At 41.8% G+C, this 71,813-nt stretch overlaps 2 protein-coding genes across 4 annotated transcripts in view; one reads left to right on the top strand and one right to left on the bottom strand.

Moving 5' to 3' along the window:
• The window catches only part of LRP6 (LDL receptor related protein 6), a 155,766-nt gene extending 149,205 nt beyond the window's left edge, over positions 1 to 6,561 (top strand). Inside the window, exons 21-23 of the mRNA XM_029953317.1 lie at positions 1 to 39; positions 716 to 813; positions 3,570 to 6,561. The exon at positions 1 to 39 is cut by the window's left edge and continues 98 nt beyond it. Coding sequence (XP_029809177.1) covers positions 1 to 39; positions 716 to 813; positions 3,570 to 3,864 — 432 coding nt within the window. The 3' untranslated portion in view covers positions 3,865 to 6,561. The remainder of the gene's footprint in view (positions 40 to 715; positions 814 to 3,569) is intronic.
• A 16,015-nt stretch (positions 6,562 to 22,576) lies between these two features.
• BCL2L14 (BCL2 like 14) lies at positions 22,577 to 58,054 on the bottom strand. 3 transcript variants are annotated; one of them, XM_029954339.1, is made up of 7 exons: positions 57,969 to 58,054; positions 56,010 to 56,068; positions 36,846 to 37,279; positions 31,987 to 32,166; positions 29,715 to 29,785; positions 27,313 to 27,579; positions 22,577 to 23,009 (listed from the first exon to the last, which is right to left on the bottom strand). In XM_029954339.1, exons 2-7 carry the CDS (start codon positions 56,039 to 56,041, stop codon positions 22,971 to 22,973), a joined length of 1,023 nt encoding a protein of 340 aa, XP_029810199.1. In that variant the 5' UTR covers positions 56,042 to 56,068; positions 57,969 to 58,054; the 3' UTR covers positions 22,577 to 22,970. The 3 variants fall into 3 exon arrangements, with proteins under 3 accessions (XP_029810199.1, XP_029810201.1, XP_029810200.1); XM_029954341.1 differs by lacking the exon at positions 57,969 to 58,054 and adding an exon at positions 37,413 to 37,544; XM_029954340.1 differs by lacking the exons at positions 56,010 to 56,068; positions 57,969 to 58,054 and adding an exon at positions 44,949 to 45,160.
• Between the last annotated feature and the right edge of the window lie 13,759 nt (positions 58,055 to 71,813).

Genomic DNA, 71,813 nt, shown 5'->3' on the forward strand with positions numbered 1-71,813 from the left:
AGTAGTTCTTCAAGCACCAAAGGCACTTACTTCCCTGCAGTAAGCAGTCTGTTTTCCTTTGTTTCACTTTGAATGCTAAGAAAAATAGGATCCTAGATTTTTAATAACCTCTTTAAATGCGGGTGCTCAGTGATGGTAACGTAAAATGTTTTTTTAGCATACAGTTTAGGCATATAAAGCTTGAAGGAGGAAGGATTCGCCACCACCATGCAAGCACTTTTGAGTCTTTAAGTTGACGGTGTAGGAGCCAGTGTATTTGAAAGCAATAGACAGTAATTTCATATTTTGGGTAAAAGTAGAACTACTGAATAGTATCTCCTGAGAGACTTGGGATGACCTTCACTCTGTGGCCTCCCAAATAAGGAATCACGCCTCTTATTTCTCATAAGTCAGTAATTTTTTCCTAAACATTTATAAATTTAAAAAATCAGAGCCCTGTTGTGCTAAACTTAAACCAGTGACTTACAGATTATAGATTTTCTGCTTATCACCTTGTACCATTTAGCCATGATGAAATTGTGTCTTAGGGAGTGGAGAGCCCCACTCCTGAAACACTATTTGAGGTCAATTCTTTGAAAGAAAGATTGTGCTAACTGTGTAATAAAAGAATACAGATGGAAAGCAAAACAGATGAAGGAAGAGAGTGTAAAGAAAGTCTAATGGTCTTTATCTGGCATAGACTATTGTTATTTTAATAAATTATTTTTCCATTTAGATTTTGAACCCTCCGCCATCTCCAGCCACAGAGCGATCACATTACACTATGGAATTTGGTTATTCTTCAAATAGTCCTTCCACTCATAGGTCCTACAGGTAAGACTTATAACTGGAAGTACTTATGAGAAGAAAGAAGTAGTGGGTTTGACATAGCCCTGCATAAACAGATGATGCTCACTGAGAGAGATCAGGCATCTTGTCTTGATAACGCTGATGTTGCTCATACCACACATCCTCTTCTTTTGGGGCATTATACTTTTTTTTTTAAAGAGAGTCAAAATGCTGACTTCTAGAGAAATAAAGTAGAGTCAGCCCCCAATGCTCTGGCAGTATTCTCAGGAAAAGTTATCCACCAAAATAACTGATTTCAAAATAGGTTACTGCTCAGGTTAGGTTTGATTGTGGTCTGGGGATGGAATATTAACATAGGACTAGAGTTCAGAGAGTTGTGAGAGCTGTAAAATAATCGGCATGCCAAGAGCACAGAAGTTGAGAGAAGTTGAGAAAAGCTTCCATTCAGCCCTTGCTTCACATACTTTATTGCCATCTGGAATGAAAAATTCCTCATAAAGTTGCCTGGAATAAATCACAACTCACTAAAATAAATGCAATATATTTGCAAGACAAAAGGGGGGAAATATTGCCCTTGTGCTGATTTGTGTCCGTAGAGCATGTTGAGCTGGAGAAGGACTAGTGTATTGTACCCTTACTCTGTCTTCTTTTAGAGGCCAGCAGAGAGGCAGCAGCTTGAAATTCTGTGTAAACTCAAGGGCTGTATTTATCCGTGTCCCTCCAGACTTCCAGTCAAACTGGCCTGATAAAACCATACAGATAGAAGTCAGGTGAAACTGTTTATAGTAGTGTACCTAGAATTCCCATTTCAGTTTATAATAAGGCTGAAATGGGTTCGATTCCCAACTGATATTTTTTTTTTGTTTTATTGTAAATTACTTTCCTTGCCACTAGTTTGTTCTAAAAAGCCAAAAGAGAAAGCAGAAACCTCAAAGCTGAAAAAACAAAGTGGAAGACCCCAAATTTTTATTTTTAAAAAGGTAATTTCTTTAAATTGAATAAAACGTTGTTTCATTAAAATGAACATAATTGCATCAAAAACATTTACTTGACCATTTCCCATGTCTCAAGTTCAGTTTCTTCAGAGTCACACTTTTCATCATTTGTTGAGATTCTTGTCTAAACTGGAATGTAAAAGAATTTTGTTGATTTTATTTCCTTTTTCCCCCTAGCTTTATTTATTTATTTTACATGAAAATGGAAGTATTGGGCGTTATAAATGTTGAGCCTAGAAATTTCATCAAGGCTCAAACCTGGTTGGACAGAAAAATAAAAACTAAAAAGTGCTGTGGCCTTATGTCAATATTGGTAGTAAAACCACTCAAGAACCTGCTCAGCAGGTCATGTAACTTTTGGTCTTTCGGCAGCCATTTGTTTTGAGGCAGGGCGCCGACAGATGGTGTCTGTGTCAGGATGGGATCTTGTAGCACCCTCTACCACTAGGTGTTTTGTGGGTTGTTACCTCAGCTTTACACATGCTCTTGCCCCTCTTTTGTCACTTTGGTGACAAAGTATATGAAGAAACCTTGATTGGGATAAATATGAAATAAGATCAGCTTTACTGTATCTAGAATATAAATGCTATATGAAGTTACAGATAGAAGTGGAAATGATAGGAAAGCTAGCACTTATGAAGTTAGCTCTTCCTTTCACTAGTGTGTTCTTCTCTTTTCAATGCCTTTTTACATGCTGCAACCTTGATGAAGTTGAAAAGGTAGAACAACAAATAAATTAGGTCTCTGAAATACATATTAGAAATTACACTGGTCCTACATGCATATTCAGAATTTACCATTTTGTTGTTTAGACACTGTGCTTATCTGTACATATTGGATGGAAACTCTTCCCCCAAACCACAGCACTTCCTGTTTGCAAATAGTAATAGTAATGGGATAGGTACGCCTCTTAGACAGTCTACCAGAATTCAGCCTGCCTTGCATAATATTTGAGTTTTACACTTGATCTTAGCCAAAAGGCCGAGAAGCAAAAATAATATTTGAGTTTTAAAGAGAGAATGAAGTCTTCAGACATCATTAGATTATTCAACAGGCAAATTATATAGAGCAATTAAAGAATGTTGAAGGACTTGCAGACGTGTTGGAGTAGTATAAAATATGTTGAGACCCATTCTTCTCACAGACTGTGGAATAGCATGAATTTGTGAGGTCTGTTCATTGTGGGGACTAAATGCAAAATATAGAACAGATTATCCAGAGATGATCATTAAGTACAGCTTTGAGTAGTTCTTTTTTATTCTGTCATACAGTTTAATTTAAAGATGTAAGAACACATTCAGAGGCTGATTGAGTTTACCTCTACATTCCCATCCTGTCCATTTTTAAATGGCCCTACTCCCATTTTATTTGCAGATAGGAAATATATACTATCCTCTTCCTTTAATTTGCCATTGAAAATTACCTCCTGGTCTGTACAAATTTAAATTGTAGTAGCATATTAGGGCATGTGGGTGGCTCAGTCGGTTAAACGTCCAACTTCAGTTTGGATCATGGTCTCTCACAATTCATGGGTTCAAGCCCCACATCAGGCTCTGTGCTGACAGCCTGCTATGAGTTCTGTGTCTCCCTCTCCCACTCCCACCCAACCCCCATCACTCATGCTCTGTCCCTGTCTCTCAAAAATAAATAAAACATTAAAAAAAATTTTTTAATTGCATATTCAAAGTGAAGTTCACATCTAATCCTTCTATATTCTAATAGAGAAGAAACTGTTTTTCTATAAAACTAAGTGTCTGCTTCTCTTGATTTTTCTCCCTCTACCAGCTACAGGCCATATAGCTACCGGCACTTTGCACCCCCCACCACACCCTGCAGCACAGATGTCTGTGACAGTGACTATGCTCCCAGCCGGAGAATGACCTCAGTGGCAACGGCCAAGGGCTACACTAGTGACTTGAACTATGACTCAGAGCCTGTGCCCCCGCCTCCCACGCCCCGAAGCCAATACTTGTCAGCAGAAGAGAACTATGAAAGCTGCCCACCTTCTCCATACACAGAGAGGAGCTACTCTCATCACCTCTACCCTCCACCACCCTCTCCCTGCACAGACTCCTCCTGAGGAGGGGCCCTCCTCCTCTGACTGCCTCCAATGCAGAAATGTAAATACAAATCTGGTTGAGATCTGGAGGGGGGGAGGGAGCTATTAGAGAAAGGTGAGGCAGACCATGTACAGTTAAAAATTATAAATGGGGTAGGGAATACTGGAGATATTTGTACAGAAGAAAAGGATATTTATATATTTTCTTAAAACAGCAGATTTGCTGCTTGTGCCATAAAAATTTGTATAAAAAAATAAATTTGTACTAAAAGTTTTATTTTTGCAAACTAAATACACAAAGCATGCCTTAAACCCAGTGAAGTGACTGAGTACAAAGGAAACAGGAATAATAAAGGCATCACTGACCAGGAATGTCTGGGCTTTATTAATACCAAAAAAAGAGAGAAAGAGAAGAAGAAGAAAATTTTAAGTCCATCTCAGAGCAGCAAACCATAGATACTTGGAAGTAGCCAAATAGCCTTCATGTTAACTAACATTTGAGGGCCAGTAAGTTTAGGAAGTCTTGAAAGGAAAAAAAGTATTAAAACTAAGTTTGGACAAAGGGCTTTATTTTCTCTAGGAATCCAATTATTTTAGTGAGGAAAATAGGTCTTTATAAAAATCCCTTGTGGGTGTTGCTGTTGTAGGAGATGAGCTGTCTGTAAGACTGTGGGGCTCTGTGTGTGTGCAAGTCTTCCGTCCCTACCTTAGAACCCACAGCCTCTGTCAGTCAGAAGAATTCATTTTTTCTCTAGGTGTTTTTACCTTGCTTCCTCCCCAAGCAGCTCTATAGGCCATTTTGCCAAGATACCACGATTTATTCGAAGCTTTTTATCTGAGGATTGATAAAGTGGAATTTTCTAAATTAAGGTTTTATTTTAATATTTCTTACTAGTTCCATTCTCTGTAGGCTTAGCTCTTCAGTTTGACTGTTTTTGCATAATGATCAAAGGTTAGACATATTACTGCTCCTCTTCCAAGATTCTTTTAATGCTCATTAAAATGTCTTTTTACAACACGTATAGGCAGTGTTTAAGAATTACAAATTTAACCATTATGTTTTGTTGTAAATTAATCATATATCCTTGCAGTACTTTCAGCATATAATAAATACCACAATATGAAATCATTTATATATATTTTTTTTTTCCTAGTAGCACATTTAAATATGTTTCTAGTAACACATTTAAATACGTTTTTAAATAGACAATCTATTTCAAAAGAGAATTTTTTTGTTATCATTAGGTTTTCCCTTTATTAACTGTTTGTGACATTTTCATGTTCTTTAGGCCAATTTTTCTGAGTGATGTCTACATACATACCTCTTTTAATGTGTGACGTGACTTTAATATCTTCCTGTTACCCAATGTGAATGTTAGATTGTTTTCAAATTATCCACAAATTATTCTTATAATCACCTCTTATATATTTTTGTGTGTTTTCTCTTATCCTATGATGGATTAAGATGATTTAACACATTTAACAATATGGATTGAATGAGAAGGCCAACCATTCACTTCTCAGCTCTCAGAACTCGGGTGAAGGGGAATAATGGAAGGCTCTCAGTCATCGGCTGACCTGCGTGGTACCGGGCTGCTGCGCCATCAGCTCGTAGGGCTGATGTGTGGAATGATTCTAGCACTGCTCTGCCACCTTGCCAGAAGTTAGTTTCCTGCTTTTTACATGTTACCAGCACTTCTCTGCTAAAATTGAATGTGTTTTTAAACTAATGTATTTTTACCTTAACACATGTTGGTCAGTCATTTGAATGATTTTTTTTTTCTTTCCTTCTTCTTCTTCTTTTTTTTTTTTTTTTTTTTAACTCTGCCTTGCTGAGTGAGGCCTCTTTGGATTTCAGGGCCCAGGAGAAAACCATGGAAGAAAAGATTCAGAATTTTGGCAGGGGCAAAGTAACTTTTTAAGCAATTAAAAATACCTAAGGACACTTTTTTAAAGAGAAAAAAATAGTGGTTTCAGAATAATGCTTACTGTGGAGGGCACTTTCTGTGAATCAGGTGGCCTCGATTTTGCATATAAATAAATGGCAATCCATCAGTGTCCTGCATTAACTCTTCCTGTCTGTCAGTGGAAAAAAATGCTCACAGTCTAACAGAATGGACCTTGGAGTTGCATTCTGTGACACGGGGGCCTCTGATGCTTAAATGAAGATGGAAAGGTTAGCAATAACTGGGTATCAATTAGAATTTGAGAATTCTATATGTTTACATTTTTTAATGTGCATCTTTATCCGGTGGGCTTCCCATGTGGAAACTTGCACTATAACGAATTAAGAAGAATATTGCCTTGTTATATCTCAGTCCAAGTGCTTGTACTGCGATGGCAATGGCCTCTTCTTGCAAAATACTGATTTGTGTGCCAATTTGTTTGAAATTATTTGAAGGCAGTTCTGCTTAATCTCAGAGTCCTCTTTCTTGGGTAGTTGAGATGGATTCTTCATATTTCGGGGAGGGGAGTTACCGTTAAATGAGAGAACTGTCAAAAATCAGGAAAGATTGGCCCTTGGGCTACATGGACAGTTAAGCTTAAATAATAAACTATCTTGATTGTTAAACACAAGAAGTTTAATTGGAAAACAAGATAAACATGAGCATAAGTGGGGGAGGGTGGAGTGGAAAAAGGTTTTGAATTTGATGTATTGCTGTATTCATTATCCATGAGGGGGAAATGAATAAAATGCTATTTTCCTTAAATACTTAATTATTTAATTTTGAAAGTACGCGTTAGTGATGTGGTTAAAATTATCTGAGACATGAACTCTAGCATAGTATCCTTTGTGCTTCTGCGCTATAGTAGGCTCATCTTCATTGAGGTGGTCCTTTATAACTCTGAACTTTTATAACCTTGAACTTGGCTCCTGCGGAGCCCTGGTCTTCTGAACAGTGGCCCAAGGGTTTTTGCTGCTTAAATCAGATAATGGCCTATTCACAAGGGGGAAAAAAAGAGTTAAGGGATAGAACTTCTCAGTATTAATTTTTCTTTCATAAAATTTTGTTATGCGTATGACATTTGCTGCTACCCTTCTACAGCAGCATACACGAGATGCCTGCCTAGCAGAAAATTCGTCGTTTTAATTATCTTAATTTTAATATAACAATACTTTGAGATAAACCATCAAGAAGTATCTGATGCTTGAGAACATCTATTCTAAAAGGATGATACATACTTAGAAATGAAGACTTTACAGTACATTTTCATCTAATAGGCCAATAATTTGGGGGCAGAGCTTTTGAGGTGTAAAATTTTAGCCTGATAAAGGGTTATACATTTGTTCATCGTTTTAAAACACTCTAAGGTCAATAATTTGTATAAGGCCAACTCCAACTTTGATACGATATAAAAATACTACCGTCTGTGTTAGTTAGCAACTGTTAGTTTGGGTGTAAAATCTTTTTGTTTTGCCATAAAGGCCTATTAATGAAGACTATTTTAAGTAGAGTTAGTAGCTATGGCTTACCTAGCCTGTGGTTTGTGCATGTTTGTGTAACCTGACACCAGTAATCATAGCAGACTACTCTGGTACCAGAGAGGCTTACCTTGGGCAGGTTGACTCCTCTGGGATAGTTGTACTAGTCTGGTCAGTCATGTGCCTAGGTTGGATTCCTAGAAATGGAGTTTTTACAGTTGTTTTTTCTCTTGTGGTGGGGGAAGCTTGCCACTTCACTGATTTGCATGTTGTAAGAACTTCATGTTGGTTACCATTACACATCTGACAAAATTCAGAAGCAAAAATCTTGGGCCTTTCATACCCGAAATATGCCATGCTTTTAATCAGCTTTAAGTCTGTATAATGACATACATAGTATGTTTGGAGTGTGGATTTGTGTATGTGACTATCAGTTGGCCAGCAAATGTTTGGGCATCCCCAAATGAGACTATACACTAAGTGTAGACAGGGACTGAGTCATACGTTTATAATCAAGTGTTGTTTAAAACATGTTCTCAGAATTCTTAAACTTAATTTTATTTGGTATTCCTTTCTCTATCCCAAGCCTAAAATGAGCCAAGAGAAATAACTGATGATTTTAGAAAGTACTGAGAGCATGTGTGGTTTCTGACTTCTGGGATGGCATCATTTCATACTAGTCCCAAAATTTGGCTTTTGAAATTTTCAGTTTTAAGGGGGATAACATTTTACATTTACAGTTTTTAAATTATAAGTGTTATGAATCCATATACTCAGGATATTTCTGTTGGACTTGATCCTGCATCTCATGAAGCAAGCCTGCACCTGAGTAGAAAGATCTTCGATCTTACAGACAACCCTCACCCTCCTTCAATCCGCGTAATTTTACTCAGTTTTTCTTTTTCATAAGGCATCCTTAAACTATTGTTAAGTTTATTGCTGTAAACAGTTCTCATGACTTTACAGATAGAACTGTAAACAATGTGATTTCTTGTACTCAGAGTATAGACCTAACAAAAACTAACTTTTAGATTTCCACCATTACCTAGGGTTTACCCAAAAGTTTACACCAAAGATGTAGAGACAATGTGCATTTTGCTTATGCTTAACTGTCCATTTTTTAAAACAAATATAGGCAGGTCAGGGATATATATATACACATATCATCCACGTATGATATGTATATATATCAGTGCATAAATATGAATATTAAAAGGAAAAGAAAGCAAACAAATCTAATTTTACATGAAATTAAATATCTGGGGTTAGTAGGAAAATGTAAAAAGAATAAGAGGATACCAGAGCTTAAGCTGGACCAGCCTTATTTGCAAGTGAAGGATCTGGTGCTGCTTTCAGATGTTTATTCTTTGTGTTTTTAAATTTTTTTCTTAAGCTTTAATCTTTGTTATTGTCTTAAAGTCAGCTGGTGTTTCTTGTTCATGGACTTTGGTACTTTGGTACGATGGTGCTTTGCAAGGATGTATTTATATTTAAATGGCCAACATTTGGTCAGCCCTTGTCCACTATTCACTTCCCCCTTTTTGTAAAATAAGTGCTTTAATTGTAAACTGTATAAAAATACCTTGTATAAATCCCTTTTGATTATTACAATAAGCTGAGTTGTAACAAATGAAATGTTGATTTTTATAATAAAACAGTGGAAAATAAAAGTGTCATTTCTTTTCAACAAGAAATTAAAATAGCTGATTGTTCATTGCTGTGACTTGAGTCTCAGAGGCAACAAAACCACTTTCATTGTTTGTACTTCAAATAAAATACAACCTTGGAAGAGAGGTTTGCGCATGGTTCAGTGCTGACCATACCTGTGATTGGGAACAGAGAATACGGGAAGCATTTTGTGCTTCCTGCTCTTGTTTTCAGTATACTCCTGGAAGGAGCCCCGCTGGAGACTGAACCTCCCCCTCTCGAAATTAGCTTTAAAAATGAATGTTGCATGTCCTGACACAGAGCCCACTATGACACGACGATACTGAAGGAGCAACAGAATATACCCCCTCAAAGTACACCACAGTGTGTTCTTTAAAAACAGCAAACACAGGAGGTTTTCTCTGATTTCCCGTTACCTGTCTGAAGACCAATCCTCCAAAAGGAACACAGTTTTATAAATCTTAAATCCCCTCCCTGGGAGCTTGATTAACCAGGGAAAATCGATTTGTATCACTAGAGAGATGACTAGAAAAAGTAGACACACTTCGTCCCAACTATCACACCTCCCACCTGTTCTTCTAAGGACTCACTCATCCCTCCTAAAATCACTTCCTGCTTTTCCCTAGAGCCAACATCTTCCTCTCCTTTTCTTATATAGTATTTAAGCCTGAATTCTAAGCCATCTAGGGGAGTTTCTCACTTTCCCCTGGGTATCTGCCACGTATGTTACACATGTTAATTTCTGTCGTTTTGTTCATCTTTTTTATTACAAGGGTCTCAGCTAAGAACAGAAAGGTAGACAAAGTTATTTTTCTCTCCTACAACACTTAACATGAGAGTGGATAGAAAAACCAATGAGAACTCAAAGCTACTAGACCCCTGCTTGTGTCTAAGTTTGCTGGTTTGATGGGAAGAGAGGAACGTTTTATTATCTGGCATTAGTAATGTAAGATTTAATAGATGGAGGCAGAGATGGGAGGAAAGAAAGAGACCAAGTTATGGAGCCAAGAAAGCCTTTATTGGGATCTGCGATTCCCCAGGCGAGGTCCCATGACCCCGGGAGTGGGGAGTCAGGGAAGTCCCCCCTGATAGGTGATGGGTGGAGGGTTTTATGGATGAAGGGGTTCTGGGTTTGATCTTGGGAGGGCAGATTATCAAATGTGAGGGCATTTCAGGGACGAGGCAGGATGGAATAGGTTGCCTCCTCTGTCAGGGTGATGGGAAGCTGGAGCTTCATGATTGGCTGTTTTCAAACTGGCGCGGGCACCTTCCAGGTCTGCAGGTAAGGGGCAGGGGTCATTTGTGCACGTGTTCTCCTCCAGCCCCCAGAGAAATGGCCGCTTGGTCGCCACCCTAAGGTGACTCTTACAAGTAAAGCTCAAACATCAGTGCATTAAGTGGAACAAATGTTGGTGTAAAGTCTTCTCTCAGCTTACCTTGACTTCTTTGCTGACCCCTCCCATTCTTTTCTTGGGAAAATAAAAATTGCAAATCACCCTGTTTCCAGTGGAGTCCAAGAAAGAAAACGCAGAACCACAGTTGCTTTGCCTGATTTAAAGGTAGACTCAAGAGTGGGAAGGACAGTGCAGGTTGTTTTGGACTCTACTCTGGTAGGTTCTCTGCTAAGTAATACATACAGTCTTTTATTTTGCTTTGTGTACATACAGTTGCAGTATTTGCAAATTTAAATGAAAGGATGACTTGCTCTATCAGGACATGATACCCCAAATTATGACACCTTAGCATAGTAAGAATTTTGAGCTGAAGGAATTTGAGAAATGGCAGGTGCAGAAGAACTCTCTACCTTCCCCTCAAACAAGTCATAGACCTTAATGTGAGAAGTGCCCTCCCTGTGTCAGAGGAAAGGGGCATTCTTATCTCAGAAGACAAAGGGATGCAGAAGACGAACCCGAACAAACAGGCCTCTGTAAGTTTGCCCCCATTTATTACACATAGCTCATACTCTGTTCTCTCTTGTCTTCCCACGACTTTCCAGTTCTCATCAAACCTAGCATAAAACACAGGTTTAACCATTTCTTTGGGTCTTCATTTCTTTATGAGGGCTCCTGAGTCACTTAAAACATAAATACATTTGTATGCTTTTCTCTTATTAATCTCTTATGTTACAGGAATTCAACTCAAGAACTTAGAAAATACTTTCCTTTCTTATGATGTGCTCTGATATCTGGTTCCATTTATTTGTACCACCATGCAGCCTCCATACCACCACCACCTGGCTCCACCCCCGGAAATTCTCTACCCAAGATTTGCATTTGTAAGTGCACTTTTAATCGCAATATAAAGCCAGTCTTTCCCAACTAAGAGGCTAAAAATGAAAAATTATTTTGCTAAGATATGTCCAGCATTTACTGTGCACCAAGTACCAAATAGCCCCCCACTTTTCCCCCTCAAAATAATCAACTGATTAATACCTAAGCTTGACAGGAAATGTCCAGTTTGAGTATGAGAAACACCAATGTAAAATTTTGATCACTTGGCAGTGGGTGGAGGGAAAAGGACACTAAATTGAGATTGAGATTCTAATCTTTGTTCCATTTTAATTAACTGCCAAGGCATGTCTGAGCTCATTTAATCTCTCAGTGTTTGGCAGTATTAGACTCGAATAGAGTTTTCCCAAGTTCTTGGGAAGGACTTGGGAAGGGTTAGGGGATTGTTTTATGCAGTGCTTGATTCGCATGACCAGGTATTTAAGAACTCAGTGTAGATCTGGAGCTATTTATATTTTCTATATGTCAATTTTTGTCATTTATGTCTTTTAAGGAATTTGTCCATTTCCTCTAAGTTGTCAGTTTATTGGCATAAACTGTGTCTCTTATCCTTTCAGTGCCTGTGTACATTTCTGAAATGGTAATCTGTGTCTTGGTCAGTCAGACTTAAGGTGTATCAATATTATTGATCTTTTGAAAAAAAAAATCAGCTCTGGGGTGCCTGGTTGGTTCAGTCGGTAAAATGTCCCACTCTTGATTTTGGCTCAGGTCATGATCTCACAGTTTGTGAGACTGAGCCCTGTGTCTCTGGGTTGTGTGCTGGGCATCGAGCCTACTCTCTGTCCCTCTCCTGCTTGTACTCTCTCCAAAACATAATAACAATTCTTAAAAAACCAGCTCTTGTTCTAAAATTCTGTTGTATGTTCATTTTCTGTTTCATTGTTGTCTGCTCATTATTTCCTTCCCTTAACTTATTTGGATTAAATTTCCTGGTTGCTTAACATGAAAGCTTAAGTCACTGATTTTAGGTATTTTTTTCAGATTAAAATATTTAAAGCTGTATATTTCTCTTTATGCATACTTTAGCTGCATCCCACAAATGTTGATATTTTCATTATTATTCAGTTCAAAACACTTTCTAATTTCACTTGTAAGTTCTTTGAACCATGGATTACATAAAAGTAATTTATGTAATTGTTTAATTTCTAAATACTTGGAGAATTTCCAGATAGCATTTTGTGTTTTTAGATTTAATTCCATATGATCATAGGTCCTCTGTATGAGTTTAATCCTTTAGAATTTATTGAGACTTGTTTTGCAGGCCAGACTATGGTCTATCATAGTGAATGTTTGTTGTTGTTTTTTAAATAGTTTATTGTCAAATTGGTTTCCATACAACACCCAGTGCTCTTCCCCATATACTGAATTGAATGTTTTATAGGCATTTGAGTAGTAGTAAAATCACAGGTCCAAGATGGAATCACCTACACTAGGCCACATCAACAAACTGGGGTGTAATGCTTAACCTAATTGTAGTTTCAACCTCCCCCAGAAACGTAGTCTTAACCTGTCAGGAATTTTCTGGTCAGCACCAATAAGGCAATCTGTTATATGGGCCCTCTGCATTCCCCAAAGGAAGATGAGGTGATCCGCCAAATAAAATCCTCTTGTTCCCCAAAGGACAGTGACTTCACCTGAAAGAATCCTTTTTCCTGTTTATGATTTCCTTGTCCTGCCTTTAAAAACCTTTCCTTTTCTGTAGCCCTTTGGAGCTCCCCTCTACTTGCTACAGGGGATGCTGCCAATTCATGGATTGATCAATAAAGCCAATTAGATCTTTAAAATGCACTTGGTTGGGGCACTTGGGTGGCTCAGTCGGTTGGGCCTCCGACTTCAGCTCAGGTCATGATCTTGAGTTCATGGGTTTGAGCCCTGAGTTGGGCTCTGTGCTGACAGCTCAGAGCCTGGAGCCTGCTTCAGATTCTGTGTCTCCCCATTTCTCTGCCCCTCCCCCTCTCATGCTCTGTCTCTCTCTGTCTCAAAAATAAATAAAACATTTAAAAAAAAAGGCAACAGGTGATCATAAAAATAAATAAAATGTACTTGGTTGAATTTTTGTTATTTAACTGTAGTATTCTGCAGTTGTTGGATACAGTGTTCAGTCATGGTCAGTTAGATAAGTTTGGTTTATACTGTCGTGAAGTCTTCTGTATCTTTGCTGATTTTCTATTCAGTTGTTATCAGTTACTGGGAGAAAAGTGTGGAAATCAACTTTAATTGTGGATTTGTCTACTTTCCCTTTTAGTTTTGTCAATTTTTGCTTCGAGCTCTGCATAATATAGGATTGTTGTCAATAATTCACCTTTTTATCATTATTTAATATCCCTCTGCTGTCATATTCCTTGACTTGAAGTCCACTTTGATACTAATATACCCATTCCAGCTTTCTTACTAGTTTTGCATTTATTTTTCTATTTTTTTTACTTTTAACCTATCTCTCTTTCATGTTTAGACATGAAATATATAGTTGGGTCTTCATTTTTATCAATTCAATACTATTTCTGCATTTTAACTGCAGTATTTAGCCATTTCCATTTAATACAAATTATTGCCATGATTGGATTTATCTACCATTTTGGTATTTTCTCTTTGTCCCAACTGTTCCTCCTTTTAACTCTTCTTCGGCTGTGTTTTGAAGTAAGTATCTTTCAGGAGTGCATTTTTATTTCCACTATTGACTTATTAGCTATGCTCATATGTAGTCGTTTCTGTAAGATTTGCTGTAGTCTACTTGAAATAATACACTTTGCATGTAATATGAAAACCTTACAACAGTCTGTTGGATTTTTCCCTTCTAGTCTTTTGTGTTTTATTGTCATACATGTTCTGCATGTTATGTCATGATACATTGCTTTAATCAAAGCAAAAATATTTTTATTTACCTGCATATTATTATTTAATGCTCTTTATTCCTTTTTATAGATCTGGGTTTCTAATATAGTTTTCCTTCAGGCTGAAGAAATTTCCTTTGACATATCTTACAGTGTTGATCTATTAATGACAAATTGTACCTTTGATTGTCTGAAATGTTTCTATTTTGTCTTCACTTAAAAAAAATTATGACAGCTTTATTGAGGTATAATTGACATACAAAAACTGCATGGGTTTGAAGTATGCAGTAATTAATTTTGTGTTGTATATACCCACAAAATAGTAAGACAAGGTAATCAACAGGTCTGTCACCCCAAAATGCTCATGCCCCCCTGTAATTCCTTCTTTCCCTCCCTCCATTCCAGGCAACCTGTTTTCTGTCACAATAAATTAATTGCATTTTTTATAATTTTATATAAATATATAGTCTGTGCTTTTTTTTGGTTTTGGTTGAGCTTCTTTCACTTAGAGATTTCACTTAGAGACATAACCATGTTACAGCATATATTAATAGTTAACATATATACATATATATACACATACACACCACAATTTGTTTATCCATTCATCTGTTGATGGGCGTTTGGGTTGTTTTCCATTTAGGGCTTTCACAAATATAGTTACTATATCTGGTACAAGTTTTAGACCAATTCATTTCTTTTGAATAAATTCCAAAGAGTGAAATGGTTGGGTCATCTGGTAGATGTTTAACTTTTAAAGGCACTGTGGAAGGGAAGGAAAAATAAGTTACAGAGAGGGAGGCAAACCATAAGAGACTCCTAAATACAGAGAACAAACTGAGGGTTGATGGGGATGGAGGTCTGGGGGTGGGGGGAATGGGAGATGGGCATTGAGGAGGGCACTTGCTCGGATGAGCACTGGGTGTTGTATGTAAGTGATAAATCATGGGAATCTACTCCTGAAGCCAAGACTACACTGTATATTAGCTAACTTGACAATAAATAAAATAAAATAAAAGCCAGAGAAAGAGATGCAATCCTATACTTCCTAAAAAGAAAAAAAAAAAGAAACTGCTAAATTGTTTTCCATTTTGGAAATGTAAAGGTTTGCATTCTAATTTTTAAATGTTTTATTATTTTGAGAGAGAGAGAGAGCATGTATGCGAGTGGGGAGGAGGAACAGAGAGAGAGGAAAGAGATAATCCTAAGCAGGCTACCTGTTATCCATGCCAGGCTCCATCTCATGAACTGTAAGATCATGACCTGAACTGAGATCAAGAGTCAGAGGCTTAATCCACTGAGCCACCCAGGTGCCCCTATATTCTATTTTTCTCCAGTGAGCTTTGGTAGTTTGTCTTTTAAGAAAATTGTCCATTGCATCTAAGTTGTTGCATTTTGGCATATGATATTCTCTTACTCTTTTAATACCTGTGGAACCTATAGTGATGTTCCCTCTTTTTATTTCTATTATTGGTAATTTGTGCCTTTTCTCCTGATCAGTCAGGCTAGAGATTTTATTGATCTGTTCAACAAACCATCTTTTGGCTTCATTACTTTTACACTGTTTTTCTGCTTTCTATTTCTTTGATTCTCTTTATTTCCTTTCTTTTTTATAATTAAAAATTTTTTTTTATAATTTAAAAGAGAGAGTGTGTGTGCACGTGTGACCTGGGGAGGGGCAGAGAGAGGAGAGAGAGGATCTTAAGCAAGCTCCACACTCATGACAATGAGGTCATGACCTGAGCCAAAAGTAAGTGTTGGATGCTCAACTGACTATTGAGCCACCCAGATATTCCCCTCTTTATTTCCTTTCTTATGCCTACTCTGCATTTGCTTTTTCTAGTTTAAGGTATAAGCTGAAGTCAGCAATTAATGACCATTCCTTTTAATATAGATGTTCAGTGCTATAAATTTCCCCCCAAGTACTACTTTAGTGGCCCTCATAAAGTCTGGTATACTTTGCTTTCATTGTAAGCTCAAATTCATTTCTTCACTCCATGGGTGATTTAGACCTGGGTTATTTCGTTTTCAAACATTGGAGGGGTTTTCTGGATATCTTTCTGTTACTGATTAATAACTTAATTCCACTATGATCAGCAAACATACTTTGTAGGATATGAATCCTTTTAAATTTACTGACATTTGTTTTATTTATTTATTTTTCTACTATTGTTGGTTTGAATGCTCTATGATGTCATGTCAGTCATGGGTTAGCAGCATTGAAGGCTACAGTGTCCTTACTGAATATCTGTCTACTTATTCAATCAGTTATTGAGGATGCACTGAAATCTCCATGATTGTGAACTAGTAAGTCTGTGCTCCTTGCAATTCTTTTTTTGCTTTGTGTACTTTGAAGCTGTTATTAGATTGTGACACTGTGATTGATAATAAGAAATATAAATGTTTGGTTTTTGTGCCTACTCCTCCTGGCACAGAACTAAGGAAACCCTTAGAATTTCCTAGTTGATGAGGGGCACCTGGTGGCTCAGTCAGTTAAGCATCCAGCTTTGGCTCAGGTCACGATCTCATGGTTCATGGGTTCAAGCCCTGTGTTGGACTCTATGCCAACAGCTCAGACCCTGGAGCCTGCTTCGGATTCTGTGTCTCCCTTCCTCTCTCTCTCTCTCTCTCTCTCTCTCTCTCTCTCTCTCTCTTTCTCACTCTCTGCCCAATCCCCACCAAAATAAACATTAAAAAAAAATAGAATTTCCTAAGTGATGAGAGCCTTGAAGGTGTTTATTGTTATGTTAATGAGTCAACTTTTGGAAAGTCCGTAGGTAACCTATAGATGACTTGTCAAGGAAACCAGTCTTGTTCTTAGAGGGGTAGAACTTTTAGTCCCATCCCCTGACTTCTGAGGAGGGGAGAGGCCTGGGGACTGAATCAATTGCCAACAGCTGATGATATAATTAGTCACGTCGATGTAATGAGGCCTCCATAAAAACCCAAAAGGATGGGATTGGGAGAGTTTCCGGGTCGGTGAACGCATGCAGGTGCTGGGACAGGGGCTCAGAGATCATGGAAGCTGTGTGCTCCTCTCCACACCTTGCCTTATGCATTTCTTCCATCTGGCTGTTCCTGAGTTACATCCTTTTATAGTAAAGGAATCTAGTAAGTAAAATGTTGCCCTGAGTTCTGTGAGCTGTTCTAACAAATTAATTGAGCCCAAGGAGGAGGTCATGGTAACTTCTGATTTATAGCCTATTGGTCAGAAGCCTAGGTGATGTCTGAAGTCTGTGTTGAGGGCAGCCAGCCTCATGGAACTGAACACTTAACCTGTGGGATTTGACATTATCCCTGGGTAGATAGTTGAATTGAGCTGAATTGTAGGATAACCCACTGGTGTCAAGAATTCTTGGTTGTGTGGACAAAAACATACACTGGAAGATGCATAAACCTTAGAATTGTTATGTCCTCATGATGAATTGACCCCTTTATTATTATTGACAATTAACAATTCTAATAATCTTTGCTCAGAAATCTACTTGACTGATGTTAATATAGCCACTCAATCTTTCTTCTGATTAGTGTTATCACAGTACTTTTTCCCCCCATCCTTTTATGTTTAATGTAATCGTGTCTTTATATTTAAAGTGGATTTTTGTAGTCTGCATATAGCTAGGTCTGGCTTTTAAAATCTAATCCAATAATCTCTGCCTTTTAATTGGAACGTTTAGACCATTTTTATTTAACACAATTATTGATATGGTTTGATTTAATATACCAACCTATTTATTTTCTTTTTGCTTCTCTGTCCATTGTCCTCTTTTTCCTCCTTTTCTGCTTTATCTTTGGATTATTTTTTATGATCCCATTTTATCACCTTTGTTGCTTTAATAGTTATAAATCTTTGTGACTGTGTATGTATGTATGTGTTTCAGCTCTAAGCTGTCAGCACAGAGCCCAATGTGGGGCTTGAACTTGTGAACCATGAGATCATGACTTGAGCCAAAGTTGGACCCTTTACCAACCGAACCACCCAGACACCCCTGATTATTTAGATTTATAGTATAAATTTTTAATTTACCAGTCTACTTTCAAGTGAAATTATACACTTCATGTATAGTTTGGAAACTTACAATTATATTTCCATCTGTCTCTTCCCAGCCTCTGTACTATTTTTGTCATATATTTTATTCTACATATGTTATAAACCCCATAATATATTATTATTTTTCCCTTAAATGATCTATTATACTTTAAGGAGATTTAAATAAGAAAAAGAGTCTTATATTTACATATTTATCATTTACAATGCTCTTTATTTTCTATAGATAAGATTTTTGGTATAATTTTCCTGCTGCCTACAGGTCTTCCTTTAGTATTTTTATAATTCAGTTCAGCTAGTGTGGAGGTTTTCACTTTTGTACATCTCAAAAAGTAGTTCACCTTCTTTTTTTAAACATCATTGGGTATAGAATTCTGTGTTGACAGTTTTTTCCTTTGATGTTTTAAAGATGCTACTCTACTTCTGTCTTGTATTGTTTCCCAAGAAAAGTTTGCTGTCATTTTTATTTGTTTTTTTTTTTCCTGTATGTAATGTGCCTTTTTCCTCTGGCTACTTAAATTTTTTTCTTTATCACTGGTTTTGAGCAATTCGTAATGTGCCTTAAGATGTGTAGGTTTCTACATGTTTTGTGTGTATGTTTGTGTGTCAGTGTGTGTGCTTGGCATTCACTGACTTTCTTGGCTCTGTGGGTTTATAGTTTTCATCAAATTTGGAAAACCTTCACACCAGATACACATATATTATTGCCAGTAGAAGTCATCCCACAATTCACTGTTGCTCTGTTAATGTTTTCTCTCTAGTCTTATTTCTGTGTTTTATTTAGATCCATTGCTGTATCCTTAAGTTAACTTATCTATTCTTTTACAATGACTGCTTGCTGTTAATTGGTGTATTTTCCAATCTGAGTTATAGTTTTCTTCTGACTTGAGACATATGTATAACTTCGTGTTGATCCTCACATGCTCAGTCTTTCCTCCAGCATATTGAATATGTGCAATACAGTAGTTTTAATGTCCTTATTTAATCATTGTATCAGCTGTATCATTTCTGGGGTGGTTTTTCTTTATTTTTATTCTCACTATGGGTCTCATTTTCCTGCTTCTGTCCATACCTTATAATGTTTTTATTGGGTGCCAGGCATTGTGAATGTGAACTCGTGGGTATTGGATATTTTTCTCATCCTCTGAAGGTTTGGGAGCTTTGTTCTAGAACCCAGATAAATTACATGATAGCACCTTAATCCTGTTAGTTCTTGCTCTTCATCTCTGTTGGACAGAACCAGAAGTATGTTTAGTCTACAGCTTATATTTTCCCACTACTGAGGCAAAATTCTGAGTATTCTACCTATTGCCATGCAAATTTGGAGGTATTCCCATTCTGGCTGGGGGAAATAGGCCCTTCTCCCAGCCCTGCATGAACTTTGGAGAGGGCTCCCCTCAATATTTTCAGGGGGTTCTTTCCCAAGCCTTGGATAACTTCTTCATATGCATGTGCCGATTAGTATTCATCAGCAATACTTCAATGGCATTGAAGAGATCTGCCTGCACATCTCTGAAGCCTTGTGTGCCATTCTGTTCTCTTTGTTATTCGCCCTGCAAACTCGAGTTCCCTGGCCTTCCTGGCATCCTAGGCTCTATCTCCTCTACTCAAGGAGATTACAGATCCCTATACTGTTCCCCTCCTTCCAGCATAGCCTGGAAACCCTACCTGCAGCACTCGCGGGCAGTCACAGGGCTCACTCTGTTTCTCATCTCTCAGGGACTAGTCCTTCATTACCTGATGCACAATACCTTGAAAACTGAAAACTATCCTTTCATATAGTTTGTCTTTTTTTTTTTTTTCAGTTGTTTTAAGCAGGAGTTTAAACTCGGTTGCTATTACTTCATCTTGGCTGGAAGCTGCAGATGACATTGGAACATTTGAAGAGTTTGTTAAAACTACACATATCTTGGACCATACTCCAATCTCCTTGATTTACCAGTTATAGCAGTGAGGCTAAGGTATATGATTTTGCAATTGTATGTTAAAAGTATGCCAGGCATTAGATAGACAAAGTTAAATTAGACATCCTACTTGTCTACAAAAGCATTTTTGTTTACAAAAGCATTTATAATCCAGTGCAAAAGATTAGTTCTTATGGCATAATGTATAGTATAATGTCTATAAACAGTATACTGTGGAGAAGGTATCTAATGGTAGCCCTGTGGCAGCCAAAGGAGGGTTAGCAAATGCTTCCTGGAAAAATGAAGGAGTGACTTTGGAAAGATGGGCTGGAGTTAATTGAATTAGTGGAAATAAGAGGAAAGGGGACCAGGAGGCAAAGACACACTGAGGGGAGAAAATATTGTTATAAAGGCTCAGAGGCACAAGGTTGCAAATACATAATGTGGAATGGTTGGATCAAAGTGGGAGAAGAGGGGATCTCTACTGTCTCCATCCACAAAAGGAAACTCCTTTATCCCTGATGCCTTTATCCTTATCCTTTATGACTTTCTGTATGGGGGCAGGAAGTAAAAGGGAATATATTTTTTCCCACTGTTACCTGATTTACATTCTTTATTTACCCTTTCCCACAGCTCCAGGTTTGATTCAGCATTCACCATTTATCAACAGTGGTATCAGGGTTTACTAATCATTGGTTCTTCCTCTTTCATGCACTGTCAAGTTACTGTTTATTTCTCAGATTGTCACACTTTACAGATCAAACATAGACTTCCCCTCATCAGGGCCTATCATGTGTTTTTCTTACAGATTAATTCCACAAGGAGACCCAAACAATTGCAATCCAAATACTGTCTAACATTAGTTATCTTTTTTGTGTACTTAGATTAAAAAGCACAAGAATGCCTTTAAATAATTATCTCCCTAGAGTTTTTACAGTCTTTCAAGTGAACAAGTCAGAAAAGTATAGGGAAACAATTATACAAAAGCCACATCACAAGAGTTGGACAAATAATTTGGCAACATTTGATTGTAACTCACTCAAAATTCTTTTGGCTTTTGTGGCCAAGGTAAATAGAAGGAGTGGGGGTAAAAAGACTTGTATAATGGATATTTGTCACTATAAATGGGGACTGCCCACATTTGAGCCCTCCTCCTCTATTTAGGGAATCCCTACCTTATGTAACTTAAATATGGCAAACAGAGTCTTCCTTCCATAAGGAACTGAAAATGTCGAACAAGCCCACTATCCTAGCTCTTGACAGTTGGAGCACAGGCACATGATCTGGGGTCAGCTAACCAAAATAATCCACCTGGAATTTTTACCTTGGAGACAGTGAGGCAAGATTGGGATGACTCTTCCTGGCAGGGAGAAGAGATGGGAGTGGGGGTAGCAGTTTCATTTTTCAGCAGCAGCGGGGCCAGCAGTGGCTCACAATTTCTGGTTCAGTGGTGGAGACTGAGACATCCATGTTCTGTGACGACACCAGACCAAAGTGTGATTTTTGACTGTGATTCTGGCTACATAGGCTTCCTTTTAGTCTTGTCACATCCAATTCTGGGAGAATAACTCATTTTAATTAAGATGGGTAGAGTAGTGATATTAGAGAGGTCCATTTTCCCTTGAAGTTGGAAGTATGTCTGATTAACTCATTTATTTGTTCACCAAAGGTTTATTAAACACCTGGTTTACATCAGGCTACATGCTGGGTGCTATAGGTCCAGAAATTTGTAAGACTGTAATTTGATAGTATTTATAAAATGATTGATTCAATAATTATTGTTTCTTAAACAATTGTGAAACATATTTCACTTACTATAAAACCTCATTCTGAACAGGAATTTCAGGAAAACAATCAATGACTGCTCTGAGAGGAGAGGAAATTTTCATTTTGGCTGAGAACAGCACATAATATTAAACATAAGTGACCACTCAGCACTAAATCCCAAGCACTGTTGTGAGCATTTTTTATAAACTAACTCATTCGATCTTCATGGACATCTTAGTACTATTACTTTTTACTTGTTTTAACCATAAGATACTCTTTAAAAAAATTTTTTTAATGTTTATTTTTGAGAGAGAGAGGGAGACACAGAATCTGAAGCAGGCTCTGGGCTCTGAGCTGTCAGCACAGAGCCCAACGCAGGGCTCAGACCCACTAACCATGAGATCATGACCTGATCCAAAATCGGATGCTTAATCTACTGAGCCACTCAGGCGCCCCCATAAGATGCTCCTTTAACATGATAACCACAAAAAAATAACAAAGTTTCCGAGTCCTTGAGAAATAGAGGTGGGGTCTCTGAGATTGCTGAGGGAGGTAGAAGTAATTATTTTCTGTCAAATGGAAGTTTTTCAAACTGCCAAAGCATTTTTCTAGAAAAGTGAGTCAAAGGCAGACATGGTAGTATCTCCCCCAAACTAGTGGATATAGTGGTAACTCCACAGTCTCTTTGAACTCTGTCTACCAACATGAATAGCAACGTCTTCCTAAAGATAGACTTGAAACAAGTCATTATTAGACCATCCCAAGTGTAGTTTAAAAAGAAATGGTACTAGAAAACCAAAGAGTAAACACATGCACAATTTATCATTTCACCCTCATGAGATCAGCAAATATCTGTAACAGAATTTCCCTAAAGCAGCCCACAGAGGCAAGATGACTGTTTCTGTTCTGAACATCTGAAAGGAAAATTACCACTTGTCTTCCTAGTCTTCCTCCAACACTCACTGGAGGACCTGAAAACCATGGATGTTACCGGCCACACTACTACATTCTATGAGCTACAGACGGGCAAGGCCTCTCCCCTCAGGCCTCTGGATTCCTAGGAACAATGACTCTGAAAACTTCAGTGCTCCCTCTGCCTTGTACATGTTTATTTCCTCCCATAGTCTATGCTGCGACCAATGTAGACAGGATCCTAGTTGAATAATGAGTATTCCAGATTACAAATCTTCTGATGTTTCAGTCTACTTCCTCATGTGATATTCCAAGTACATTTTCCTAGAGGGGAAAAAGAGAAAGAGATTCATAAAATTCCAAGTTTGAGTCACTGTTGAACTGAAAACATATACCTGTTAACTCTGCTCTCTTATCCCAGGCATGACCTGGGTTTTGGAGACTATGTTAGGGTTGGGAGAAGGTTTGGAAAGATGACCAGCATCCTTAGTATTCCTGAAAGGAAAACATAAGTGAAAGACTTAGGTTACACATCCAGGGCTGATGGACTAGATGGGAAAAGGCTTTGATGCTGTATTTAAAACTCAAAAAAGTAAAAAAATTCAAAAGAGTAGATATTGGAAGGTTGAAGACTATGGAGGTCACTATGGAGGTCTCCTTGCAAAGCTCTTTGAAATGGATGTTGTATGACCAGACAGTAACTATTTGAATAGTCCTTTACAATGAGGAAAATGGCCAAGCGGTGAATTAAAATCTCATGAGAACTAGTTTAGCATGCTTTTTATTTTTTAAAAGTTTATTTATTTTTGAGAGACAGAGTATGCACATGTGGGGGAGCAGCAGAGGGAAAGAGAGAGACAGAGAGAGATTCCCAAGCATGGAGCCCAATGTGGGGGTTGAACCCAGGAAATGTGAGATCATGACCTGAGCTGAAACAAAGAACCCACTGAGCTATCCAGGTGCCCCTAACATGCTTTTTAGATACAGTTGCTATTCATTCATTTGATTGATTGATTATGCTAGGAGTATTGGCTGAACATCTATGATGTATGTAGAAAGAATGGGAGTGCTGAGTGACAAAGAAGCATAAAATACATAAACCTCCCCTTGGATTTGCAATTTACTTGGGAAGGTTAGATGTACTTGCATGAAACGCAAAATAGCTGGGAACCCTGGAAAACTGGCGCATAGGACTCATTTTCCTCCTTCCATACCACTATAAGGACACCCTGGAGCACCACCAAAATACCAGGGGCCAATGGAAGTCCCTAGAGGCTTGCCGCCCAGTTTCATCTTTCTTTCTTGTGCATGGAGACTGAGCACAGATGTCCACATCTCCTTCATGCTTTCATAGCTCATATCAACTCATAAATCTTCTTTTATCAACATCCTCCTTCTTTATTTTTTTGCAACTCCTCTTTTTGCATTGGAAAAATTATTGTCTTCTCTCTCATTCTTTTTTCCCCCCCTCCCAATTTCCAGCCACATGCTCCAAATTAAACCTAACTGTGGCCAAGACTTAAAATTCAGATTTATGATGACCTGGAAAAGTAAACTAATAAATTGCAAATGATAAGGAACAATGCCATAAAATTCTGAAGACTTTGAAAATTCCCTTTATTATTTCTACCCAAAACCCATCGATCTTCTCTAATTAGAATTGTTTTTCTCTCTAGCACCAGCAGCCAAATTAAAAAATAAGTAAATAAAAATGTATTATTTTTTCTTTTGTCTTCTTATTTGCTTGCTAGAATTAGAACCACCATTTTTTCACAACACCCACTAGAATTAGATCCACCATTTTTTCACACAGATTTGTTGAAATATATCATAGAATTCATCCTTTTAAAATATATAATTCAGTGCCATGTAGTATATTCATAGAATTGTGCAACAATCTCGTTTGTCTGATTTTAGAACATTTCATCACACAAAAGGAAACTCCTTACCCATTAGCAGTCACTCCCCATTCTCTCTCTTCTCCTCTAATCTGCCTCTGCAAATTTGCCTGTTCTGGACATTTCATGAAAATAGAATCATACAACATATGGCCCTTCTCTTTAACTTCGTTCACTTAGCATAATGTTTCAAGATTCATGCATCTGTTCCATTCCTTTTTATCGCTAAATAATATTCCACTGCAATGGACATACCATATTCGGGTGTGCTATTCACCATTCATAACTGATGAAAATTTGAGTTGTTTCCACTTTGGGGCTATTATGCATAATGAATGTTGTGATGATCATTCATGTACAAGTTTTTTTTTTAATGTTTTTTATTTATTTTTAAGAGATAGAGACAGCGTGAGCAGGGGAGGGTCAGAGAGAGGGAGACACAGAATCTGAAGCAGGCTCCATGTTCTGAGCTAGCTGTCAGCACAGAGCCTGATGTGGGGCTCAAACCCACATACTGTGAGATCATGACCTGAGCTGAAGCCCGACGCCCAACTGACTGAGCCACCCAGGCGCCCCTCATGTACAAGTTTTTATGTGAACATTTGTTATCAATTTTCTTGGGGAAATATAAAAGAGTGGAATTGGTAACTTTATGTTTTAATATTTTGGGGGAATTGCCAAATTGTTTCCAAAGGGAAAGTTTTAGAACTCAACCAGTAATGTATGAGGGTTCAACTCTCTCCATGTCTTCACCAATATTTGTCTTTTTTATTTTAGCCATGCTAGTGGGTGTGAAATATCTTGCTGTGGTTTTGATTTGCATTCCCCTAATGTTGACATAAAGATGGCAAGCAAGGATGTTTTAATTGCTTATCGACCATTTGTATATCTTCTTTGGAGAAATGTGTGTTCAAAATTGGCTTTTGTCTTTTTATTGTTGAGTTGTAGGAGTTTATTACATATTCTGAATACAAGTTCCTTTTCAGATATATGATTTGAACATATTTTGTTCTATTCTGTGTGTTCTCTTTTCAATTTTTTTGGTAATGTTCTTTGAAACAGAAAAAAATTACTTATTTTTTAATTTTTAAAAAAAGATTTTTATTTGTTAAATAATCTCTACACCCAACGTGGGACTCAAACTCACAACCCTAAGATCAAGAGTGATATGCTCCACCGACGGAACCAGCCAGGCATCCCTGAATCAGAAAAATTTTTAATTTGATGAAGTCCCATTTAATTTTTCTTTTGTTGTTTGTGCTTTTGGTGTAGACTATTTTTTATAGAAGACTTTTGGCATTTCAACTGCATTAACTAACTAAATAGACTTTTGAGAACTGGCCTGTGGGCCCAGTTGATAATTACAATCTTTTTGGATAAATCTATTAACAAGCCCAACAAGGATGATTCTTTCCTGTATTTAATTATCATGCAGATATGAAATGTTGTAAGAAGTCAGAGGCTGGTGAGGCCCTTTAAGCTAGAGTGGTCAGGAAAGGCTCTGGGGCAGAGGAGGGGCCTAAGGAGGTCCTGGAAGAAAGAACAGTTAAAGCCAAAATAACATCAAGACAGCTCCCCTCCTTTTAACACGAGTCAAGGCAGCAAGAGTTGAGAACCTTAAGAGCCGCCCCCCCCTTTCAGATCAGCACTGATGGCCGCCGTGGCCAGCGCAGGCGTGGAGAGCAGAGCACCAGGTAAGCTTCACAGGCCACCACAGCACGCACATCAGTCCCTTGGCAAGATCAACCCTATGTTCCTTCCGGAAACCAAGAGACCAGGGCTGGATGCCTCTGGGACACACTGACCATGTGTGGGGCAGACTCAACCCAGCTACCCTGCTCCCTTCTAGTGGAAAGGAGACTAAAGATAATGTGGGACAAAGACCAGTGCTTCCAAGAAGGTTTTGAACAAACAAACAAACAAGTGCCCTAAACCTACTGATATTCGGGCTAAACTATGGGCTAAAGCATTCTGAAAAGGTTAACCTTATGAGTCCGTCTGCGTATAGCAGCTTTGAGGAAATCTCAAGGAATGAGGAGAAAGTCATGGGGGTGAAAATGTCTGTCTCGCCTGACAGCAGGTAGTTAAAAGCAGATACGACTTTGGGGCGCCTGGCTGGCTCCGCGGGGAAGAGCATGTGACTCTTGATCTCGGGATTGTGAGTTCAGCCCCACATGGGGCGCAGAGATGGCTTAAAAAAAATACATTTTATTTAAAACTAAACAAAAAGATACAGATTTAATGGTTTGCTTTTTGGTTTGTATCAAAATGACCCTGTCAAAAGGGTTGGGTTCAAGCCGCAATGACAAAATATCATGAACGCTGTGTCTCTCTGCCTGTCAGCAGCTAAGAGAACAAGGAACGGTTTGCCTCTCCTTGTCTCACTGCCAAACTTCTGTTGCCTGCAAAATTTGTGAAAACAGAAATTATATCTAAACATTTTATATCTTGACATCTCTTCATTTCCTGTTATATCTGACCAGTACCCCCTTGGTACCCTTTGAGAGCCTAGTAAATATTTATTGATGATGGAGATAATCACTAAAAATAGGTTCCCATCACTGGGATATATCTCTTGCCACTTGACTGTTCTAAATCCATGAGAACTGCCTCAAAGATGTGTTCCCTTCACTTAAAAAAAAAAAAATGAAAAAAAAAAAACCCCACAACCTTCTATTCCATCTCCTTTGAATTCTGGGAAGATTCATTTTGAAATAGGATGCACTTACCCATCCACCGTGCTGCTGGACCCAGGGCGAGAAGTTGTCTTTGAGGTACTTGGTTCCAAAACCCAGCACCCTATTCATGGGGTGATTGTCGATGGCAGTGAGCTTGCCCGTGACGTCTATTACAAGAGCAGCCTTAAAGCCCTGAGCTCTGACCTCTGATTCTCCCCTGGTGTCCACACCCCTTAGGAATTGGTCTGTGATGATCTTGAAAACAGGGTAGCACAGCTGGTCCTGGAAGCTGTTCATTAAAGCCTTGTCTTTCTTCAACTAGGTACAAGAGGAGAGGCACTTAGTAAGGGCAGCTTCATACTACCTCCTGTCCCTTGCCTCCCTCACCCAATGCAAAACTCAACAGTGGGCCACTAAACCACCCAGTGGGAAGCCCTGGATTCCAGTCAGACAACTTAGAAATTTCTGAAACTGAATGTTTATTTGGGAATCCTCTGGTTCTATCTTTGAGTAATGATAAGCTAAGCAGATTCTCAACAAATACTGTTTCTAAAAGGGATATCCCTGGGGGATGCATCAGCTGCTAGGTAAAGATTTCGACGGAGCGGTGTCCTTTATGTGAGTCCAACCCACCCCCCAATTTCCATGGGACACAAGGGTCCTGTCTGAATTATAAATCTGAAGCAAGAAGGACTAGCGTCCTCTGCACCAAGAATGGACTCCTTTTGATCTGTGACCCGGTTGAAGAAGCTAGACTCAAAACCCCAGTGGGCAGCTGGGAGCCTGGACTCCACCAGAACGGGAGAAAAATCAAATGCCAGAAAGAAACACTTCCGTGGAGTACCCTGGCCCCTCCCCCTTTGCTCCTTTGGGTTGCACCTGCCTCTGGCATCTCAGGAAGATGCCAGAAGGTGCATGTGGTCTCAGGGATGAGGGGCTTTGCAGGCGCTCTGAAGCCATGGGGCTGGGGGCTAGGGTTAGGGTTAGGGTTAGACAGAGCCGCTGTCCCCTCTGGTAGGAACCCATACCCACACAGCAAAGTCAGACATTCTTTGTGTTCCTACCAGACTCCTCTACTGGGGAAACAACCATATTTTCTGCGTAAATAATGTGTCACCCTAAATCGTCAAGAGAGTACGTCAAGCAAAGTGAGATTTTTTTAAAGTGGTAATTTATTAGATGAAGAGGAGAGCATCTCTCTTTAGAACCACAAAGTTCAGCTTCATACCACCCCCTGTCCCTTGCCTCCACAACCCAATGCAAGTCACTTCTGAGGGAGGCTGGGAAGGAGGTTGCCATGACAGCCACAGAACTTTCAAGCTGTAAAGAATCCTGGGGGATTCGAATCCGTGCCTCCCAGGACTAGGACTGCATTGCCGGCGGGTTACTGGCATCTACTGGCAACTCTTTGGGTGACAGGAGGCTCATGCCTTCACAAGGCAGCCCTGAGTACTAGAAAGTTCATTCCTAAAATCGATTGCCCCCTAACTCCTATCCAAGGATATGTTTCTGAAGAAACATAGCAGTGCCTTTAAGTCATGCACCACATTCTACTTCCTTTCTCGGCAGCCCTGTTCATCGTCTACCTGTGGACCTGATGCTCACACACCCTCCCGGTCACCATCCTCTGGACACACTGCTGACAAAGGCATAGAGAGAGGACCTACTGAGAAGCTAGAGCGGGGCAGGGTGGCTGACCGGTCACTGTTGTTTCGCCTCCTGCACAGCCACATGGGGCCTGACTTCTATCTACAGAGGGTGGCAGGATAAGGAAAGGGGTCCACAGGCCCCTCCCTGACTGACCGACCCTAGAGGCTACTCAGCATTCTGTGGGCAATGGCACAGAATCCCGGGGTCCCGTTCACCAGCTCTGTATCTGAAGACACTCTCACACTTTCCTGACGGGAATGATGGGTCTTGACTTCTAAATGGCAGGAAGTGCAAAGTTCTCTGAGTAACACTAATCGGCCTCCCTGGCCAACCAGCTAAGAGGGAGAGAGACTTCCGAGCAGAGAACAGTCCAGCCACTCTCGGGGGGTGGGGGGGGTTTCGGGAAGGACTCCAGCCTCGGAGTGGGGGTGGGACATCGCTATCCAGACTGCAGTGCAAACGCAAGAGTCTAAACTTCCCCGAGGATCAGTTACACGGGGAACCAGATTCATAATTCTCTTCAGCGAATTTTAATTTATTGGTGTCTTTGCTTGCAATAACAAAGTTACATTTTTCATTTCCAGAAATTCCAGGGAGGCTCCAGAAGGTTTACTTATGTTTTCCAAAGTGATTCATTTTTGAGAGGCTGCCAGCATGAAGAATTTGGAGTCCAAGGGAAATAAAATTTAGGACTCAGTGGAAACCAGACCTTGCAAAGGAATATAATCTGCAGTACGATTCCGTTCTCTGTCCCAGTGCGTGGGCCCAGAAGACAAATCACATTAGTTCAAGAAGTTCCATACCTCTCTTTCCAACAGATCCCCTGAATATTTCAGCAGCTCAACGATTTTGGCTATTATTTGCTCTTCTCCATCTGTCGGGGGAAAATTCCAGTTAGTTCTTTTAAGAAAAAATATAATCTTAACTCCCCCCCGCCCTCAGAGACAATACTTGTAGCCTGATTAGGGATTGAGAGAGATATGTGCTTTGTAATTCTTAGCAACTTAACTCTTACCTCGTTTTGTCTGATGAGGACAAACCGCTCCAGATGCCCTCTTCTACACACCTCTCCTTTCTTCTATTTTCCCTCAGAGCCCCACTTCTCACTATGAAATGCATCACTGTATTTACCGGAAGAAGTGGTTGAGGGGCGCCTGGGTGGCTCAGTTGGTTAAAGGTCTGACTCCAGCTCAGGTTATGATCTCGCAGTTCGTGGGTTCGAGCCCTGCATTGGGTTCTGTGCTAACAGCTCAGAGCCTGGAGTCTGCCTTGGATTTTGTGTCTCCCTCTCTCTCTGCTCTTCCCTAGCGCTCTCTCTCTCTCTCTCTCTCAGAAATAAACATATAAAAAAATGTGGTTGAAGATATTGGTTTCATGACATATGATCCTGTCTCCGAAGATATTTAGGAGAACCCTCTTTTTCATCGGTAGGATTCTCTAGCTTTTTCCATAAAATTCCCCATAAATTCCCATTGGCCATTGTCCGCCTTTGTGCTGCTAGAAAGTATAGAGCCAAATATGTGGGTCCCATTTTGGGAATTAAACTCCTTCCTAAACCCACCTTCATTTCCCCTGCTAGTACTTTCTTTTTTACATTACCTTTCAAATTTGATTTGATTAATTTTAATTACTAACATGTATACTTTGCATGCCTACTTTACAACAAGGTGGGGTATAAATAAATACAATTATGACGTGTTCCCACTCCAAAGCCTAAAATGACAGGCAGGTAGAGACACAACCCCTGCTGGCCTGTGGTGTGGACGTTGGAACAGGGCCAGTGGAGTATGATTTTCTTATCTCAAAACATACTACCCACCGAGCATGAGGAAAATGGCCATTGCTACAAAACAGAATCCGAATGGAGAAAAGACAGTTACTGATACAGGCACACTTCTCATTGATGGCATGATCTTTGAAGTCATGGAGTCATGTTTATTCCAGAGAAGAGAGAAAGGCCAGGAATTAATCCAGCCCTGCACATCCCAAGAAGGTCTAGTGAAAGGCAAGGGAAGTGGGAGGTCTGAGACTCAAGTCACCTGGGAGAACCCAAAATGTGGGTCTCCAAGGCATACATGGAGTTTTTATCTGACACTGCTGCCTCTCTCTCTCTCTGAGAGTCCGTGTGACAAACAGCTGCATTTCTCATGTGCACAGAAGATAAGAGTCTCAGCCTGAGCCTGGTTCAGGGGTACGCTCTCCATCACCCAGATACACAGGACATCACAGTAAGGTGGAGGCACTTTGCAGCATGCTCGGGCCTCCTCTCTTCCAGCCCTGGGGGAGCGGGGTGGGTTGTGGCCCCAACAATGCGGCAGGAGACAGGCGGACTCACAGCTCTGCCTCCGGGGCTCCAAGGGCCACCATCTGCACCTTGTACTTGGCTGTTGCTGACCCCGGGCCACCTCTGCCCCAACCCCTCGGCTGGAGTTTGGGGAAGGAGAGCCACGAGAAGGGACAGTCGCCAGTGAGGGCAAGTGGGACTGAACTTCTCATCCTGTGGTTGTGCTACCCTCCACTTGAGAGTTCCTGCACATCTGCTGGGAACTACAGGTCTGACCTATGGCTGTGGCTTTGGCTTTGGTGGCAGCTGACCCCCGTCCAGTCACCACTTCTCACTTCTGCTTCACATTGTGTGCCTGACCTGGGCTCTGACGCTGCCACCTTCCTTTTTCACAGGAGCCCAGGGCAATGCTATGCATCCCTGGGCCCAGACTCTGTCTACACCCGGTGCGCTCCAGTGAGCAAACCGGCTCGTGGCCGTGGTCCACAGGATTAAATCAATCCAATAGCGCGTTTCCCTCCGGGGACAGGGTTGAGCGCCGCTTTGAGCTCCCTCCTCCCCCTCAGCCTGAGACTGTGCACTTAACAGTGAACTTGGCACGTTGTTTCAAACTCTTGGCATGCCGTCCTTGCCTGGGCCGCCTGAGCTAAAGGTCGGGGCCTCCGGGAGGCTGCCGTCCTGCCTTTGGTCCAGGGCAGTAGAGACCCCTGAATTGCCGAGCCTTGCACTGACTGAACCCACAAATGCATAGCCGGGCGTGGAAGACCCAAGCACATGGAAGGGGAGTTTACCTTTCTTAGCACTGGGCGCTCGAGGCTGGGAGCACTGGCCCTGGCGCTGGACGAACTGATGGACAGAACTGCCCTTGGCCTTGCGGCTTTCCCCCAGGCCGTGGACCTCTTCGGCTGGGGGCCAGGAATGCACAATTTCGGCCACGCGGTTGGCAATGGAAGCGACTTTGGGGTCCTCGGCTGAAACGAAAAGAAAGGGTGCTGAGAGGCCTTTCCCAGAAGGCCTTGGTCTAGCTCATTGGTATGCACAGTCGCCCCAAATGAAAAGCCCAGCCTAGAGGGAGAGGAAGCTGCCCAGGAGGTGGGGGGATGTGTGTGCTGGGGAGGCCATTCTTCAGAAAGCTCTGGCAGTTGCCTGGCAGAGGCCAGGATGGGGGAGGAGCACACAGAGGAATGATTGCCACCTTGAAACAATTGCCCTTCTGCACCCTCTTTTTGAAGTCTTGCAAAATTAGGGTCCCCTTTCCCCTTTGCAAGGGAAAAAACACAAAAGAAAGTGCTTAGTTCTTTGCTTGAGGGAATCCTCATTATGCTTTTATTTTTATTCTTTTTTTTTTTTTTTTGGACATCCTTTATATCTTGGGAGAGCCGGCCCCTACGTGCAGAGGAGGGCATTCAAGAGTTTGACAAGCCTTTGGGGGTTGGTCACTGAGGAAAGAGAAATATCCCTGCTCTCAGACCATATTCATTACTCAAGCCCATTATCAAGTCAACACTGAACTCCCCTTGCTCTTAAAGTGACACGTCTTCTCTCTCCTCCACGTCTAATGGGAAACATGCAATTAATGCCAATAGGTATCCCGGGGTATAGAAAGTGCAATCCACGGCTTTCGAGAATTTATAATCCAAGACAAGAGGTATGTATTTGCACACATTACTATAGAATAAAGCATGTGGGGGCATGAAGGTTTAAATGACAGTGGCCCCCTGAATGTCCTAGCCTGTGAAGGGACGAGTCAGCTCTGCTCTCGTCAGGGATGGGGTCGGGTGGCAGGGGAGGTATTGGGGGGGCAGGTGGTATTCCTGAGCTATTGGGGACTAAAATTTTCACTGTTGATTTGTCACTAAGTTCTTAAGTTTTAGAAATTGGTGCAAGCTCTGTCTTTGGTGTCATATGGAGCCCGAGTAATATTGGAAAAACACTACCCCATTTACACACTTGAAGAAAGCAACAGAGTGGGGTTTGGGCTGGAAGGCTGGGGTGCCTAGGGGAATTCCTGGGCTTTGTAAATCAGAATGGCTAAGAGAGGCCTAGCCTGGGTCCCAGGTGGGATTGTGTCCCATGCATTGACATGCCAAGGTGAGTTTGGACCCTCTCTCCCAGAACCCCTCCACAGCATGAGAGGTTGGTGCTCTGCCTTCCCGCTCCGGGCATCACTGGAGACCACGGGAACTAATGCTTTGTCCACAATGCCTTCCTTAAAAAACAAACACATAATGGTTTTCTTAAAAAGGCCATATTGTTTATGTTTGGTCCACAGGGTTCAAAAAGAGATAAGGAGTGAATTGAGAGAGAAGAATTGGAAGGTCAAGAAGAGAAGGATTGGTGCTTTTCTCTCCCATTTTAACACCCAAACCAAATATATACTTGCCACCTTATTGCAGCCTGACCAGCCTCCTCTCTTGAACGCTGGCCACCCGTGGCCCCTGACAAGGAGGCTGGATCCCAGGGCCAGTGAAAGCCATCTCTTGAATTGGCAGAAGATGGGGATTTTTTCCCCTTCTGTAATCTTGTGTGGCTGGTCTGGGGTGATCAGCACATGGCTCTCCCACTAACGTCACACTGTGCCCATCTTGCACTCAAAGGAGGCAGACGAAGCCCCCAAAGGCTGTCCCTCCTCATCCCAGCCCCCATCATGTGGCAGGGCCATCAGGAGACCACTGGCAGGCCCAGTCTGACTGACTCACTTACGGTATCTCACTTTCTATGGATTGGTGGGCACGGAGGGAGGGAGGCAGGTGACGTATGTGCAGGAAAAAGTATCAGTGTGCACATTTAGACTCAGGTGAACTAGCTCTAGTGAAGATGCCCATTTTCTTTCTTTTCTTCCAAATTTGTATTTAAATTCTAGTTAGTTACCGTATAGTGTAGTATTGGTTTCTAGAGAATTTAGTGTTGCATCACTTACATACAATGCCCAGTGCTCGTTCCAGCAAGTGTCCTTATTAATATTCCCATTTTAAATACCTTCATTTTAAACACTGAGAGAAGAAAAGAGTCCCTTCTTGGAGTCCATCTCATCTGATAGGAAAGGGGAAATTGGATGGGGGGGTGGAGAGGACAGAAAGGCTGTGAATCCTTTGGCGTCTATTTGCGGGAAGGTGGTGTCACTACAACTCTAAGGAGAGCAAGAGAGCACTGTGAAGGATTTGTCATCCAGCCTTGGGCCGGAGGCATTGGTTTTGTGGATGTATGTGTGTACTTGTTTTATTTTATTTTATTTAAAAATTTTTTTAAATGTTTTATTTATTTTTGATACAGAGAGAGACAGAGCATGAGAGGGGGAGGGGCAGAGAGAGAAGGAGACACAGAACCGGAAGCAGGCTCCAGGCTCTGAACTGTCAGCACAGAGCCTGACGCGGGGCTCGGACCCACAAACACGAGATCTGACCTGAGCTGAAGCCGGAGGCTTAGCCGACTGAGCCACCCAGGTGCCCCAGTATGTACTTGTTTTAAAGTTTATTTATTTATTTTGAAAGAGACAGAGACAGCATGAGTAAGGGAGGGGCAGAGAGAGAAGGAAAGAGAGAGGATCCCAAGCAGCCTCCATGCTGCCAATGTAGAGCCCGACTTTGACCCAAGCCAAAACCAAGAGTGAGACTCACAACCGCTCAACCAACTGAGCCACACAGGTGCCCTTGGGAGGCATTTGTTTTAAAGAGAAGGGGCAGGTTGAGACTGCTATTTCCTTTCCCGTGTCCATTTGCTTCCTCCTTAGCAAGGGACCCCTGAAGTGTCACAGGCAGCAATGGGTTCAGCTGTACAGACTACATTTCCCAGCCTTCTTTACAGTAAAGAGTCGTCAGTGAGATGTAAGAAAAGTTGAGTGCAGTTCCGAGAAAGCTTTCTAAAACGGAACAGAATTATCTAGAAAGACACCCTTTTGTTCCTCCCCACCCTCCAACCTCCTACCACTTGCTTCCTCTTATTCCTGCTAGAGATGGAGAGATGATGGCTGGTGTCTCAGCAGTCACTTTGGCATATAAGGTGACTCTGAGGTTGGAAGTTACTAGCAGAGGGGTGGCAGAGTAGGACTCATTCTGCATGTAGTGAATCCTAGCTGTGGACAAACAAGGGTTCACAGGTCAAAGAACCTGGGTTGGTAGTTTCTAAGATTGGTATGGACAGCCATTTTTCTACCTCCTAAGACCTCTCGCTTCTAGATTTTGATCTTGGGACGTAACCTTACAGTTATCACTGAAGCCTGGTGTCTGAGTCCTGGAAACAGCAGTGAGGGCTAAACTGTGACCTTCAGTCAAAAGAACTCAGGTGACACCACCTGTGAGGCTCTGATTTATACATGGCAAAAGAGAAGTAGAACGTGAGACTCTCTTGAGTCACATCCATGAAAAGCCAACGGACCACCCACATGACTGGCCAAATAAGAGAACTGGCAAAAGAAAGATGGGAAGGGAAGATACACCGAACCTACGTATCTCCAGCAAGGCCTCCTTAGGAAGGGATCATTTCTGTTTTAGAGAGATCTGTCTACATAAAGATCTTGGAATTTAGTAAATGAGAAAGGCCAAATGACACTTCAGTATTATAGAAATACAGAGTGTCATTTGTCTCAGGAAACCAGAAGATTAAGGTCTGCAAAAATTGCCTCTGTTTCTCGAAAACATCCAGAGGAGAGCCAAGCAGAAAAGCCTATTTAGGTGCCTTCCCCAAGTTCTGTATGCTCCAGAAGTCAGCTACCACCCCCAGCGGGGGCTGTGCTATGGTGCGGGGGCGGGGGTGGGGTGCAGAGAGGAGCAGTTCCCCAGATAGCCTCACCCCCAACTTCTCCGGTTCTAAAAGTTTAAAGTTTAGGAGAAAACGGGAAATTAAAGGTTCCTTGATCATCGTGAGGGATCGAAAACTACCATGCGTGTGTTGATGCTCCAAGTAAGCTGGGCAGTCACACCATTTCAAAATTGAGACATTACTGCCACCTGTTGACTAATTGTTGACAATCTACCCCAGCCACTAAACCCAGTAGGAGTGGGGGTTTATTTTAAAATCTGGGCAGTGGACCCTGGGTGTTGTTGAAGGGGAAGAAGCTTGGCGACGGAGGGCTAGTCTCTATGGTAAAGCCCTTCATGAAAATGTTTTATTCAGTAGAATGTATTTTGTTCCACTGAGGGAAGGTTTTTATCAAAATGCTTCTCAGTGGTGGATTTGTTTTTTTTCCTGGAGTGTTTTATAGTTTGAAAAGTACTTTTGTATACAGCTACCTGATCTTTCCATCCACCCTAAGTGGTCGGGAGGGTAGGACACCTCATGTACAGATGGAAACAGAGACCCGGAGAGGTGAGCTGACTTACCTCCAGAAAGGTGCCAGGCTGAACCCCTCTGCAGGGCTCTTTCCTTTATACTGGTCTCTGGCACAGAGGATCAGGAATTTGGGCAGCAAGCTTATTTATAGCCAGAGGAGCCAGACAACCAGTCCTGTCATCCTTTTCTGCCATTCTCTTACTTTCTGCTCAGTCTTGAGAAAAGCAGGGCAGTTATTATTGAATATTGATAAGTGGGGAAACTGAGGCACAATGGAGTGCCCTCCCTCAGACCACATTACCAGCTGGGAGGAGATGAACTACCATGCACACAAAGAAGGGGAAGATTTTGTTGTGGGAGAGAAGAATCCCCCAAATCCTACCTTCATGCTGTATATGCTGTCCCACATTAGAAAGCGACCTTGTCCTTGGATGACTGGGCCCTTGAAACTCAGCTATTCGACCCTCCAGACAGAACATAGGTGGGCTCTGTTCATTTTCCTCCTTCTCCACCACTCCAAAGAGTGTTCTCCAGGAAGACTTTTTCTTGCCCAGGTTTGTGGCCTTCTCGGTGGATGGGGAAGTTCTCCAAGCCCATGTCACTTGGGTCCACGACTCATTAGATGGCCAACTCCCCAGTCCTCTCTGGGACAAACTTCTCGTTCTCGGCAGCTTTGGCGAGGAGGCAGCAGGTGTGTTCTTGAAGACATGGTGTTTGGCATAGAATGCCAGGATTTTGAATTCTATGCTGTTCGGGTCGTCATCGTCCAAGGGGATCTCCTCCAGGTCACAGGCACTGGCGGTGCACATGGCGAGCCTGCAACAACAAAGTCCACACGTGTCCTTGTGCCTGTGGGCACCTTACTCTCTGTAGGTCGGGAGAGACGGGCAGATCGCCACGAACATTTATTGAGCACCTATTCTGTTCATGCAGAGAGACAGGGACTAACCAGATATGGGAAATCCAGGGTTCTTTCTGAAAGCTCAGCCTCACAGAGACAAGGAAGAGAGAAGGCACAGAGGCAGCTCCAAAGGAAGAGGAACCAGATCAGAGCTGCAGACAGCCAGTGTGGGAGAAACACCTGCCGAGAGAAGGCAAGGGAAGCCTCCTGGACACCCTGGGTGGGTGGGTGGTGGGGCTAAGAACAGGGTGGGCAGAGGGTAGACCGAGGTTGAGTTTGGGAGGTGTTTGCAGAGTGGCGAAAGGGCTGAAAGAGCACATGTTGGCGCTCCGTGAACAACTGGGGTTGGGGGAGGGAGGGACAGTAAGTGAATTGGCAGTGGGGCCAACTGTGGGGCCCTGAAACTTGTGGCTAAAAGCTCTGCATTTTCTCACTTTGATCAGTTGGTACTTTCCAAAAGGAGCCCAAGACCTGAGACCTTGGAAGACAGTTGAAGGACTTCTTGGGGAGGGTGGGTGGGCAAAGGGGAAGGCTACCTCAGGAGGGAAATAACTGGGGTCTCTGACCCTTCCCATCCCTTCTTCCTTCTTCCTTCTTCCTTGACCCTCTCCACTGGCTCGCATAGGTCTGCTTCTACCTCCTGCCATCTTGGGGCTCCATGGAAGATTTCATCCGGGGGCGCCTGGGTGGCTCGGTCAGTTAAGCTTCTGACTCTTGGTTTTGGCTCAGGTCATGATCTCATAGTTTGTGAGTTTGAGCCCTGTGTCAGAGCTTTCTTGGGATTCTCTCTCCCTCTCTCTCTGTCCCTCCCCCACTAGTGCACACACTTTTGTATGTGTGCTCTCTCTCCCTCTCTCTCTCTCAAAATAAATCAACAAATAAACTTAAAAATATGTCATCTGAAAAAATCCTGCTGTTGACAGATTTGAAGAGCACCAATGCAGGCAGCAGAGAGCTTTTCACAATGTTAGCAGGAGAGTGATACAATCACTGGCAGGTCTTAGAAAGATCAATCTAAGCCCTAAGATGATGGGGATGGGAGGATTTTATCTTTATTTCTGAATGAATAACTGGACAGATATAATAATCTGATTTTGTTCAATTAAACCCTTCATGAAATGTCACATTTTTTGGTTTCCAGCTAGAAAATCATTTCATTTTTTTTAAATGTTTTTTTCTTTTGAGAGGCAGAGAGAGACAGCGTGAGCAGGGAGGGTCAAGAGAGAGGGAGATAGGAAGCAGAATAGGAAGCAGGCTCCAGACTCTGAGCTGTCAGCACAAAGCCTAATGTGAGGCTCAAACCCATGAACCATGAGATCATGACCTGAGCCACCCAGGTGCCCCAAAAACGTTTATTTTTGAGAGAGAGAGAGAGAGAGAGAAAGAAAGAGAGTTCTCCCATGCATGAGCGGAGGGAGGGGCAGAGAGAGAGAGAGGGCAAGAGAGAATCTCAAGCAGGTTCTGCACTGTGAGCAAGAAGCCTGACACGGGGCTTGAACTCAGGAACCATGAGATCTTGACCTAAGCTGAAATCAAAAGTCAGACACTTAATAGACTGAGCCACTCAGATGCTTCTAGAAAATAATTTCTTTTTTGGTAATAATATATTGTTTTCTTCTGCTATATGTTAAGGACTACATTCTCCATTTTGCTCCTGATGCCAGAAAGCCCCATTCTCTCATCTCATTAGATTACAATTTCATCGGCAGTGGCTGTACTGAAAAATAGCATGGGCTTCTTGCTTGGACCATCTGGAGTTTAAATCCGGTCCTTACAACTGAGTAGCTGTGTGACCTGGGACAGGTTACTTCACTTCTCTGAACCTGAGTTTAATGCAGGTAAATTAAAAATAGTAAGTTGTCTTGCAGGGATATTGTGAGGGTATAAGATAACGTATGAGAAGTCCAGCAGAATCTGACTCAGAAATGGTAGGTATTAAGCGAAATTAGTCAATCAGAGAAAGTCAAATGTCATCTGACTTCACTTATATGAGGACTAAGAAACAAAACAGATGAGGATAAGGGAAGGGAAGCAAAAATATAAAAACAGGGAGGGGACAAAACATAAGAGACTCAAATATAGAAAACAAACAGAGGGTCGCTGGAGGGGTTGTGGGAGGGGGGATGGGCTAAATGCGTGAGGGGCCTTAAGGAATCTTCTCCTGAAATCATTGTTGTACCATATGCTAACTAACTTGAATGTAAATTATGAAATATAAATTATAGAAAAAATTAATTTAAAAAATGGTAGCTATTATTTTTTTCTTCTAGTACAACTGTCATCCCAGGCCCTCTGACTCTGTTCTTGAGGTGTTGCTTAATCATATTTCCTTCCCTCCATGGTCCTACTTTAAGCCTGTCTTTGGGCATGGAAACTGGTGGTAGCAAGTAAGCTGTGGTGATATTCATGGGATCAACCAGCCTATCTATTTCCCCTTTTCTTTCCACCATATCCTTTTCCAGGGAGATGAACTTACAAAGAAAATGGGACACTGACCACAGACAAGGCTTGAGGCAGTGAGACAGGGTACAAATAAATTGTCTGGAGGCTGATGGTTGGGGCTGGCTCAGCTTCTAATGTGCAAAGTTCTTGGACAAGTCATTTAATTTCTTTGGTCCTTCATTGCCTCATCCAATATTCTAACATTTCCCGAAGGTTCTACTGTTTGAAGGAGGTGGAGGGGCTGAAATAGCTCCCCTGCCTGCCTGCCGGTACTTCCTGTTTCCACTGTTGTTTCCTCTCCTTTTTTGGAAGAGGCTCCCACTGGCTGATACAGATGCTGTTCACCTGGGCAAAGGCCTCTTGGCCTAAGAGCGAGCAATGGCCGCGGTCTGGGTGAGCTCTGACAGAAGCGAGGCTGGGAGGGGGGCTGCAGGGGGGCTATGCCGGAACATCGAGGTGCACATGGAGGAGACAGAAATGGATTTCCCAGTGTGGCCAAAGCAGACTTGTTAGATCCGAGGCGCTTCCTACACACACGGGCATATTTACACGGCTCCTGAGCTCCACACACCTGCCTCAGGAGCTGAACATAAGCCAAGCCTGAGCGCTATGGCGAGAGGTGGGGTGGGAACCACTGTGCTTCCTCCGCCCTTCCGTTTCCTTCTAGCCCCGTCCTACGGCGGGGCTTTGACAATCGGTCTTCCCTCACCGTCTCCCAATTTCACAGTGAAACTTGCTGTCTGGGGCCACTTCAACAACTCCACCACACACATGCTCCTTCCTGCGGCTCCACCTTGGCGGCTCCACCTTGGCGTCTCCCTCCGCCCACATGCCTGCCCTCCCCTGCCACGTGGTCTCAAAGGTCAACCATTTGCCTCTTCCTGGTGTGGTGTTAGTCCCCCCGCCTCCTAGTAGGATCCTTTCCCAAGTTTGTCTAGATGTATTCTTTTTCTTCTCAACGGAATACAAACTCCATGAGGCCAGGCACATCTGTGTGCTCTTTTGTTTGAGCCTCATGCCCAGTGCCTAGGATAACGCCTGGAGCAAAAAGGCACTTGAAGATGATGTGTGGAATGTTTTTTTCCTTCTTGGAGACAGATTGGGTTCAAATCCTGCCTCCGCCACTGGCAGTTCTGTGTCTGGCCTTCCGTGCCTCAGTTTCTCATGTTTAAAATGGGCATGATAACAGTACCTGTTTCATACTGTTCTGGAGATTAAACGAGTTAATATTTGGAAAACATCTAGAATAGAACTTAAGTGTTTGAACGAGGGTCTGGACAAGTCTCTCATTAAGGAATATTTATGAAACTCACTTTGGGCATCGCTGCTGCTTACTTAAGCTCCAAGGGGGTTTCAGACGGTACGGGGAGAGTGCAGCATTTGTGGCAAGAAGATGGGTTGAAAACTTGCTTTTTTACTTATTGGTAAAGGGACTGAACAAATCAGTAACCTCTCTGAGGTGTTGTTTTCCTATTTATAAAACGTGACTCCCATTATCTAACTCACTGACCATGTAGGAGGACTAAATGACAAACCGGGACAATCCTGAAAACAAGTGTCGTTCTGTACCGGGTAGTTTACATGCTGGGTTCCTGATTTAGATAACCTAGTTCACGCCCTGGGTCATCTGCTGGCTAGCTGTGTGACTGGGTGCATTTCTTAATTTATTCGTGCCTCCATTTTCCCATCTGCAAGATGGGGATTAAAAAAACCCTACTTAAGGGTGACTGGGTGGCTCAGTTGGTTGTCTGACTCTGGATTTCAGCTTGGGTCATGACCTCGCGGTGGTCATGAAGTGCAGCCTGGAGCGGAGGTGAGCGCTGCGCTGGGCACGGAGCTTCCACACGGTTCTCTTGGTGCCCCTTCCCCTTCTCAAAAACAAAACAACTTGCTTTGTCAAGTTTGTGTGTGGATAAGTCACTTATAATAGTGACACAGCAGATGATAAATGCTCAAGAAACATTGGCACCATTATTTATTACAATTATATTATTTTAATAGGTTACCTTTTTATAAGTAAATATTAATGTTTATAAAAGCAATTAAGCAGCAATCAAATGCAGCAATTAAGAGAACTAGTAACATCCAAATATTTGGTTTAGCACAAAAGCCACCCTTTTATATAAATATGTATGTATATAGTGTGTGTGTATAAAGTATATATTCTGTAAGATATGAGGACTAGGACCTGGCTGCCTTTCCTAGCACCGAACGCCAGCCTGACACATGGTAAGTTCTCCATAAATATTTGATGAATGAGTGAAAAATGATTATAGAACTGCCAGATAAAATACAGAGCATCCTACTGGATTTGAATTTCAGATGAGCAAATATTTTTTTAATATAATATGTCCCAAATATTGCATGGACCATGCTTATACTTAAAAAAAAATTGTCGTTTATCTGAAATGCCCACTAAATTGGACGTCTTGCGTTTGTATGCAGATCTGGCAAGCGTAAGATGTTGAGAACGGAGGTAAAAGGAAGTGACTGAGGTGGACCAAGGGAAGAGAATGAGCAGCCAGAGAGGAGCGAGAGGAGAAGCCAGAAAGAGCGAGGCAAGAGCAGGATAGGTGGTTAGAACTGGGGCAGCCCACGCGGTGTGGCAGGAGCTGAGCCCAGAGCTGGACTGCGTCAGGAGAGAGGTGATCAGGTTTTAGATTTGAAGATTCCTTTTGAATTGGGCAGCTCAGGATGGCTCTGGGCAAGAAATGCACTCAGGTCCTGCAGGAACAGTGTCTGGTTGGGAGGGTGAGCCCTCCGCTCAAGCCATATTGTGCTTCTGAAGAAACCTGCACGTAAGTTAAAAAAACCCAAACCTTTCTAGTATAGTGGTAAGACTCTAAAAGTGTGTGTGTGTGTGTGTGTGTGTGTGTGCGTGTGTGTGGCACTGATAGAGAGAAGTAGGGTCTGACTTCTTTAAGAAAAGGGTTTGCTGGGGCGCCTGGGTGGCTTCGTGGGTTAATAGGCCGACTTCAGCTCAGGTCATGATCTCACAGTTTATGAGTTCGAGCCCCGCACCGGGCTCTCTGCTGACAGCTCAGACCCTGGAGCCTGCTTCGGATTCTGTCTCCCTCTCTCTCTGCCCCTCTCCCCGCTCATGCTGTCTTGCTCTGTCTTTCAAAAATACATGAACATTAAAAACATTAAAAAAAAAAAGAAAGAAAAGAGTTTGCTAGATGCTGACTCAGGAGCAAGATCAGAAAAGGGGAAAATTACTGGGGTCACGATGGAGCACACAGTCTTTCCATGTGACAGAAGAGATTTTTGTCGTATTACAGGCTGGAAAGGAATGGAGCAAGGGCAAGTCTGGAAATGAGAGAGAAGCAGAAAGCATGGCAGAGCTCAGGTATTGGCCCGGATGAGGCAGCCCTACAGTGGGGGTTTTGGGGGTGGGAGGGTGCTGTGACCAGGGCCTGGAGAGAACTGGGCTAAAATAAAATAGTGGAGACATAAAAGAATCCGTTCAGACACTCTAAATGCATTTGACAAAGGTAGGGTCTTCCCATCTACTGTATCGCATTGTCAGTGAAGGGAGAGCTGACCTTGTAGCTAAGGCTTCATTTAAAGCACCATTATTGGGTTAGTTTATCACAGGTTGGATCCCTTCTGCTCTCAGGTATTCCCGTGGAAAGTAAAAGCCCAACTTTTGAATTTATGGAAACTCACACCCTAAATATTCCACATGGGGATGGAAGGAAGCCCTGGGTGACCCTCCCCAACCCGGGCTGGCTCAGAGCCCGCAGTGGGGGCATTGGCTGCACACTAAGGCTGGAGAGGCTTTTTCTAACGCAGTGACTCAGGGTCCACAGCCCTGCTCCCCTGACCCTCTGTCTACACCCACTCTCCTTATCCACAACAAAGTGTGGTGAGCCTGCTTTTCCAAGCAAAGTCAAAGAGCTTCTCGTGTTGGCCTCTCTTCCCTCTCTCACTGTTCCTCCCCTCTTCACCTCCTAAATGGCCAACATCCCCCCAGTGTCCCCTCTCCCTTTGGGAGCCCCTGCCCAGAGGGCTGTGTGGGCGCTGCTGTGTGTTCAGCTGGAAAGTCTGGAATTTCGGGAAGCTTCTCAGCCATCATCACCAGACAGTCACACTTTGGGGGATTTTTAGCTGTGAATTCACCATGGAGGTTGAATTTCACTTCCCCTCCTGTGGCAGGTAATGGTGTGCCCCGTGGTTCCGGGACCGAAGCTGTCCTGACTGGTGCCCCAAGCAAGCTGGACAGAAGTGAGCTTAGTTTGCTGGGTGCGGGTCTGCCCCGAGCGAAGGCCAAGGCCAGGGAGGGCAACTTCCACCGGCTCTGGGTGTACAGATGAGGCCCGGGTGTCACGTGCGCTTGTAGACAGACATACCCCAGGGAACTTCCCAGGCCTATCTGTCAGCTGAACTTTGGTTGCCGAGAGCCCCCCTCCAGCATCCTGTACCCCCTCCCTGTGCCCCTAGGAGACTGTCTTCCTTCCTCCCTCAACTCCAGACATTTTGATATCTCCATGCCTCTCCCGTTTACCATCTCCGAGGACAACACGTTTTGTAACCCTAATAGTGAAATGAGCTAAAAATATCTTCACTTCCCACAACAGAAACTAACCTGAGAGACAGAGCCTTAGAGCACTTGAGTTATAAAAGGACTGAGGCACTCACAGGGAGGGGGACTCAGGAGGGAGCTCTCTTGAGGGGAGCGAGAGACAGAGCTAGACCACATTCCCACAAAGTGTTCAGGACCCTGGGCGCAAACCCAGATTTCCTGTCCTTGCCCCATCCCTGCTCTAGGGGAGGGAGACAGCATGCCCATGGGCTCCTGCCACTGACCGCTGTCACGTCATCCCACACCTGGTCATACTGTGAGAGAGGACTGCATAGTGTAATACATGATCCAGCCAGTCATATATGCTTAACCGCCCTATAAACCTTCTGCATCAAAGGAGAAATGAAAGAGAAACCTAATATATCTTTTTCTGTCCTTTTCCTGGAAACCCCAACAAACTAGATTCCTCACCGTCATTTGGCTTCCCGAGATTTACATAAGAACTTTTTCATAAACCCAGTAGACCTCTCCCCTGGTTAGATTTGCCTCCTTAGCAAATCCCGGACTGAAGCCCCAAACTGGGTCCTTCTGGGAACACTGGTGCCCCCTGGCGTTACCTGGGAATGAAGCTGTCAGTGGTTTCTCCTGCTTCAGGTCAGGCAGGCAGCAAGGGTATTTCTATACCTGAGTCTCTCTCCACAAAACTGAAGAGGAAACTTTCACGCAGGCTTCTTGGCTTCTCATTTAGGGAGGCTTATGTGATCCAAGGTCCCATCTGGCTGTAGCTGCTTCAGGTTTGGGACTAGCAAGGCTGAAGTAAGGCTTAGGGAAGGACTCCCACTTCCTGGTTAAGCCCTGCCCCCAGCTTTTTAACTGAAGGAGGGGTTGACCTTTGCCCATGTAATTTGACTAAAAGTAGTTCTACCTCCTTTATCAAAAACTCTCCGCTGCCCTTTGGGGCCATTAGGTGGGTGTTTTCCTGGTAGTTCTTCAAGTTCTTTACATTTCATCGGGTTAGCAGATGTTTACTGAGCACCTAATATGTATGTGACAGCTATTGTGCACATTTAATGTTAAGGACACCGAGAAGCAGGTGTTAGGATTCCCTTTTTACAGGTGAGGAAACAGGCTCAGGGAAACACCGCATTTTGTTAGTGGTCCCTGTCAGTTGAGCTGAGATCCAAACCCTGGCTCTCTTAGCCTCACACTATGATCATGATACCCCTCCTCTGTGATTCAAAGATTATATTCAAATGGGACTGCTGGCAAACCTTTAAAAACTGACCCTAACCCAGCCTTAGAAGCCACAAAACTCATTTCCCCCCCTATTTTATTATTGTTTTTAAATGATTATTTATTTTGAGAGATAAGAGTACAAGTGGGAAAGGGGGGAGGGGAGAGAGTGAGGGGCGGGCAGAGGATCCAAGGCAGGCTCCATGCTGTCAACGTAGAGCCCAATGCAGGGCTCAAACCCACAAACCGTGAGATCATAAGCCTGATGCTTAACCAACGGAGCCACCCAGGTGTCCCTTTTTCATGTTTTAAAGGTAGAATTCCCATGGGGCACCTGGGTGGGTCAGTCGGTTAAACGTCCGACTTTGGCTCAGGTCATGATCTCACAGCTCGTGGGGTCGAGCGCCACATCGGGCTCTGTGCTGACAGCTAGCTCAGAGCCTGGAGCCTGCTTCCGATTCTGTGTCTCTCTCTCTCTCTCTGCCCCTCTCTGTCTCTGTCTCTGTCTCTCAAAAGAAAATAAAAACATAAAAATTTTGAAAAAAGATAAAATTCTCTATGTATATGAAAGAAGACGATGAAATATGACTTCACATTCTCTCCAGATTCTTAACTGAAAGAGACATTTATGGCCATACGTGTGATCATAAAACCTTGAGAGCTGGCCAGTAAAACATGAAGATAAGGAAGTATGAGGTGGGGAAAGAGGAATTAAGGCTAATTTCATAAAAGTGAAGGAAGTATTGGCCGTTTAGATGTTAGGCAAACAGGTCCATTAGAAACAAACGGACAGTGGTTATGGGAAAGTTGTTCTATGGTGACTCAAAGTGAGTTTTAACTAGCAAACTAATATTTATTGCACATAACACGTGCTAGTCTAGTCCATTTAAGGGGTATTAAAATATTAAGAATGGTTTTTCTTTTTTTATTTTTAGAGAGAGAGAACGTGCATATGGGAGTGGGGAGAGGGACAGAGGGAGAGAGAGAGAATCCCAAGCAGGCTCCGTGCTCAGCTGGGCTCCATCCCAGGACCCTGGGATCATGACCTGAGCCGAAATCAAGAGTTGGGGATGCCTGGGTGGCTCAGTTGGTTGAGTGTCCGACTTCAGCTCAGGTCATGATCTCATAGTTTGTGGGCTTGAACACTGAGTTGGGCTCTGTGCTGACAGCTCAGAGCCTGGAGCCTGCTTCGGATTGTGTGTCTCCCTCTCTCTCTGACCCTCCCCTGCTCGTGCTGTCTCTGTCACTCAAAAATAAATAAAAAACATTAAAAAAAAAAAAGAGTTGGACATTCAACCGACTGAGCCTCCCAGGAGCCCCTAGAATGGTTTTTATTTATTTTTTTAAACTTAGTCTTTTTTTTAAGGATAGATATCTATTCATTTAAAACAGTTAAAGAATCAACAACTGCATATCAATAATTGAATCACATAGTACAAACTACAGTTATTGGTATTCAGAGTTATGTAACTGAATGATACTGGCTTCAGAAACCATTTAGAATCCCACAAGGTCTTGGCAAGGTTAAGTACAAACACAAGGAAGGGGCAATGGACACAAGGAGGCCGGCTCATTGCAAATAAAGAAAGTCCATTAATCATTCAACTCGGCAACTCCCGTAACAAGCTAGCACATCATAGGCACGTGACGCAGAACTTGTTATATATTAAAAAACCCAAGCCAACCCAACCCACTTTTCTCCTGATTCTAAAAATACACAGTGTTGTAGAAAACTTGTAAAATGTAAAATGGCATGCGTAAAATAAACACCCTCATCATCCAGTCATTCAGGATAAATGTGATTAAAGATGTGGTGTATTTCCTTCCCTCTGTGACAATGACCTCTAGCTACCTCTCAGGTGTCTGCCCAGCCCACCGCCCTCCCCTTTCACACTGCTTCCAATTAAGCACTGTCGGAAGGCACCCTTGCAGCTAGGTGGACGGAATGACCTCTACTCTAAATAATCATATCCAACTGGACAAGAAGTGGATAGTTTACAATCAAGGCCAGGCTAATTTAATTCTATATATGCCGGAAATTTGGAATTGTGTTACAGAGAGCCTAGCCAGCCTGCACTGGGTGTTTCAACTGGGAGGTCGTCTTTGGGTCCCGTGCAGTAGAGAAGAAAAAGCTGGCAGGCAGAGAAAGTGATGAAGGAAGTATTCAAAAGAGAAATGGGGAGCAATAAGGTCCCAGGGGAGGAGACAGTGCTGCCCTCCTTCCTGAGAGCTCTCCACGGGTCACCTGGAGGCTGGGAGACTCCTCCTTTGAATTTTTTTTTTTTTGACTTAGCTGATTTGAGTGTTTCTTTCAACCAGAAGGATCCTGAACAAAGACGATGTACATGGGTTTACATAGTTAAGATGTTACCATGGTTTTTTGGCTTGCTTTTTGTTTTTAAAGTCGGCTCCACACCCGACATGGGACTTGGCCTCATGGCCTTGAGATCAAGAATCCCATGCTCTACCCACTGAGCCAGCCAGCTGTCCCTTGTGACCTGCCTTTTGCATTTAACATCTATCATAAAGTTATATCTGTACCAGCAAACATAATTTGTAAATAGAAAATTAAAAAAAATTTTTTAATGTTTATTTATTTTTGAGAGAGAGATATCATGAATGGGAGAAGGGCAGAAAGAGAGAGAGACACACAGAATCAGAAACGGGATTCATTCAGGTTCTGAGCTGTCAGCACAGGGCCTGATGTGGGGCTCCAACCCATGAGTCGTGAGATCATAACTTGAACCGACGTTGGAGGCTTAATTGACTGAGCCACCCAGGTGCCCCAAAATAGAAATTTTTATTTATTTATTTATTTATTTATTTATTTATTTATTTATTTAGAGTACACGAGCAGGGGAGTGGCAGAGAGAGGGAGAGAAAGAATCCTGTCAGCTCTGATGTGGTGCTTGATCCCACGAACCATGAGATCATGACCTGAGCCCAAATCAAGAATCAGGCACATAACTCATGAGCCACCTAGGTGCCCTGTAAATAGAATTTTTAATGGCTGCATAAGTCCAGTGAATTGAAGCAGTAAAATTATTCAACCAAGCATTTTTAAGATGCTTATTTTCATGTGTTCACTATTATAAATAATGTTGCAGAGTATAGTTTGCCCCTATTTTTTGGCAAACTGTATCTTTGCCAATACTTTGTATTGTTTCTTAGGAATGACTCCTAAGAGTTGAATTATTGGCAATGGATAGTTTAGAAATTGTTATTTTTATTTTCAATTTGTCTTAATCTTGGATTCTGGAATTTATTTAAATTATTATGGGAAATATGTCTAAGGGAAAAATCCCTAGGTGTTTGGATATATGAATAAATAGATCATGCTCATGGGGCATCTGGGTGGCTCAGTTGGTTAAGTGTCCAGCTCTTGGTTTCAGCTCAAGTTGTGATCTCACAGTTTGTGAGTTCAAGCCCCACATCGGGCTCCACGCTGATAGCATGGAGCCTGCCTGGGATTCTCTTTCTCCCTCTCTCTTTGCCCCTCGTCCACTCTCTCTGTCTCTCAAAATAAATAACCTTAAAAAATTATTTTTAAATAAATGAAAGTGAAAAACAAAAAGCTCATCCTCAGGAAATCTTTTGGGTTTTTGCCCATCTTCGTCAGTGAGTACAGAGTGACTACCAAATAAGACTTGAAAGTCCAGGGGACAGATTTTAGAATGAATAATGAACTCCTCTGCTCTGACTCTCATCTTTATTTTAGTCTCAATGATGAAACTGAATGAAATATGTCTCCTTCTTTAAATTCATGCTTAACTATTTTATTCTTTTTGACGCAAATGGGATATTTTTGATGGATATTCTTTTGATGTAAATGGGATATTATAAACGGGATTGTTTTCTTCATTTTCTTTTTTCAATAGTCCATTGTTAGTATATATAGATATAACTGATTTTTGTATATTGAGTTTTGTATCTGAAACTTTATTGAATTATTAGATCTAACCGATTTTTGTTTGTTTATTTATTTAGGGAGAGAGAGCAAGTGAGAAAGGGAGGGGTGGAGAGAGAAGGAGAGATAATGCCAAATAGGCTTTGTGCTGTCAGCAGAGCCCAACATGGGGCTCAAACTCATGAACTGTGAGATCATGACCTGAGCCGAAATCAAGAGTTGGATGCTCAACAGACTGAATCACCCAGACGTCCCTGTTTGTTTGTTTTTAGGTAGGCTCCACACCCAGTGGGGCTTGAACTCACCACCCTGAGATCAAGACTTTAGCTGAAAGTAAGAGTCGGACACCCAACTGGCTGAGCCACCCAGGTACCCCTCTAACAGGCTACTATTATTATTATTTTTCATGTGTGTGGAGTCTTTAAGGTTATAATATGTCATCTACAAATAGAGACAATTTTACTTTTTCCTTTCTTATTTGGATACTTATGATTTTCTTTTTCTTGCCTAATTGCTCTGGCTAGGACTTCAAATATTATGTTGAATAGAAGTGGCTAGAATGGGCATCCTTGTCTTATTCCTGATCTTGGGGGAAAGCTTTCAGTTTTCACCATTGAGTATGATGCTAACTGTGAGTTTGTCATATTTGGCCTTTATTATGTTGAGGTATATGCAATTTTTTGAGAGTTTTCATCATGAAAAAAAGTCAGCCTTGTCCAATGTTTTTTCTTCATCTATTGACATGATCATACAATTTTTATCTTTCATTTTGTTATGTGGTATATCACATTGATTGGTGGATGTTGAACCATACTGGTATCCCTGGAATAAATCCTACTTGGTCATAATATGTTGATTATTTTAATGCAGTGTTGAATTTAATACATTGTTGAATTTACTAATATTTTTTGAGGGCTTTTGCATCTATGTTCATCAGGACTATTGGCCTTTAATTTTCTTTTCTTGTAGTGTTCTTGTCTGGTTTTGGTGTTAGGGTAATGTTAGTCTTATAAAAGGAGTTTGGAAGTGTTTCCTCGTCTTCTGTTTTTTCGGAGGCTGAGAAGGATTGGTATTAATTCATCTTTAAACGTTTAGTACAATTTACTAATTAAGCTATCTTCATTATCTTTGCTGGGAGGTTTTTTAAAAAAATGTTTATTTATTTTTGAGAGAGAGAGAGAGCATGAGCGGGTGAGGAACAAAGAGAGAGGGAGACACAGAATCTGAAGCAGGCTCCAGGCTCTGAGCGATCAGCACAGAGCCCCATGCTGGGCTCAAACTCAGAAAACACATGACCTGAGCCTGGGCTGAAGTCAGACATTTAACTGATTGAGCACCCCTGCTGGGAGGTGTTTGAGTACGAATTCAATCTCTTTATTAATGGCTATTGGTTGTCTCCCAAACCTTTGTGATTACCCATGCTTAGTTCTTAGTGGCTCCCGGGACTTGAAGGTGTGGCAAAACCTGTCAGTGTCTCCAAGGCAAGAATCAAAGTTTGCATCTAGATACAGGCTGATTGGAGGCCAAACCCTGTGACAGCAGCTGGGAAAGTATATAATTACTGCTCTTTTAGTAGAAACTGGGAGATGGATGTTTTTGCCTGCCTCCCCCTATACTGGATCTAGGTGTAAATCTGTGAAGGTGGTTACTCTTGAACTCATGAAGAACAGCTTCATTGTTTGCTGTGGGATTTGTGAATGCAAACCCTGTTCGCTTTCAGAACCAGGTGATCTGGGGGCGGGGGCTGTCCTTTGGCTGGCATCTGCAAAAGCTGGGGTACCAGCCATGTGTACAAGTTCCTTCCAGGGAGATACTTGTGATCTGGAGTGGGCTAGAGGGAGGAGACAGAGGCAAGCCATGTTAGCTATCAGAGCTGGGTGATTTGGCATCCCATCTTTCAGGAAGCAGCCTTAAATGTTGGGGCACTGGATGTGTTGATAAGATCCTTCTGAGAAGATACCAACAACTTGGTTTTATTGGAGCCAGTAGGAGGGAGAAGGTTGGGGAAGTGCCCACCAGCTTCAGACTCCAGGAAGGATTGCAGTTAGCACTTAGATTTATGCTAATTAGAAGCTAGACCCTCTGGCAGCAGATAGTAAAGCCTGTGCTCAAACACTTTCCTGGGTAAGACTCAAAGAAGAGGATTTGTGTCTCTTGGCTCTGCTCTGAGCCCGGGGGGGGGGGGGGGGGGGGGGGGGGGGGGGGGATGATAGCCACATCCAGCATGTCTGTTAACAAGTGCTTCTTTGTTTGCTATAGTTGTGTAGAGGAACTGTTCTTCTGTTCAGACGATATATAAACCCAAAGTTCTAGCCACCCTTTTGAGTTACTCATCACTGAGTTTCTCCCATGTGTATGTAAGCTGTGTGTGTTAACAAACTTAGATTTGTTTTTCTGTTGTTAATCTGCCTTTGTCTAATTTACAAGGTGGCAGATGAAGTACCTAGGAGGCCAAGCAAAGGGGGTTTTCCCCTCCTCTACATCTGCAAAAGAAGATCCTGTAAGTTGTGGTTAGAATGTCTGAGTGAAGACAAAATAAAAGAATTGAAGTGCTGGTTTTGGGGTCTTGCTATGACCAGAGGGCACTTGTGGGGAAGAGCACTGGGTGTTATATGGAAACCAATTTGACAATAAGCTATTTTAAAAAAATAAAATAAAATGCATGTATCTTCACATGCAAATACATGCCATCATGAAAACAAAACAAAACAAAAAACTGATGTTAAAAACAAAAGATGAATACATATAAAAGGTGTCCAAAAGAGGTGTTAAAAAAGTTATTCTGTCACTAGTTAAAATGATAAGGTAGATGATATTCAGGTATAGGTTGCTGCTGTGAGATTTCGCAGTAGGAGAAGGACATTGGGCTTAGCTCTTAATTTAACCACAAGGCAAAGTGAGACTTCCTAGAAGATGGGATCAGTGGATAGAAAATTGCCAAGAAGAAGAATCAGGAATAAGGGGGAATCTGGCTAACCCGACCTGCTGGGGTCTTGCTGGAGGCAGGCCAGGGTGGCCAGACATTCCCTTTGGGGGGTTGCTGGGAAGGAACAATATGGTCAGATATCAAGTATGATCTGCTATCAAGGGTGGGGTATTGTGGCTAAACTCACTTGAAAGGATTCCTGCTAAAACTTGGCACTGGGAGAGCATGCCCAAGGATGGGGCCCTCAATGGGCTCAGAGGAGCCTGGCTGAAGTTCAGGCTAGAAGAGAGTCTCTGTCAGTGGCAGAGATAGACAGCAAATACAAAAGAGGGGACTAGGCCTGGAGGGAGTGTCCATCTCTACTGAAGTTCTTGAAAATATTAATGACAAAAGAAAGGATTTTTTTTTAAGGCAGAAAGAAGACTGAATCACTCTGGTTCAGTTGGACTTCTCTCTTCTCTTACCAAGGAAAAGAGTCTCAGTTGGCAATGTTTGAGAAAAGTTGAAGCTTTTAGACAAGAGGAGATGGCGGAGGTGTGTCAACCTGATGACTGGAGACAACTGGTGTAGTTTTCGGGGAGCCGGGGTGCCCCTCAAAGCTCACCTGTGGTAATTCCCTGTCACATCCTAGAGCACATTACTAAAAGGATGATTTACGAACTGTTAGAATGGGGGCTTCCTTCCATGTGTTCCCTGAGAGTCTGTCAGGGCAAACTCATCTCATCTCCCACGGGTCAGGGGTGTCTTTGATCAAGTACATGTTTGTTCTGGCAAGGTTTTTGACAAAGATGCTCATGAGATGCGTGCGAACAAGTTGGAGAATTGCAGTCTAGGTGACGCTGTAATTGCAAAACTTTTGGGGTACATTTATACTCATTTATACTTGATGTGTATGCTGAAGGAATGAAGGGCCTGACCTCTCTGGATTGTTTCCCTCCCCCCCTTTTTTAAAGTTGACTTGTTTATTTTTGAGAGAGACACAGAGTGAGTGGGGGAGGGACAGAGAGAGGGAGACAGAGAGAATCCCAGGCATGTTCCACAGTCAGCACAGAGCCCCACGTAGGGCTCTAACCCTGGAACCATGAGACCATGAACTCAGCCAAAATCAAGAGTCAGACGCTCAACTGACAGCCTCCCTTGTGCCCCCTGATTGTTTTCTTTTTCATCTCCTTTCCCTAAGTGTCTGAGCTTGGGCAAATCCCTGAACTTCTCTGGCCTTTCAACATTATGAAAAAATGCCTCAATTGATGTATAATTACATGAATAATTGGTTCCTATATGCCTGGAGGGATATAATTTACCTCTGAGTTCTGTCCTTGATTCTGTTGGACCTTTTTTTGTGATTGACTTAGAAAATGGAAAGTTTCTAGATGATGCAAAGAGGTGGGAAAGCATATGAACGAGTTCTGACCCAGCTTCAGACAATCCTGGGTATGAACCTTGGGTCTGTCACTTCCTGATTGGATGTTGAGCAAGTTTCTTAACTTCACTAGCCTTTTCTGCTCCCTTAAATGAGAATAATAGTAACAACAATATCAATCACAAAAGACTTCATGTAAAGACTAAACTACTAGAGAAGATCCTACAGGAAACACATTTAGTTAATGAACCCTCCACTAACCATTAGCTGTTCATGTTATATTATTATTAAGCTGGGAACGAGAACATTGGATACACATCGTGTCTCAAAGTTATTGTAGGAGCTACAGCCGAGCATCTAAAGGGCTTAATGAACAGCCTGGCATTTTGGATTCACTCATCAACTGCATGTGAACAGAATGGGAATGACCTGGTTTAAGAGCAGCTCCTGGTAAAAGCATTTTAGGGGCTTTCGGTGACGGCCAGCTCAGTATGAATCACTGATGTGGCATGGCGTCCGATGTTGTCTTAGGCTGGGTTAATGGGAAGGCAAAAGAAGTTACAATGTGACACTACGTCACCCTAGTGAGGTAGAGCATGCCTACAAAACTGTACTCAGTTCTGCCTTTGTGTTTTTAAAAAATGTTTATTTATTGAGAGGGGGAGAGAGAGAAAGAGCAAGAGTGGGGGCAGGGCAGAGAGATAGAGGGAGAGGGAGAATCCTAAACAGGCTCCAAATTGCCTGAGCAGAGCCGATGTGGGGCTCGATCCCATGACTTGAGCCATAATCAAGAGTTGGATGCTCATTGGATTGAGCCACCCAGAAGCCCTGCACTTGTGTTTTTAATTGAAGAAGTAAAGTGGGAAGCCAGACTACCTGAGTTCAAATCTTTGCTCAATGAACTTGGGCAAGATATTTAATCTCTTGGTGCCTTTGTTCACTCATCTGTAAAATGGGAATAACAAAACGTGTACTTATCTCATAGGGCTGTTGTGAGGAGTCCATGGGATGTCAAAGTAAATATGTAATGTTTCCAAAGGTGTCTGGCTCATAGTAACCACTAGTCTAAGAAGGACATCATTCTAAGGACATTGTCAGTGTCCCAAAATGACACAGTCAGAATGGTGAGGGGTGCTGTAGCAGTGTGACAGGCAGAATAGTGACTGAATTATCCACCTCTTGTCCCCTCTTGGGACCCCTGTCCCAAACACATATGCTATTCCCCTGATATGGTCAGGGCTTCACAGGTTTGGACTCTCACTTAAATTGGAACACTCAAACTCACACCCTATCAGGTCTCTAGCACTAAACATTAGAGGTCATTTAGTTTAGGGCCTTTATTTTATTTTTTATTTTTAATATTTATTTATTTATTTATATTATAGTTTATTGTCAAGTTGGTTTCCATATAACACCCAGGGCTCATCCCAACAAGTGCCCTCCATGCCCATCACAAACTTTCCCCTCTCCCCCACCCCCATCAGCCCTCAGTTTGTTCTCAGTATTTAAGAGTCTCTTATGGGTTGCCTCCCTCCCTCTCCTTAACTATTTTCCCCTTCTTCCCCTCCATATGGTCCTCTATTAAGTTTCTCCTGTTCCACTTATGAGTGAAAACATTTGGTATCTGTCCTTCTCTGCCTGACTTATTTCACTTAGCATGACACTCTCAAGTTCCATCCACATTGCTACAAATGGCCAGATTTCATTCTTTCTCATTGTCATGCAGTACTCCATTGTGTATATAAACCACATCTTCTTTATCCATTCATCAGTTGATGGGCATTTAGGCTCTTTCCATGATTTGGCTATTGTTGACAGTGCCGCTATGAACACTGGGGTACATGTGCTCCTATGCATCAGTACTCCTGTATCCCTTGGGTAAATCCCTAGCAGTGCTATTGCTGGGTCATAAGGGAGTTCTATCGTTAATTTTTTTGAGGAACCTCCACACTGTTTTCCAGAGCAGCCGCACCAGTTTGCATTTCCACCAATAGTGTAGGAGGGTGTAGGGCCTTTGTTTTAAATATGTTCAAGGTCAAGAAGGAAACTGAGAGCCAAGGTCCTCAAGCCCATGTCCTCTGCTTGTTTCACTCCCCACCTGCCTCCTTCCCTGCATCTGCTTGTCAAGGGCTTTCAAGCCTCAGCTCAACTCCCACCTCTTCTTAGAAGTCTTTTCAGATCCCCCCAGGTGAACTGGTCTACACTTTCCCCATTGCTACATGGCGGCAAATTCTGAACATTTTTTATAGTACTTATCAGTCTTCTTGGTATTAGGGTTCATCATCCATGCTTCTGTCTTCACCCTGTTTGCCTGAAAAGCAAAGAGACAATTTATTCACTTCGCAGGTGCACTGTGCTCTGCTCACCTGAAGGCCGTCATGAAATGCTCATTGACTTGGTTATTAAGGTTGTGTGATGTAGACCATTTATCCTAGAAGAGAGAGGGTTTAGCAGAATGGAATTGGGTCCTATGGGGATGAAGGATTCGATTCAGCTACTTAGTTCCATAGAACAGAACAAGGGCCAGGCACTAGACATCTCCACGGGGCGGACCTGATCTGTCTGGTTAAGGAGAATTCTTCACATGACAGGTGTTTATTTATTTATTTATTTAAGTTTAAGTTTGTTCATTCTGAGAGAGAGAGAGAGAAAGAGAGAGAGCGAGAGCGTGAGAGAGCATGCACTGGGGAGAGGCAGAGAGAGAGAGAGGGAGAGAGAGAGAATTCCAAGCAGCCTCCCCACTGTCACTGCAGAGCCCAACAGGGGCTCAATTTCATGAAACGGGAGATCATGACCTGAGCTGAAATACAGAGTCGGACGCTTAACTGACTGAACCACCCAGGCGTCCCATGACAGTCGTTTAATAAGGAGATGGGTGTCTCATGAGAATTGAGATTCTATCAGTGAAGTTGTTCAAGCAGAGGTGTCATGACCACTGTTGGGGATGCAGAAGACAGGATGCATCCTGAGATTTCCCTGTTAGCTAGAGGTGTTTCAACGTCCCAAAAGATTTGGTGCCATGTTAGGGTCCACGTGTAGTCACAGACACAGCAGATGTGAGGGATGCCTGGTGCCTGGTGCACTTGGTTTGAGACCAAGTCCAGCAGACCAGAGTCCAGGTAAAGCCAGGTCTTGGCTTGGCTCTCAGTAGTCCAGGGTGCAGGAGAGATGGTACCTCCATGAAAAGCCGGCTCATTTCCCCACTGCCTGTGTTTCTTGCAATATCCCCTTCCCCATCATCTCCCATTCTGCTCATTGCCGTCCTATGCACCTAGAAAGTCAGCTTCATGCTGAACTTTACTGCAGAGAAAAGTCCTGAGTGTCTCACTGTTGTGTGCTGAAGCATCTCAGATTAGCATCGGGTTACAGTGATACTCAAACCTTTTTGAGCACTTCCACATAAGGCCCTGGATCCATCTATTCCAGGCTCTTAGGCTTAGAGCTATAGTTTTTCTATTTCTTCTATTCCATTTCACCTTCAAGTTATGGGTCTAGCTACTCTTTTTTCTGTCTGGGTCCCAGGCAGACTTCTACAAGCTACTGGCCACAACGTTTCTGTTTTCATGGCCTCCTCTGCATCAAGTAGGTACCCCTCTGGTATTGCTCTCGAGACCTTGTTTCCCCCATTTTTGAAGCTCCTAAGACTTCTCCCCAACCACTGCACAAGTATTGACTGTGGTCTCCCATTGACCCGTCTCCCCCAAGGTCTACTTAGTTTTATTTACAACACAGTTTTGCTTCCTACCCTTGTCCCTGAGTCCCTCTGCCATCTGGCCTCATTCATAAGGTTCTTGCTCAGAGAGTTCAGGTCAGTTGAATACCTATCATTCATCAGGCTGATATATTTGTGATCTCCAAAGTCTCTGCCTTTATAACATTCATTTCTAGGTAATATCAAACTTAAGAGTGCATTTTATTTCACAAATTTATTAAAATTTTTTTTTTATTGATTGATGGATTCGTTCATTTATTTCTTTTCAGAGCACATGAACAGAGGGTGGGGTGGAGAGAGAGAGGGAGAAAGAGAGAGAGAGAGAGATAGAGAGAGAGAATCCCAAGCAGGCTTCATGCTCACCATGTAGTAGGATGTGGGGCTTCATCCAATGACCCTAAGGTCGACCTGGGCCAAAATCAAGAGTCAGATGCTCAATTGACTGGCTAACCCAGGCACCCCTCAAAAGTTCACATGTAGGGGATTATTTAGAACTCACATTTTTTCCTTGTAGTGATGTTCTTCATGGTGGTTAGTTTTGCTAGGCCAGTCCAAAGGAACCCATCTAACCTGCAGAATTAGGCTGATCCACCAGGACCATAGAATGATCAGGAGTAATAATAGACATATAGAATACAATCATGGAGTAGAACAGTGTTTCTATGGGGAAATATTTTCAGAGTTCTAACTAGGAATGCTGGGATTTCTTTAACTGCCCGCAGTTTGCTCCCACATTAAAAGATAATAAAGCCACTGCAATTTAGTGAGGGATTATCATGTATCAGGCAGGGTAAACTCATTATGTGAGCTAAATTGTTCCATCCTCACATCAACACCGATGGAGAGTGGTATCAGCACTGCTATTAATCCACTTTTTGCAGATGAGGGAATGGAAGCCAAAAGAACTGATCTCAGTGACTTTGGACAGGGTTTCTGATAAAGTAAAGTCTGGTGAGTGCTAGGAAAGCCACAGGGATTCCAGAGGATGGAAGGGTGAGAAGAGAATCAGATAGGGCGGCAGATGGAATAAAGATTGAGTCAGGCCTGGGGAAGGTGGAGGCAGGTGGCTGTGGACATGTCCAGGCAGGTTGGCTCAGTGTAGGAAGATTATAGACAACATGTGTTCTCTTCTGTTGTGATGTGTCTTTGGCAGAGACACTCAGACCCTGTTGTAAGGTCCTGGAGACAACTGGTTGCAGTCTGACGATGAGAAGGAAGAAATAAGTAGTTTCAGTCTCAGAGGGGATTCTGGATGATATGGGGGAGTCCTCCACGGCGCCAGCTGTTCGTGGCTCCCTGTGCCCATGTCCCTATGACTTTGTGGTGCCCCTCCCTTCATGACTAAGGATGATCTGCCTTGTCCTTTGATTCTGGGCTAAGTTGTGTAACTCGCTTCAGCCCTTACAATGTAAAAGTCAAGACAGGCTTGAGGGACTTCTGTCCATTAGAGCTTGCTTTCTTGTGCAGTGTGCAGTAGCCATAACAACATGTCCAGGCCCGCCTGGTGAGGATGACAGATACCGGAATGGAGTCCCAGCTGACACAGAGGAACCCCGCCTTGATCAACTAAACCCCACACAGGAGTAAGGCCAGCCAAGATAACAGAGCCACCTGGTCTATATTAGCTGAACCTTGTAGTCTTTTGAAAAATAAGTGGCTAATAATGAAGAACATCTTTTCATGTACTTATCTGTCCTCTTTGTATCTGCTCTGGTGAAATGTCTCTTTGTGTGTTCTGTCTGTGTTCTAATTGAATTGTTAGCTTTTTTACTGTTGAATTTTGAGGGTTCTTGGTATATTCTAGATACTCATCCTTGGTCAGCTATATGGTTTTCACATATTTCTCTCCCACGCTGTACCTTGTCTGGTTATCTTAACAAGGTCTTCCACAGAGCAAATGTTTTAAATTTTGATGAAGTCCAATTAATTCGTTTTACCTTTTATGGGTCATGCATCGGGTGTCAAGGCTGAGATCTCTGCCTACTTCTAGATTCTGAGTATTTTCTTCTATTTTTTTCTAAATGTTTTATGGTTTTACATTTTACATTTAAGTCTGTGATCCATTTTGAGTTCATTTTTGTATAAAGGGTGAGATTTAGGTGGAGGTTCATTTTCTGGTCAAAGATGTACAATTGCTCCAGCACCATTTGCTAAAAAGGCTATCCTTTCTCCATTGAATTGCTTTTGCATATTGTCAAAATCAGTTTGGCATATTTCTGTGTATTATTTTTGGTTTCTCCATTGTGTTCCATTGATCTATGGGTCTATTACTCCACCAATACCATACAATCTTGATTACTATGGACTAATTCCTTCCACTTTTTTTTCTTTTTCTTTTTTCTTTGAGAAAGAGAGAGTGCAAGTGGGGGAGAGTGGCAGAGAGAGAGAATCTCAAGTAGGTTCCACACTAAGCATGGAGCTCAGTGCAGGGCTTGATCCCATGACCCTGGGATTATGACCTAAGCCAAAATCAAGAGTTGGATGTTCAACCAAACTGAGCCACCCAGGCACTTCTTTTTCAAAATATTTTTAGCTATTCTAGTTCCTTGCCTTTCCATTTAGTTGCAGGATAACTGCCTATATCTATAAAAAAAAATCTTGCTGGGATTTTGATAGGACATGCATTGTATTTGTAAATCAACTTGGGGAAAATTGACATCTATGGTACATCTTTATCCATGTTCTATATTCCATTTATGTTTATCTATCTTTATCTATATAATTACTATATACTATGTTCATCTATCTTTATCTACATATCTATTTTTCATCTATATTGAATCTTCTAGTCCATGAAAACACTAAGTCTCTCTATTTAGATTAAAAATTTTTTTCATCAGAATTGTGTATAGAGTCTTCAGCATAAAAATCCTATGTATGTTTTGGTAGATTTACATCTAAGTTTTCATTATTGTTGGGGTGATTTGTAAATGGTACTATATTTGTAATTTTGGTGTCTACATGTCCACTGCTAATATATGGACTTAAAATTGGTTTTTGTATGTTTATGTTATATTTTGCAACTTTGCTGAACTTAGTAATAGGAGTTTTTAATTTTTTTCCTTTTTGCTTTGTTTTCTTTTTTCTTATTGCACAAGCTAACACTTTCAGCACCACGTTGAAAAAAGAGTGATGAGAGTGAATATATTTGTATTACTCTTGATCTTGGGGTGGGGGAAGCATTCAGCCTTTCACCATTAAGTATTATGTTGCTGTAAGATTTTGGTAGATGCTCTTACCAAATTGAGGAATTTCCCTTCTATTCATATTGTTCTGAAATCTTTTTTTACCATGAACAGATGAAATTTGTCAAATGTCTTTTCTGCATCAATTGACATGATCATGTAATTTTTCTTCTATAGCTCATTTATATTATACTGATTAATTTTTGAATATTGAAATCATTTTTTGTCCTTGGAATAAACCCCATTTGGCCATGGTATATAATTCTTTTTTTGTGTTCCTGAATTCTATTTGATAATATATTTTTTAAAAGGATTTTGTATCTATAAATAGGAGAATGTTGGTCTGTAGATTTCTGGCTTTGTCTGTTTTGGGGATAAGTTGCACAAATTGGGCAGTATTTCTTCCTCTTCTATATTCTGAAGAGATTATGTAGAATTGGCATTAATTCTTTAAACATTTAGTAGAGTTGTCTAATGAAACCATCTGGGCTTGGAGATTTCTTTCTTTCTTTTAAGTTTATTTATTTATTTTGAGAGAGAGAGGGAGTGGTGAAGGGGCAGAGAGAGATAGAATGCCACACAGGCTCCACACTCCATCAGCACAGAGCCTGATTCAGGGTTCAAACCTATGAACTGAGAGATCATGACCTTGAGCCAAAACCCAGAGTTAGACAACCAACCAGCCGAACCACCCAGGCACCCCATGAGATTTGTTTCTTCTGAGTTTTAAAATTATGAATTCAATTTCCTTATAGGTATATGGCTACTCACATGGCTTATTTCATTTTGGGTGAGTTATGGTATTTTGTGTGTGTGTGTGTGTGTGTGTGTGTGTGTGTGTGTGTGTAGGAATTGGTCTATTTCATCAAAGTTGTCAAATTTATGTCTGTAGAATTGTTTGTAGAATTCCCTTATTATCCTTTTGATGTCTATAGGGTCTATAGTGAGATCTCCTATTTTATTCCCAATATTGGTAATTTGCATCTCCTCTTTTTCTTTATTAGTCATGTTAGAAGTTAGTCAATTTCACTGATATTTTCAAAGAACCAATTCTTTTGATTTTCTCCATTGTTTTAAATTTAATTGATTTTTGCTATACATTTAGGCTATACATTTTTTTAGCACTGCTTTACTTTGTCTCACAAATTTTAATACGTTACTTTTCATTTTTAACCAGTTAAATGTACTTTTTCATTTCTCTTGAGATGTCTTTCATCCACAAATTATTTTTTAAAATGTTGTTCAATTTCCAAGTATTTAGATATTTTTCTAATATCTTTTTGTTATTAATTTTTTTTAGGTTTGTTCCATTTTTTCAGTGCCTTTGAATTTGTTGAAGTTTGTTTTATGGTCCAATATATAGTGTATTTGGTATGTGTTCAATGGGCATTTGAAAAGAATGTGTATTAGAATGTATATTCTGTTGTTGGGTCAGGTGTTCTATAAATGTCAGTTAGGACCGATCAGCTAATGGTGTTGGAGACTTCTTCTTCACACTTGTTGATATTTGCTTTAGTTGTTATATTAATTATTTAGAGATGTTGGAATCTCCAACTACAACTGTGGATTCGTCTATTTCTATCAGTTTTTTCTTTACACATTTTGCATCTCTGTTCCTTCATACAAACACAATTGCTATGACTCCTTAGTGGATTAACTCTTTTATCCACAGAAAGGTAGAGAGTACCTGTCTCTGGTAATTTTCTTGGCTCTGAGGTCGACTTTATCTGGTATTAATATAGTCACTCTTGCTTTCTTTTTATTCATGCTTGAGCGACATATATTTCTACATTCTTTTACTTTCAATCTGCCTGTGTCATTATTCAAAATAGATTTGTTGGGCAGGTCATAGTTTAAAATCCAATCTGCAACCTCTGTCTTTTAATTGATGTCTTTAAGCCAGTTATATTTAACGTAATTACTGATGTTATGGCTTAAAGTCTTTTGTTTTTTGTTTTCCATCTGTTCTCTGTTTGTTTTTCTGCTTACTTTTTTCTGCCTTTTTTTGGCTTAGTGGAACATTTTTCCATTTTGATTTATCTGTGGTGTTTTTGAATGTATCTTTTTGTATAGCCTTTTTAGTGGTTGTGGTAGGTTTTATACTATATATGCACAACTTATTAAAGTCAACTGGCATCATTTTATCAGTTCTAGTGAAGTATAGAAACCTTTCTTCCCTTCACATGTACTTACCTTCCTTTTTTTGTAATTGTCTTACCTATTTCTTCTACATACATCAAGAACTACATCAGCGTTATAAATTTTGCTTCAACTATCAAACATAATGATGAAAACTCAAAAGGAGAAGGAAAGCTTATTGTATTTGTACATAGTTTTGCTTACTGTGTACTCTCTTCTTTACTTTATAATGTTCCAAGTTTCCTTCTCTTATTTCCTTTCTGTTTGCAGAACATCTAACATTCTTTTAGGATAGTTCAACTGATAACACATTTTCTTAGTTTTCCTTCATTTGAGAATATTTTGATCTCTACTTAATTCCAGAAGGATATTGTTTCTGTATATAGATTTCTGGGTTGACAGTTCTATTTCTTCCTCTGTTTGAAAAATATTTCGCCACCTCCTTTTGGCACCCACGGTTTCTGGTGAGAAATCTGCCATTCTAATTGTTTTGCCTCTGTTTATCTCTGGCTGGTTTCAACATTTTCCCTTTATTTTCAGCTTTCAGAAATTTGGCTATGATATGTCTTGGTGTGTATTTCTTTGGGTTTGTCTGGTTAGTGGTTTGCTCAAATGTCTCTTGGCAAATTTGGTTTATGTGTCTTGGCAAATTTGGGCAGCTTTCAACCATTATTTCTGTGATAATGCCTCATTTTAGGTCTGTCTTCTTTCTTCTCTCCTTCTGGGACTCTGATGACATGGGTATTAGACCTTTTGCTATCGTCCATGGGTCCTGGAGGCCCTACATACTCTCCACCATGGTGGACGTGGTTTTATTAACTGTGGGTGATGATGAAAATCATGACTCTCCACCAGGCCTCTTCTGATACAACATCAGCAGGGAAAGGAGAGGCTCCTCTTACTTCCAGGTGGAGAAGGAAGTCCAGTCTCCTTCCATGTTCTGCACCAGAGATTTGTTCAGTCAAAGGAAATCTGCCTCCTTCCCAAATGCCAGGCAGAGATCTGGAGAGACTGAGAGCACTGGCAACTTGCAACATCACTGTCAAATGGGTCCTGCACAGGCCAATGAGTCCTTGCTCCCTGCTGCACCAATGACCTTGCTGGTGTCTTTTGTTTACACTCATAGCTCAGGTTCTTATTCCTGTGGCCACTGGATCCCTTAGTCTGGTGGGCCTTGCTAAAGGATGCATAGGATGTTTCCATTTTGTGGTGGTGTTAAAAATGCTCCAGAAAAAACCCCAACAACCTTGAATGTATATAATTGAACACTTGGGCAACTGTATCTGTAAGACAAATCCTTAGAACTAGATTTATTAGATCAAAAAGTACACTTTTCAAAGCATTCTTAGGAGATAAGCCCTATGTGCAGAAATTTTTTCTCTATGGTTAGGCAAGATCTTCTTTCTTCAATGTCTCTTAATGTTTGAAAATGCATTTTCTTTTGTATAATTATCTTGAGGTTGTTTATACAATTTTGCAATTTGGTTGCCCCTAGCAATTACAGTTTTTTTTTGTAGGTGTCCAACTACTTTAATGCACAAGCCTAGCTCACTTTATCCTGACCCTACAGATGATATTAGAAGATCTGAATTTACTTCTCAAAACCCTACTCTCTGTGACTTATAGAACACAAACACACCCAGATTTGTTTTGTCTTTTTCCTCCTTATATTTACTTTGGCGAATCCACAAGGACTACCAACCAAATGTGAGTTTTCAGAATAGTGTTTATCAAACTTTTAAAATTTAGCATATGTTTATAAATTTGCCAAGGCATATTCATACTGGAAGCAGGTGCCACATTCATCATAAAATCATTATGAGGGTTTTGGGGGAAATGTATTATAACATTTTTTGATTCGAAAAATATATATTTAGACTTTAAACACATACTTATATCTGAGCTCCCTCCCTACCTTTCCCTCTCCATCCAAAATTACAGTGAAAAACTAAAATACACAAGCCCATAAAAACGAGAATTGGAGGGGAGACAGGAGTAGAGAAGAGATGTGGTCACACCTAGGAGATGAAAAGTGTTTTGAAGGATGGTAAATGACTTAGCAGATAGAAGTGGCTGAAACCTAAGGGCCTATGGAAAGGAAGATTGATGAGCAGCAAGAGATTTGTTCCCTAGAACTCCTTGGAGGGTTCTGGGACTGGAGACCCTAGGACAAGTTGAAGAAACTGGGGTTAGCAATGGAGCTGAGAAGGGGGAGATGGTTTGAAAGTTCCTCTAAGGACTTATTGTGCCTCTGAACCATTATGGGACAACCTGTCTCTTATCCCTGTAGAACAGGGAGTTCCTTCTCTGAAGATACTGACCAGGGTCTGTGGCTCTCAGACATGCTAGCTGTTGAGTCCCCATCATCCTTTCTGCTCCCATTATGGTGACAGGCTTACTACTCTGACCCAATTCACCAACTCCATCATGTTGGGGAAGATGAGAGTGAAATGTCAATGGAAAAATTCAATGGCCCCAGAGAAAATACTCACACATAGTGCAGCTGGGAGGGGGGTATGTACCTCCTAACAACAGAGTGACTTAACACTTGATCAGAATGATATTCTGCTGGCCGCCAACTGGCAATTCTGATCCAACCACACAGCCTTTCCAAACAACTTCCTGGTGTCTCATTTTTAAGCCACGGATCATCAGACTCTTAAGAGGCATCACCAAAATAAGAGATGAAAGTGTGTGTGTGGGAAAACAATCAATTAGAAGAAGAAGAAAATGTTGTAAGGTAGGGGCAAAAAAATTGAAAGAAAATTTATAAGTATTTTAGAGAGATGAGATGATTTGCAGCAATGAAACAAAGATGGATGCCATTAAAACAAACAAGCAAGAACAGGGAAATACCAGAAACAAGAAAGAGCTCTTAGAAATTCAAATGATTAGAGGCACTTGGCTGGCTCAGTCAGTGGAACTTGTGACTCTCAAGGCTGTGAGTTCAAGCACCGCTTTGGGTGTAGAGATTTCTTAAAAATAAAATCTTTCTTAAAAAAAGACATTAAAATGATTAGAATAGAATAAAAAATTCAACAGAGTTTGGGATTGAAACTGAGGAATTCTTGCTTAAAGTAGTAAGAAAAACCCCTGGAAAACAGGATGCTAGGTTGGCTCATTCCTCTTTGGCAAACCCACTTTTCTCTTGTCTCTCTTCCATTCTTAGAATTTCCTGTAGTTGGATTTGTCTTCTGACAAATTTCTGGTCGATAAGTCCTAAGTTGAAGTTTGCAGGGGATTTCTGGAAAAGCTTTGTTTTTCTGATACAAATGCTACATTTTCTGCTTCTTTCCCCATCCTTTTCATTCCTGCCTTGAATGTAGATGTGATGGCTGGCACTATAGCAGTTATCATGTGGGTGAGAGGCCAAGAGAGTCCAGGAGATCTTTGCCCTGACATTCTTAAGCCTCTGAAATAATACCAGTCTAACCACCTCTTGACTTCCTGTGTGAGGAAAAAACCAAACCCTAATGTGTTTCTTTTCCTCCTAGCTGATTCATATTCCCTGATGCAGAGAGAAAAGTTAAAAAACTAGAGGTGACTCCCTTGGTCCACCTCTTGATATTGGCTCAGGTGGTATCTTGCGTTTGTGAGATGGAGCCCTGTGTCCATCACACCACGCTCAGCGGGGAGCCTGCTTGGGATTCTCTCCCTCTCTCTTTGCCCCTCCCCTGCTTATTCTCTCCCTCTCTCTCTCTCAAAATAAATAAATAAACTTAAAAAAAAAACCCCACTAGAATATTTATTCAAGTGGCCCAATATTCAACTGTTAGGAGTTTTGGAAAGAGAAAACAGATATAATGGTGGGAAAAAAATTATCAGTGGAATAATAGAAGAAAATATCCCAGAACTAAGCTTTCATATCTTGAAACAACACATTAGCCCACGTCACTAAAAATCTCCAGGATGTAGGATGGAAATACTTCACAGTTCGTTTTCAGATAAATGGAGCAGAGGTCAGGAAATTGGCTTTACTACAATAAAAGAACACATAGTGAAAAGAGTTAACATTGCATAGATATTGTAAAGCTTTGTCAATAAAAGTTAAACCAAAAATATTGTATTTTAAGAAGTTAGGAACCTGTGGAAACGTACTATCTGGGGTATCTGTTCAATAAAATGTTTTAAATTTGGGTGATTGGTTCATGTCTGGAAATTGGCATGTTTTGTTTTATTATTTGGCTGTTTTGAAAGACTACACACATTGAAATCACACAGACCTGGTCCAGATCACAGTTGCATGGTGCACGCAATTTTCTTAACTTCTCTGTGTCTATTTCTTCCTCTGCATGCCTACTTTAGAGATTATTGTGGGACTAATGGGATGTCTGTATCCAAAAACCTGGCATAGAGCTGGCATTTTTTAAATATTAATTCCCTATAATGACATTTCTTTTATTAAAATTCTTTTAAAGTTTATTTATTTTTGAGAGAAAGAGCATGAACAGGGGAGGGGCAGAGAGAGAGGGAGACAGAATCCAAAGCAGGCTCCAGGCTCTGAGCTGTCAGCGCAGAGCCTGACGCAGGGCTCGAACCCATGGACTGTGAGATCATGACCTGAGCCAAAGTGGGCTGCTTAATCAACTGAGCCACCCAGGCACCCCCGGATATTTCTTAAATCGAGATTTTACCTGTATACACACACTCTAGCTTTCCATTCTTCCCTTGTCTTACTTAGTTCGTAAGAACTCGAATTACTGAGATTATGAAGATTATCCAGTCGGTTGGTTCCCAACCTGGGATTCCTTAGCCCTGAGGAAGTTGTAACTAGAGTCTGGGAGTTCTCTTTAATAATCAAAAGCATCCCAGAAATCATACATGTCCTGGGGATTGGAAAAAGGAGCTATCAACTGTCTTTGCTTTTGTCTAGGATATAAACTCATTGTGGTAACTCTGGTTGCTTCGCGATGATCAGAAGCTCTGATGGGTGTTTATACATCTGATAACTAAAGACAAAAAAATTATTATAAATTCTTAGAGATTCCATTTGGAAGGCAATATCTTTTTTTAATGTTTATTTATTTTTGAGAGAGAGAGAGAGAGAGTGTGAGTGGAGGAGGGGCAGAGAGAGAGGGAAGACACAGAATCCAAAGCAGACTCCAGGCTCTGAGCTGGCAGCATAGAGCCCTGACGTGGGGCTCAAACTTACAAACCATGAGATCATGACCTGAGCTGAAGTTGGACTCTTAAATGACTGAGCCCCCCAGGTGCCTCTGGAAGGCAGTATCTTTAAAATTTTGGGATTTATGGGGAAATTAATGAAGAAGGTAATAATTCTGGAGCAGTAAGGCCCACAAATATTAAGTAACTTGCTCAGGTTCACACAGTGGGTTAGCAGCAGTGTCAAGCTTAGAACTGATTTCTCCTGATGCCTCATTGACAACACATTCCACTACTAAGCTCCCCAAGACCATCTTATCTTCCCACCGCCCTGTGTCGACTAGACTTACCATAGTGATAATTTTGCAACATATACAAATATTAAATCTTTATGTTGTACACCTGAAATGAATATCATGTTACATATAAATTATACCTCGATTTTAAAAAATTACTGCTTTGAAAACTTGAAATGGTAAGGGGACATCAATTCTCCTATGTGCTTGGACCCCAAAAATCACGAGAAGGTTTCGAAAGTATTCCTGCCAATTTGTCCTGATTTACAGGTGCAGCCAGAAATCTCTCTTGTTTCTTTTTGTTGATTAGAAAAATTTGTGTCTTTGAAGATTTAAAATGCTTGGTTACTTAAGAGAAAGAGAAAATTCTGTTGCTGGCTTCTATTGTTTTTGTGCCTGTGAAAAAAACAGGTTTTCAGCCAAGGCAAATCAAAGTGGCTGAAATTCCCATGAGAAAGTAGACCAGGCATGAGAGCGGAGTATGTACCTGTCTGGAAGCCGGAGCCTTTCATAAGCAAGAGAACCAGGAAGAAAACTGCTTGGGTAGGCTGTGATCACAAGGTGGTGCTACACACACGCTTGTCAAATCCAGCCGTTCTTCCAATTCTGGGTAATTTCTTCTGATTTACTGAAGCAGGAAAAAACAACAAAAAATACGGGTAGGTCCAATACTTGGGCTTGGAACAGTGGGGCTGAAAGGAGGTGGTTCGGAGCCCCAGAGCACTTGCCCTCTTTAATTGTGTGGAGACTCAGGAAGTGACTGGCTCTTTCAGCAAGAAAGGCCGGAGTTAGTCTTCGAGGGTAAATCCCCTCCAGGATTAGGGCTCCAGCAGTGGCTGACAGTTGGATGGATTCCTTTATGTCGGGCCATCTGACCTGAGGGGGACAGCAATTTCCATTTCTATATGGAACCTCATTTCCTTTGTTGTTTCCTTGATTTTATTTTCCTCCTAAGAATTGTGAATTCTCAACCGGTTGGGGCCTGGGAGGAGGGGATGGATGGAGCAGGAGCCAACAATGTCCTTGCTTTCACCCTCCCTACTCCCCACAACTCTAGCACCTTAACCCACCCCTTTCCTCCAAAGGAAAAATGCAAATTCTATATCCATGCCCATTGTCATCACAAATTTTCCTGCTAGTCCTGATTTAAAATATCTGGAAAGCTTGCTTTCAAAGGGCTGTTTTGTATTCAAGGAGAAAATAAAACCTGTGCCTCTTACCTAAAGCTCTTCTGGGTCCCACAAGAAATGACCTGGCCTATCTGCCTCTGGTGGCTTTGACTGCAGACCAAGGTGATGGCACCCAGGTCTGCTCCTGGCATCTCTGTTGATTAGACAATGACTCCACCAGGCCCTCCATCAGCGGCGCGCCCCTCGATCCCCCGGCCCCCAGCGCCCCTCCACAACGGCAGGACGATACCTAGACGCTGCTTGGCTTTGCTTTGGAAGAATCCGTGGTCCGGAACAGTGGTTCTCACACCTTAGCAGGCCTCATAACCAGCTAGGGGGCTTGTGAAGGCAGCCGGCTGGGCCTGCTTTCTGGTTTAGTAGATCTGGGGTGCAGTAAGAAAAATTTGCATTTTTACCAAGTTCCCCGGTGAGGATGATGCTACCGGGCTGGGGACCAAACTTGTAAAGCTGCTTTTTCAGAGCACAGAGTTGGGGGGAGGGGGGGAGAGGAGCAGCAGGAAGAAGCATGGCTGTTATTTGGCTGGGCTTTTTCCTGGGGATCAGGGGTGGGGGGAATGTGTGCCACCAAGAAACACAGAGCCACCAAGGAGGTCTGACCTCTTGGGATGCTGTAAATCTTTATCTTTTCTTTCTAGACTAGTGGTTCTGAAACTTGGCAACACACTGGAATCACTTGAGGAGCTTTAAAAAATTCCTGATGACTGACCCTCACTCCTGGAGATCTTGATTTAATTGGTTTGGAGGGTGCTTTTGGGCATTGGACAGTTTGAAAGCTCTCTTGGTGTTTCTGATGTGTTGCCAAGGTTAAAAAAAAAACAACACTGTTCTAGGCTCTCCTCTCATTGAATTTAAATATCTAATCCCCAGTGAGTGGAAGTACCAGTCATCTGTTCTGGAAACTTACAGCTTTCTCTCACACCGCCCTATCTCTGCCCATCTTTAGGCTGGAAAACTCTTGCATGTCTCTGACTACTGAACTCCTATGTTTCTTTCAAAACCCAGTTCAAATATTTCTTTCATGGTGGAGACTTTCCTGGCTTTCCCCGACAGTCATTGCTTCTTTTTCTGTCTCCTAAAGTATTTTGCACGCACTTGAATGACAACTTGTATTTCACTGTAGTGTAATTATTTACTTTCATAGCTTTCCCTCTCATTCGATGGTGTACTGCTCAGGGTGCTTAATAAAAATGTGGTTAAATGAATCCCCTGGTTGGAGATAAGGTTTGAAATGCAAAAGGTCTGGATAAGGACGTTTATTTATTTCCATTCTGTTCAGCAAACTGAGTGCCTACTGTGGCTGAAATTCCAGTGGGTGCCTGGGAGGCAAAGCGAAATGAGCTGTGACCTTGCCCTTGAGGAATTGCTCTTGAAGTCAGCCTCTCAGGCTAGTTCTGTGCTCTTTAGATTCAGCTTGGGAACCACCTTCAGAGAGACCACATGGAACAGAGGGAACCTGGACAACCCTTTCACACCCTGCCTGACACTCACCATCTACAGGATTGAGTGAGTCTCTGGCATTCTTGCATGAACTTGCCCTTGTCTACCTCTCTAGACATACAGGGTGCTGACAGTTTAATGGGTGGCCTGTAGTTCCCAGGACACATTGTGCTATTGCCCATTGGCACTGTTCTGCTCCCCTGAGGTGCCCCTCCCATCCTAGTTTGCTTGGCCCACCCATGGCCTAGGGGTCTTCCCTGACTCCCAGGCAGACTGCCTTCTCTTTGTACTCTCTTAGCATTTTATACATACCTCTATCATAGTTTTTTAAAGTATTTGTTTATTGATTGATTGGTTGAGAGCAAGTGGGGGAGGGGCAGAGAGAGAGGGAGGCAGAATCCTCCCTCTCTGCCAGCTTCCCTCGCTGCCAGTCCGAATCGGGGCTCAAACTCACAAATGGTCAGATCATGACCTGAGCTGAAATCAAGAGTCAGATGCCCAACACACTGACCCACTGAGGCGCCCCATCCTAGTTTTTTTTTTTTTTTTAAATTAACTTAGCAAACAGTGGGTTCTTTGTAGGGTTGAATTGAATGCAGTGTTTACACGCTGATCTCCAACTTTATCCTGCCTATGCACCATTCACCTGGGTTTAGAATAGGGGGTCACATTCTTCTGGTGGAGCAGGATACTGAGGAGGAGAGAAGCAGGGTGTGGTTAGAAATACCTGTACTTGGCACCAGATTCTAATCGGTGTCCTGCTCTCAAGCTGAGAGTCTCTGAGTTACTGTAAGTCAGGCAGTGTGCTAGGTGCTTTTAGATCTTAAAAAAAATTTTTTTTATGTTTATTTAGTTTTTGAGAGAGATACCGAATACATGTGTGTCGAAGGCGGGGTGCAGAGATAGAAGGAGACACAGAATCCGAAGCAGGCTCCAGATTCCAAGCTGTCAGCACAGAGCCTGATGGGGGGCTCAAACTCACAAACTGTGAGAT

The sequence above is a fragment of the Suricata suricatta genome, chromosome 10 (assembly GCF_006229205.1).
Source record: "Suricata suricatta isolate VVHF042 chromosome 10, meerkat_22Aug2017_6uvM2_HiC, whole genome shotgun sequence".
NCBI lineage: Eukaryota > Metazoa > Chordata > Mammalia > Carnivora > Herpestidae > Suricata > Suricata suricatta.

Excerpts from the sequence above, each read along its gene's own strand:
- BCL2L14 (XM_029954339.1), bottom strand. The coding sequence starts at position 56,041 with ATGATGAACCCTAATACCAAGAAGACTGATAA. Across the intron at positions 27,580-29,714 it reads GGGATCTGTTGGAAAGAGAG|TTGAAGAAAGACAAGGCTTT; the intron begins GTATGGAACTTC and ends TCTTGTACCTAG. Across the intron at positions 23,010-27,312 it reads TCCAGCAGCACGGTGGATGG|GAAAATGTACTTGGAATATC; the intron begins GTAAGTGCATCC and ends TTTCCCCTCTAG.